At 45.9% G+C, this 72,089-nt stretch overlaps 1 protein-coding gene and 1 long non-coding RNA gene across 2 annotated transcripts in view; both read left to right on the top strand.

Annotated features, from left to right (window-relative positions):
* Window positions 1-19,938: 19,938 nt before the first annotated feature.
* LOC121856332 (extensin-like) lies at window positions 19,939-44,932 on the top strand. Its single transcript, XM_042351810.1, has 4 exons — window positions 19,939-19,989; window positions 21,210-21,342; window positions 43,260-44,312; window positions 44,871-44,932. The coding sequence occupies exons 1-4, from the start codon at window positions 19,939-19,941 to the stop codon at window positions 44,930-44,932; spliced, it is 1,299 nt and encodes a 432-aa protein (XP_042207744.1).
* A 23,582-nt stretch (window positions 44,933-68,514) lies between these two features.
* LOC121856360 overlaps window positions 68,515-72,089 on the top strand; it is a 33,179-nt gene continuing 29,604 nt past the window's right edge. The window contains exon 1 of the long non-coding RNA XR_006086957.1: window positions 68,515-68,665. This is a non-coding gene — a long non-coding RNA (uncharacterized LOC121856360). The remainder of the gene's footprint in view (window positions 68,666-72,089) is intronic.

The raw sequence follows: 72,089 nt of genomic DNA, 5'->3' as shown, positions 1-72,089 counted from the left end.
AGAAGGGTGGGTTGTGTTCAGAAGAGGGGGTTATGTTCAGAAGGTGGGTTGTGTTCAGGGGTGGGTTGTGTTCAGAAGGGTTGGATTTGTGTTCAGAAGGGGTGGGTTGTGTTCAGAAGGGGTTGGTTATGTTCAGAAGGGTGGAGTTATGTTCAGAAGGGTGGGTTATGTTCAGAAGGGGTGGGTTATGTTCAGAAGGGTGGGTTATGTCAGAATTGGGTTATGTTCAGAAGGGGTGGGTTATGTTCAGAAGGGTGGGTTATGTTCAGAAGGGGTATTTCAGAAGGGGTGGGTTATGTCCAGAAGCGGTGGGTTATGTTCAGAAAGGGTGGGTTGTGTTCAGAAGGGGTGGGTTATGTTCAGAAGGGGTGGGTTATGTTCAGAAGAATTGGGTTATGTCAGAAGGGGTGGATTATGTTCAGAGGAAGGAAGAGAATGCTGTTCAAAGGGAAGGAAAGGTGGAGACAGTCGTTCAAGGGGAAGTGGTATGTTCACAGAGAGACTACTGTTCAAAGTAAAGGGAGACAGTAAGAGACACGGTTGTTCAAAGGGGTGGCGTTGAGTTCAAAGGGAAGAGAGAGATTTATAGTCTTATGAACACCTTAAACACCTAAAATCGTACCCCTAAAACACTACATCCTCTTCTGAGTCCTTAAACCCTTAAAGCAGCCCTAAACACACCCCACCCCCAATACCTTAAGGCTTAAAATCGTGGCCATATAAAGGGTGCAAACAAACAATCGTTAGGGATTTGTCTGTTTACAACTATCAAATGGCCAGTGTAAATAACAATCGTTAGCGTTGGTCTGTTTACAACTATCAAATGGCCAGTGTAAACAATATCGTGGGGTGGAGAGGAAAGAGCTGATCTGTTTAACACCAAATGAAGTCATGTAAACAATTCGTGAGGGGTGGAGATGAGAGGAAAAGAGCTGGTCTGTTTACACCTCTAATATGACGTCATGTAAACAAAATCGTGGGGGCGGGGAGGAAAGAGCTGGTCTGTTTACAACTCTCATATGACGAATGTAAACAAACTCACCTGTAGTAAAGATACCTACACTAAGAGTTGCCTTATTTACAGCCTTCAAGGACATAGGGCGTGGCGTCTACCTCACAACACACAAAGCCCAACAAGACTCGCTTTACCTAGAGATTCTCGCCCTTATCCCCTCGCTGTTGTTGCTGTTGTTTACCCCTGTATTGCCCCCTTTCTGGAACTAATTCGCTCAAGGTGTTTATTTGCGTAAACTTGTTGTGTCTAGTGAATGCTCAATGGCTTAGTGACCCGCTAAGGGGGTTTGGATTGTGTTCCTATCCACTGTTGATGTGGATAGAGGTTAGAAGTGTTCCTATTCACTGTTGATGTGGATAGGTGTTAGAAGTGTTCCTATTCACTGTTGATGTGGATAGGTGTTAGAAGTGTTCCTATTCACTGTTGATGTGGCTAGGTGTTAGAAGTGTTCCTATTCACTGTTGATGTGGCTAGGGGTTAGGATTGTTGTCCTATCCACTGTTGATGTGGATAGTATGTGTTACCTTTCCCAGGATGGTTTATCTATTCGTTATGTATGCTTCTTATTAATTATTCACCTCTTAATACATTGTTTTAACTTTTACACACACACACACACACACACACACACAAATTAATACAAGGTTACCTACACGGTGACTCATGTAGGTATACATACAAACACCAGAGCAACAGTGGTCGTCTTAACACGGTGTATAGTCCCTTATATGAGAGTCCTGGTGCCTAACATCTTCACTATACTGGACTAGACCGTAGTATCAATGGACGTGACCTGACCTGACCTAATCTGTTCAACTATACTGTATATACTGACTCTTATGGGAGTATTAATGACCCAAACACTGATGGAAACTCTTTTAACCTAGCCTGACCTGACCTGACCTGACCTGACCTATCACCTGAAGATTAGACGAGGGGGAGGGAGGAAGTGGGGGGGGGAAGAGAGGGAAAGGGGGATGAAAGGGGAGGGATAGGGGATGGGAAAGGAGGGACATATCCATCCATCGTCCATCCCATTCTCCTACCCCACCATCCACCTCCCTCCTTCCCCTCCTCCTATCCTTCCCCCTCCCATCTGCCTACCTCCCCTCCCTCTCACCCTTCCCTCTATCCATTAACCGAGGTGTGGGCGTGGTAGTGACAGCAACATTATGGGCGTGGTGGTCAAGTTGTAAGGGGAAGGGGGGGGTGGTTGACGGAGACATGGGTGATTGAGGGGGGTGGGTGAGGAGAGGGGTGGGGTGGGTGGGAGGGGGGCGAGAGGGAGTGGTGGGGGTGGATTGAGAGGGGGTGAGGGGAGAGAAGGGGGCCTCACTAACTTGTGAGATGGAGGACTAAATCTCGCCCACCACAGAAAAGGAATGGGAAAGAGGATGGAGGAGAGAAGAGGAAGAGGAGAGAAGAGGAGGAAGAGAGAGAGGAGGAGAAAAGAGAGGTATAGGAGAGAGGAAAAAGGATGAAAGGGAGGCAAGCAAAGAAGAAGAGAAAGGAACAAGAAGGAGGAGAAGAAGGAAGGGAATGAACAAAAACAAGAATAACGACATGAAAGGATAAGACAACAAAAATAAATAAATAAGACAAAGAACAATAAACGAAAGGAAAAAAGGGAAATTAAGTAACAAGAAAAGAAGAAAATAGAGAGAGAGAGAGAGAGAGAGAGAGAGAGAGAGAGAGAGAGAGAGAGAGAGAGAGAGAGAGAGAGAGAGAGAGGGAATTATGAAACGGAGGAGGATAATGGCATAATTCAATAAAAAAATATAAGAATGAGGAATAGACTCCAAGGAGATAAAGGGAGGAGGAAGAAGATACGGGAATAAAGGCGGCGGGATATTTAAAAAGATTTCTCTCGTGAAGGTGAAAACGGGATTCGAAAAGTGTTCCTCCGAGTCACCAACTCTCTCCCTCCCTCACCCCCCCTATCTCGCCCCCTCACCCCCCCATCTTCCCCCGCCCTCCGCCCTCCTCCCACCTCCTCACCCCCCATCTTCCTCGCCCTCCTCGCCCTCCTCCTCACCCCATCCTCCTCCTCAATTTCACCAACTTCTCCGGCAGCCAATTTATGTCGATGAAGAAAATGCAAAACTCTCCGTCGCTGAACTTATGAAGACTGATGTTTCCCCCGTCAACAGGAGACCGCCACCAATGAGCAGCCACCGGTGTTCTTGGCTGACCAATGAGCGACCACCGGTGTTCTTGACTGACCAATGAGCAGCCACCGGTGTTCTTGACTGACCAATGAGCAGCCACCGGTGTTCTTGACTGACCAATGAGCGACCACCGGTGTTCTTGACTGACCAATGAGCAGCCACCGGTGTTCTTGGCTGACCAATGAGCGAACACCGGTGTTCTTGGCTGACCAATAAGCGAACACAATATCTGAGAGATTTACCCATGAGCACGAAGAACTTTTCCTTGACCAGTGAACGTGCAGCAATTTTGACTAACCAATGAGGGGTGACCGTTCTTGTCAGATTCGCCAATAAGCGGCCAGTATTTTATTTCCTTCACCAATGAGGCTGCAATAATCCTAGTCGACCAATGACAGACCAGTATTACACATCACCGTTGACAAGTGAGGCTCGTTATTATCCTCATCTGACCAATAAAAACACAGTCTCAAGTTTGTTATTTTTAGTAGTTCCTTCATAAGACAACGACGGTCGATGTTATTCCTGCCCAGACTCACCTAGTCTAACCTAACCTAACCTAGTCTAACCTAACCTAGTCTAACCTAACCTAACCTAGTCTAACCTAACCTAACCTAGTCTAACCTAACCTAACCTAGTCTAACCTAACCTAACCTAACCTATGCTAACCCAACCTACCCCACTTAACCTAACTTAAACTAACCTACCCATCTTAACTTATCCTAACCTATCTTGACTCAACTTAACCTAACCTAACAACCTCTCTCTCTCTCTCTCCCCACCACCCCCACCCCCTACACCGCCACAGTCAGTTCCCCTTGCAGGTGTTAAGACGCGTCGCACCGTGAATAAATGTAACAACTGGAGTGAAGCAAGACGAGAGGGTGAAGCAAGACGAAAGTGAAGCAAGACGAGAGGGTGAAGCAAGACGAAAGTGAAGCAAGACGAGAGGGTGAAGCAAGACGAGAGGGTGAAGCAAGACGAGAGTGAAGCAAGACAAGAGGGTGAAGCAAGACAAGAGGGTGAAGCAAGACAAGAAAACGGATTAAAAAAAATCATGTGTGTTAAACTTGTAATCGATTTTCCACTTACACGAGAGAGAGAGAGAGAGAGAGAGAGAGAGAGAGAGAGAGAGAGAGAGCCATACCTGTCTTACAAAATGCTCTTTATTCATTAATTAAGTTTATAATGTAATTTCAAAGCCGATGATCAGGTAAGCGATGAGCTGTACCGTTTCAGGTGAGATAGATAGAGAGATAGATTAGAGATAGATAGAGAGATAGATTAGAGATATATAGATAGAGAGATAGATTAGAGATAGATAGAGAGATAGATTAGAGATATATAGATAGATAGATAGATAGATAATAGATAGATAGAGAGATAGATTAGAGATATATAGATAGATAGATAGATTGATTAGAGATAGATAGAAAAGAGAGAGAAATAGATAGAGAGATTAGTAAGTGTAAAGGAATATATTAAAAGGTGAAAGGAGGGAGTGAAAGAGGAATAAAGGAAGGCGAGAAGAAGGAGGAGGAGGTAGTGATGATCTATGAGATGGAAAGATAGTGTGACGGGTAAGAGATTCCCTTCCTTCTTCCCTCACCCATCCTTCCCTCCCCCTCCTCACCCCTCCTTCCTTCCAGTCCTCACACCCCCTCCCACCCTCCCTCCTCACCCCTCCCTCCCCTCCTTCCTTCCACTCTTCACCCCTCTCCTCCCTCCTCGTCTCCACCCTCCCTCTTTCCTTCCACCCTCCTGGCCTCACCCTCCTTCTCCTCACCCTCCTTCTTCTCACTCCCTCCTTCTTCACCCCCCTCACCTACCTGTCTTCCTCCATCTTATGTTACCTGAGTGGGAACACGATCCGAGGAGAGAGAGAGAGAGAGAGAGAGAGAGAGAGAGAGAGAGAGAGAGAGAGAGAGAGAGAGAGAGAGAGAGAGAGAGAGTTAAGATCAGCTAGCGGAAGTAAGGTGAGAGCTAGAAGATAAGCTTGGTCCTGCTCGATGAAGCAAGAAGGCTAGAGCGAAGCAAGACAAGAGGATGAAGTAAGACAACAAGAGTGATAAGAGGGTGAAGTAAGACAAGCTAGGGGTGAAGCAAAGACAAGCCAGTGTGAAGCAAAACAAGAGAGTGGCTAAGACAAGCTAGGTGAAGCAAGACAAGCTAGGTGAAGCAAGACAAGCTAGGTGAAGCAAGACAAGCTAGGGGTGAAGAGACTACTTAAGGAAACCGGCCGGTTGAAGCCATTGGCCTTAGACAGACATTTCTCCCCCTTCCCTGTGACTGTACTGGTGGTGGGAGGTGGAGGGAGGAAGGGGAGGAGGGAGGGGAGGAGGGACAGGGTGGGGGAAGGAGGGAGGAGGGACAGGGGTGTGTGGGGGAAGGAGGGAGGGGAGGGAGGGGCAGGGTGTGGGAAGGAGGGAGGGAGGGAGGGACAGGGGTGTGGGGAAGGAGGGAGGGAGGAGGGAGTGGGGGAAGGAGGGAGGAGGTACAGGGTGGGGTGGGATGGAGGAGGGAGGTACAGGGGTGTGGGGATGGAGGGAGGGAGGGAGGGAGGAGGAGGAGGGAGGGGGAAGAGGGGTGGAGGGATGGGGAGTGGATAGGAAGGAAGAGGAGGGAAGGAGGGAGGGGAGATATCTGTGGAAAGGTAGAGAAGGGAAGGATGGGGAAAGAGAGAGGGGAGGGAAGGAGAGGGAGGGAGTGGGAGGGATCATCTATTTAAAGTAACCGTGACCTCTGACCTTTTGCACCTGACAATCATTTCAGCTCCAGGTTAAGATAGGTTTGGTCAGGTCAGGCTAGGTTTGGCTAGGTCAGGTTTGATTTGATTAGGTCAGGTTTGATTTGATTAGGTCAGGCTAGGTTAGGTCAGGTCAGGCTAGGTTAGGTTTGGTTAGGGCAGGTTAGGTCAGGTCAGGTTAGGGCGACTCATCAACCAACATCACAACATAAACTGAGACGAAATCCAGACTGGCATCGAACCTGTAACTGATCTGACCACCAACACACCTTCACCGCCCCGCCAGAGAGAGTACAGTTACAGTCCATACAGTTACATAAAGGAATGCAGAAACAGTCGAGATACAGTCACAGTCAGTGTCTTCTTCCTCCTCCTCCTCCTCTCCTTCTCTTCCTACTCTTCTGCTCCTCCTCCTCTTCCCTTACCCCTCCTCCTCTTCCCTCACCTCCCTAGCCTAATTCTCTCACCCGGGAACTTAATGTAAACCAGTGTATAAATTTCTCTCTCTAGTAAAAAAAACAACTAAATATGTATATGCCTTAGCCATCTGTGTGTGTGTGTTACTTATTCACAAATAAATTATATACCCCTGTGTGTATGTATGTATGTATGTATATGTGTATATATATATATATATATATATATATATATATATATATATATATATATATATATATATATATATATACACGTCAATCCATCCTCAGCATGAATTGAATTGTGTACATATGTGCGCATCCACACATACAAATTGTACATGGCGTATTTGGTTAAAAGTACATGACGTGTACGCAAGTGTACAGCATAAATTAACATACGCTACCAAAACAAACCTACTGAATTTCAATTTTATTGACTTATTTAATCAATATGTATAAAGGGCGTAAGCCATGGAGGGTAGGAGAAAAGACGCTTTTTAGGGGTGGGTGTAAGAGTGGGCGTAGGTGTAGAGAAGAGTGGGTGGGTGAGGCGTGGGTGTAGTCGGTGGGTGGTAAATATAGCTGGGTTTGGTGGGTGGATGAAATGCTAGGCAAGTGGGTGGGGTGACCTGGTGGGTGGGAAGGGTGTAGTGGGTAGAGGAACGGATGGCAGGTTGGGAATACACCGAGTGGATGAATGGGTGGGTGGGTGGGTGGAATATGTGGGTGGGATGGGAGATATCAGAGGTAGGTGGTGGGTGGCAGAGGGTGGGTGGCACTGACTCAGACCAAGGAACCAAACGAACCCTGAATAAAAATGAACCCTGCGTTTTGTGGATGGAAGCCTCCCCTTCTCCTACCCTCACCCCTTCCTCCCCTTCCCCTACCCTCACCCCCTTTACTTCTCTCCAATCCCTCTTCCCCCCCCCTACTCTATCCTCATTTCCCCTATCCTCTCTACGAATCAACAAGGTGACGTCATATGGGGAGAGAAGGAACGAGTGAGTGAGTGAGTGAAGGAACGAGTGAGTGAGTGAAGGAACGAGTGAGTGAGTGACGGAGGGAGGAAGAGACGGGTTTCTAAGGCTTCCTGACCTCCACTTGTGAGGTCTCAGGGGATGAGTGAAACCTCGGATAGCAATCACAGAGAGAGAGAGAGAGAGAGAGAGAGAGAGAGAGAGAGAGAGAGAGAGTCAGGCAGGCAGGCAGAGCACGTCAGCAGGCTCCATGGTGGTGTACGTGTTTTATACATGAACGGTATTGTCGACGTTTCAGCCCCCAGGACGACTGGAATATAAAACCAGCTTTGATAATCAACCTAACCTAACCAAACCTATCCTAACCTAACCAAACCTAACCTAACCAAACCTAACCTAACCAAACCTAACCAAACCTAACCTAACCTAACCTAACCTAACCAAACCTAACACACTCGGGATGACCTAAACCTGACTAACTCACACCTCTACTGACGGAGATACAATGAACACATCAGATTCATAAACTGATCATCTCACAGGAATATAATTACAATGTCCTCAAAAAATTTCAAATGTTAAACCACTCAAAGGTTTTAGAATCATTTTAAACCCAATATAAACCCGGACATAAACCGGTGATTAAACCCGAAAAGGAGGATTTTATTCATAGTTCTTTAGATACAAAAAAATAAGCCGTAAATTACACACGCGCCCCTCTCTCTCACACGCCCCCCTACCCTCACACGCCCCCTCCCCCACATGCGCTCCTCCCCACACGCGCCCCTCTCCCCCACACGCCCCTCCCCACACGCCCCCCTCTCCCCTCAATACGCCCCCTCTCCCCCCACCTTCGCCAGTCCCATTGTTTAAACCCACTGATCTTCTTATCCAATCATTTAACAGAATCAAAATAAACTGATTAGCGATTGGGTGAAGTATTTGAGAGAGAGAGAGAGAGAGAGAGAGAGAGAGAGAGAGAGAGAGAGAGAGAGAGAGAGAGAGAGAGAGAGAGAGAGAGAGTCTAGGAATTTATTTTCAGCTCGGAGGCAAGTTCTAATTTCTGATGACACGACGTCATCAAGCATTTTTTTTATGACGTCATTGGGTATTTTTCTGGGATATTTTTTTCCCCTAAAAATTCTTCTAAACCTAAGTCCAAAAAAAATTCTGGAGTTAACTTCACATTCCCCATAACCATAAATTCTTCCTTAAATTACTCATTAACCTAACCTAACCAGCCCTAAGGGAGAGGGGTGAGAGGGGGAGGGATAGAGAGGGAGGAAGAGGGTAGAGGGGGGGAAGGGAGACGAAGAGGATTTTTGGAAAGCGAGGGAGGGGTAGGGAGGAGGAGATGGTGGATGTAGGGATGGAGGGATAGGATGATGAGGAGAGGAAAGAGGGAGGGGGTAGAGAAGAGAGAGGGAGGGGTAAGAGGGATAGACTTCATCTCAACATTCCCCTGATGACCAAAACTTCACCCAACGACCAGAAATTTGACTCGGGAATTCGTCAGTAATCTCTCTCTCTCTCTCTCTCTCTCTCTCAGCTATCTGTTGGTGATAAAAACTTGGTCTGGGAACGTCTTTGCAATCAAGCTGGGAATGTGTTTGTAGTCAAGCTGGAGAGAGAGAGAGAGAATCATGAAGTCTTGAGCCCACCACCATCAAACCAAGGCCAGTGCGAACAATCATCAGTGCCTGGCGTTCCATTCAACACCTCGCAATAGCATAGTTATTGAAGCTACGCCAGACGAACCTTCGCCTCCTTTTCGCTCGTGCCATTATATACTCCAGCCACTTCTCACAATAAAATCACACACACACACACACACACACACACACACACACACACACACACACACACACCACGTGAGGTCCCTCCTAACACCGTCTGGGAGGGACTTACGTGTATGCTGTTCAACACCTACATTAATTCGTATGTTCCTTTACCTTTCTCTAATGAAGGCTTTTGTTAAACCACCAATGTATGTAATAAGTCATTTATGTCCAATGTATATTTTCAGCCTTCGGACTGCAGAACTTTTTCAATAAACCGTTAATTGTTATTATTACTTTTATTATTATTATTATTATTACAGTAATACACGCACAATAAATTACATACATACACACAGAAACACACACACACTTTAACAAACTTACACATACAAACAGTAACGAACGCACATTAACACACATACACATACACACACACACACGTACAGCCATAGCCAGACAGTGTGAGAGTTAAGTAATGGCAGAATTCCTAAGGGGATAGACTGAACAAAGTTACCAAGTAAACTTCACCAAAAACCCTCAGATTCATCTCGGAGTCTTCCAAGGTATTTCGGAGGATACGAGTTGGCAACACTTTTTCCCCCGAGTTTTAGGAAGATTTTTACATATAAGCGAACTATATGGATTCTGTGTGTGTGTGTGTGTGTGTGTGTGTGTGTGTGTGTGTGTGTGATAATGTGTACGTGTGTGTTAATGTATATGTATTTTGTAAGTATATAATGTGTGAGTGTGTTTTATTGCCGCTTTATTCAACGACCACTTGGCCACAACGACGACCACTACTAAAACGACCACTATAAATTACAGCCACCACCACCACAATGTTTACTAATCTAACCACCACCATCAACAACAATTACTAACCAACAACAACTACCACCCCCACCACCTCATCTACACACACACACACACACACACACACACACAGTTCCATTTCCTCAGCTGATCCTAAGAAAAAAATACGAGCTGTGAAGAGAAGGGCAAATCTCTCTCTCAGCTAAATCTGCCTCTTCATAAGTGAGGAATCAATAGAGAGGGTTGGAGGGCGAGGGGAGGGGTTGAGGGCGAGGGGAGGGATTGGAGGGCGAGTAGGAGGGGTTGGAGGGCGAGTGGGAGGGGTTGGAGGACGAGTGGGAGGGGGAAGAATTAAGGAAGGAGGGGACCCGAGAATTGGGGGGAAGGGTGGAGAGAGGGGAAGAGGGGGAAACTATAGCAGATATGGACAGAGATCATCAAACAATTCCGTCTGTATCTATCTATCTAGGTCTGGTTTTCTGTCTATCTGTGTCTGTCTGTCTATCTATGTCTGTCTGTCTGTGTCTATCTATCTAGGTCTGTTTATCTGTCTATCTATGTAGGACTGACTGTCTGTCTGTGTGTGTCTGTCTATCTATCCAGGTCTGTATGTCTGTCTGTGTCTGTCTAGATCTGTCTGTCATAATACATCACCTCTCCCCTTAATTAGAGACGTTTAAGGCCCACCTACCTGGTCTATTAAGCAAGGACCCGAAATTGGAAACACTGGCACTATGAACCTTAAGACAATGATAACTGTCCTACCTGGCGTGTCCTAACCTAACCTAACCTACCTGGCGTGTCCTAACCTAACCTAACCTACCTGGCGTGACCTAACCTAACCTAACATACCTGGCGTGTCCTATCCTAACCTAACATACCTGGCGTGTCCTAACCTAACCTAACATACCTGGCGTGTCCTAACCTAACCTAACATACCTGGCGTGACCTAACCTAACCTAACCTACCTGGCGTGACCCAACCCAACCCAACACACCCGGCGTGTCCTGTAACCTAACCTACCTGGCGACCTAACCTAACCTAACCTACCCGGCGTGACCCAATCCCAACCTAACCTACCTGGCGTGTCCCAACTCAACCTAACCTACCTGGCGTGACCCAACCCAACCTAACCTACCTGGCGTGACCCAACCTAACCTAACCCACCTGGCGTGTCCTAACCCAACCTAACCTACCTGGCGTGTCCCAACCTAACCTACCTGGCGTGTCCTAACCCAACCCAACATACCCGGCGTGTCCCAACCTAACCTAACCTACCTGGCGTGTCCCAACCTAACCTAACCTACCTGGCGTGTCCTAACCCAACCTAACATACCCGGCGCGTCCTAACCCAACCTAACACCCGGCGCGTCCCAACCCAACATTACCCGGCGTGTCCCATCCCAACCCAACATACCTGGCGTGTCCCAACCCAACCCAACCTACCTGGCGCCTGGCGGTCCTAACCCAACCTACCCGGCGTGTCCCAACCCAACCTACCCGGCGTGTCCCAACCCAACCCAACATACCCGGCGCGTCCCAACCCAACCCAACATACCCGGCGTGTCCTAACCCAACACACCTGGAGGTGTCCCATCCCAACCCAACACCCAAACCTGGCGTGTCCCAACCCAACCTAACTACTCCATGCGTCCTAACCTAACCTAACCTACCTGGCGTGTCCTAACCTAACCTAACCTAACTAAACCTAACCTAATATACCTAGCCTAAACTAACCAAACTTAAACTAACCTAAACGTAACCTAACCTAACCTAACCTACCTGGCTTGCCCCAGCGAATCCCGGAATGTTTATTGTTTCGGTTCATCATAGCCAAACAAAGCAATACTCAATCACCCTATTCCTCTTCCCGCCCAATTACCCAACTTCCCTTCCTCTTCCCCCTCAATTACCCTACTTCCCTCTCATCCCACTCTCACCCCACTCCCCCCTCTCATCCCACTCCCCTCCACTACCCCCGTCTCTCTTCTCCCACTCTCACCCCACTCCCTTCTCCCTCCGTCAGTGTGTTTTAAGAATGAAAAATCATCAATTTCAATACCGTAAATTTCACAATCATGTTAGCGAAAACCTCTATAGGAAAAGTTGTGATGAATAGGGAAGTAGAGAAGAATGGAGGAGGAGGAGGAGGAGAAGAGGGAGGGAGGGAAGGAGGGAGGGACGTGAGGGTCTACGAGTCTTCCGTGACTGTGGTGACTAAAACATGAGTCACTGAACACCAAGTCTCACACCACCCAACTATCACAATTGTTCCTACCACTCCCATCATCACCACCACTACCACAATTGTTCCTACCACTTCCATCATCACCACCACCACTATTAACATCAGTCAATACCACAAGACATAATTGTTACCACCACTACCACCACCAGCCTCTACCACAACCACCAACATGGTTAGGTTAGGTTACAGTTAAGTCAAGTTCCCTGACCGTAGACCAGTGAGTCACGTCTTGGGGCAATTTTGACGCCATTTCCGGCATTTTCGTGTAGGAGTTCAGGTGACACACACACACACACACACACACACACACACACACACACACACACACACCTGAATAATCACGTACCAGAAGAGGAACGCCAGTACAAGAAGAAGGCGGGCGAACATGTCGTCTGGCGTACCTTTCACAATAACATCAACTTCAGGTGGAAAACTATCGCCAGACGAAGTTAAATGCTCGCCCTGACACTGCTTTACTTTGTTCAAGCACGAGCGTGTTTTTAAAGGGTACACTGATACGCCAGGCGATGTAAGTGCTCGTGCTGGCGCTGACCCATAAAGAACAACTCCCGTGTGTCTTTGTATGGGTAGTGGACAAACGCCAGACGCTAGTGAACGCTCGTGTGACGCTGTTTTTGACTTACTAGAACTTGATCGTCCAGAGAGGCGGTAAAACATCACCCCCACTACAGCAGTTCGGCTTTAAAGGTCTAGCTTATACCACTATCTTGACCCGCCACTCAAGACAAGATACCAAGTAAACGATAATAACAGCAACAGAAGACACCAGCACCTTCAGGAGAACAGAACACGCACTGATTGCCAGGCACGCGCGGCCACCCACCATAATTGTACACATCCGCCCACCCCCGCCCACAGTGGCGTAACATACACCCACCTAACGCCAAAAACACCCATCCCGCCCACACAAGCAGCCCCCAGTATCAAAGTCATCCACCTCACACCACTTCCTCACTACTTGTTCACCACTTCCTCACCACTTGTTCACCACTTCCTCACCACTTGCTGCCAACAACTCAACTCTTCTTCCTGTACAGTTTATGGATCACGTGAAGAGTAGCCCCCCTTCCTTAATCAACCCTGACTCTCAATGACCTAACCCAGCTAGACCTAACCACAGCTAATACCCCCAGCTGCTTCCACAGCTAGCCACCCCTGACCTAACCACACCCTAGCCACCCCTGACCTAACCACCTTCTAGCCACCCCTGACCTAACCACAGCTAATACCCCTGACCCCCATAACCACAGCTAATACCCCTGACCTAACCACAGCTAGCCACTGACCCTGTACAGCCCCAGCCACCCTGACCTATTTTAGCTAGCCAGCTTTCAGTCTAACCACACCTAGCCACCCCTGAGCCCTGACTTACAACTATGCACCCTGACCTAACCACAGCCTAGCCACTTTAAGCCTAACCACAGCTAGCCACCCCTGGCCACCAACCACAGCTAGCCACCCCTGACCTAACCACAGCTAGCCACCCCTGACCTAACCACAGCTAGCCACCCCTGACCTAACCCACCCTACCTTAATACGTGTTTCCAACGGAGTGTAATTAAACTAAACTTGTCTACAAATATCTGGAAATAAAAATTAATGAGTATGTAAACAAAGTCACTGGCCCGTCTGTTTACTTCCCACTCGCCTGTGTTTGTGAGTTTGTTGTCATTGTTTACATTATCGTGTCACAACGCAATACACGTTTACGGTACGCATTTCTCTTGTTTACGGTACACATCTCTCTTGTTTATGGTACACATCTCTCTTGTTTATGGTACACATCTCTCTTATTTATGGTACACATCTCTCTTGTTTACGGTACACATCTCTCTTGTTTACGGTACACATCTCTCTTGTTTACGGTACACATCTCTCTTGTTTACGGTGCCACTCTTTAAACCTTCAACAGCGAGTGCCATTAAAGGTGGCACTCCGTAGAACCTTTAAAGGCCACACCACACCGGTGCCATTTAAACACACCTTAGTATTTTATCTTCTGGGTGTATCTTTAGACACTGTAGTACAATGAAACACAACTACAACAATAACACATTCAGATACATCAAAAACAAGAATAACAACACCAACAACAACAACTACACCACCAACAACCACAACAACTACACCACCAGCAACCACAACTACACCACCAACAACCACAACAACTACACCACCAACCACAACAACTACACCACCAACAACCACAACAACTACACCACCAACCACAACAACTACACCACCAGCAACCACAACAACTACACCACCACAGCAACCACAACAACTGCACCACCAGCAACCACAGCAACTGCACCGCAACAGCCACAACGACACCACGCTACAGCAAGCTTTGCACACCACCAGCAGCCACAACAACTGCCACCGCCACCACCGTCAACTACACCCACCAACCGCAACAACTTCACCACCAGCATGACCACAACAACTACACCACCACCACCACCATCAACTACACCACCAGCAACTACACCACCAGCAACCACAACAACTACACCACCAGCAGCACAACAACTACACCACCAGCGACTACAACAACTACGCCACCACCACCAACTTATTTCACCACCAACAACCACCAACAACTACACCACCACCATCAACTGCACCACCACCCACCACCACCATCAGCTACACCACCAACAGCACCTGTGACACAACAACTACACCACCAACAACCACAACAACTACACCACCAGCAACCACAACAACTACACCACCACCACCAACAACTACACCACCAACAACCACAACAACTACACCACCAGCAACCACAACAACTACACCACCAACAACCACAACAACTACACCACCACCACCACCAACATAAACAAATCAGATAAGATAGTGAGACTTAAGACACAAACAAAAAATATAGTAAAAAATAATTATTTACGAGGTCTTGTTTATTTCCAGATTACGTGAGGCTGGACACACACACCTGACCCGGGGAATTCCCTTACTGTTAGACAAGGGGTAAGGTGGTGCGTAATCCTGTGTTGTTGTTGTTGTTAATAATAATAATAATACGAACAATAACAATAATAATGATAAAAATAATAAAAAAATAATAGTAAAAATATCTGCACCAAATGTTATCTTAATTGATATAAAATACACCTTTTTGGATACCTTGACCTCTGACCCCCATTAAACCATTTAAAAGGTCAACTAACAATGTAAATAAGAGGAGAGAAAGTACTGGTGGGTTTACTGTACACCGCTTCACACTTCCCGCGGCCCTGGAGACGGAAGGAGGGAGGAAGGAGGAAGGAAGGAAGGAGGGAGGAAGCAAGAACTAACCAACAGAAGCAAGAGGAACTAACCAAAGCTCTGGTCCGTGAGTGAAATAATGCTTTAGGTGTTATCATCAGGGGTATTATAATGCTTCAACGAGCACTATGATAATAAGTCCTTCAGGATTAGTCTCAAGAGGGTTAAACTAATCCACCTAACTCAACCTAATCTAATCTAACTTAACCCAACCGAATCTAACCAAACTCAAACCGAACCTAACCGAACCTAACCGAATCTAACCAAACCTAACCTAACCTAACCTAACCTAACCTAACCTAACCTAACCTAACCCAACCCAACCCAACCGAACCTAACCTAACCTAACCTAACCGAACCGAACCGAACCTAACCTAACCTAACCTAACCTAACCTAACCAAACCTAACCTAACCAAATCTAACCTCAATTACAGAACAGTTACTACACGAATACTGTACCACATATAATACAAAGACACTCTTCCACCTAGACTGTAACCAGCGACTGTACTCATAAGATACAAAACACGATGATTACTGTACCTTACAAAATACAGGAGAATAATGATAATAATACAGAAAAGCACAAAATACAGAATAAATACAGCTGTAACTCACAAACTGATAATCATCTTAAAACTGTAACGTACAAAATATGGAATAAAACAGATGACAATACTGTATCTTTATAAATACAGAACAGAGGAGATAACTAGACTCAAGGTTACATAATATAGATACAAATAAATAAAACACACACACACACACACACACACACAACCACATTTTTATTACAGCAACATTACAGGACAGTTTGTATTATAATCTTACAAAATCAATTACACACGAGCCCTCACCTGCCTCCTCTGATCACTGTAACAAAGGGAATACATAATACTCCGCTGTATTACCAATTATGTAATTTAAAAAATTCATCACCATTTAAAAGGAGAAATTTCGTTCGACTTAACTTGGCGAACATTGAGGTTTCCTTCGCCAATTTCAGTCAAATAAGTGGCCTTTATTCGCGAATATTAGCTAAATAAACGGGTTTTATTCGCGAATATAAGCTAAATAACCGGTTTTTATTCGCGAATATTAGCCAAACAACAGGGTTTATTCGCGAATATCAAATACCAGGCACTAAATCAAATACTCGCGAATATCGGCTGAACAAACCACTAAAAATTTACAAATATCAAGAAACTTTCTCATTATATCCGCAAATATCCACAATAAATCCGCAAAAGACCACAAAATACCCAGCGCTGCATTCGCAAATTGAAGCATTTCGCGCAATTTACGATTTTCGCGAGAGCAATTAAACGATCTTTATGCTTGACTCAGCTGTTATGGGCGAGGCAGCGAGTCTCCTCCCACACGCTGGAGAAAATGTTCACAATAATTACGGGAGATAATTTAACGTTAAGTATTTAGAATTATTATAGGAATTATCTATTGATTATAATCTATCGTGTAGATTATCTTTTGTTGTCTATTGTTTAAATTTACTTCTCTTATGGCCCAATTCCATCCTTCTCTTACGGCCCTATCACCCCCCCATCCTCCACCATGGCCCCATCACCCCCCCATCCTCCATCATGGCCCCATCCTCCACCCTGGCCCCATCCATCCTCCACCTATTTCCATCCATCCTCCTGTGGCCCCCCATCCATCCTCCAACATGTTATGTGGCCCCATCACCCCCCATCCTCCACCCTGGCCCCATCAACTCCATCTTCGTCCCATGGCCCCATCAACTAGACTAACCTCCTTGTGATGTTTCAGCTGCCGCCTTAATGAACAACCTGGAATAGTGTTTTATACAATTACAGTACAGGAGAGGAGGGGGAGGAGGGTAGGAAGGAAACAGGATGAGAGAAGAGTGAAAGAAGAGGAAGGAGAAAGAAAAGTTGAGGAAATAAGGAAGGTGGAGAAAGAAGGAAGAAGAGGAGAGGAGGGAGGGAGGAAATGGTCAAGTATGAAGAGGAGAAAAATAATGGATATGTGAAAGAAAGAAAGAAAGAAACATGAGATTGAAAGCTGAATGAGGGAGATGAAAATTAAAATGACACTCAAAAAACGATGACGAATTGATGATGTTTTTGTGGAGGCAGGAAGGAAGGAAGGAAGGAAGGAAGGAAGGAGAGAGGAAAAGACAGAATGAAGGAACTGGAGTGTAAAACGAACCCCAAAAATGAAAAGGAAATTGACGAACGGTTGTTGGAGGGAGGAGGAAAGAGGAAGGGAAGGAAGGGGAAGGGGGAGGGGTAGGAAGGGAAGGAAGGGGAGGAGGAGTAGGGAAGGAAGAGTAAGAGGAGAGGAAGGAACAGAAATAATGGAAAAGTGAAAGAAAGAAAAAAGTAATTAAGGAGTAAATGATGATGATGATGATAATGATGATGATGATAATGATGAAGATGATGATGATGAGGTAGGAGGAGGAAGACAGGAATAAGCACAAAAAATCGAGGAACAGGAAAGAGAAAATGAAACAGGCAAAAGAAGAGAAGAAGGGAGATAAATAAGATAATGGGAAGAAGACGATGGAAGAGATGAGACAAGGCGAAGGAGAGTCACACACTACCCCACACAAACCAACTACCCCCCACCCTCCCTCCCTCCTCTAACCTCCCCCCCCCTCTCAGACGTGTCTCTACCACCCCCAATGTATACACAACTCACCAAAACAAACCTGACGTCACCAACACCTTGACATCAAACTTCCTGTGCACGATACGTCAACTCAAACACGTTAACAAACTTCTCTTGTGACAGGACGCGTCGTATCGTAGTGAGGGGAAGGGGGGAGGGAAGAGGAGGGGAAGGGGAGAGGAGGGGGGGATGATAGTCTCCCTCTGACAGCTTGGAGTCGATCGCTGTCAATAATACCACATACACCGTTAATTAATTACGACGATAGCTAACGATACCAATTACGACGATATATATATATATAATTTCTGAACCAATAATTATATAACACTCATTACTAAATTATCAATAACAATAATTTCTGAACAAGTTATTCATTACATGACCCATATCAAGGACGAAAGGTTTATCTTCATTCCATTCAAAATTGTTATGAGCAGGATGATGATAACAAAGAACAAGAACAACAAGAAGAACAAGAAGAACAAGACGAAGAGAAAAAAATAAATAAAAAACGCTAAGAACAAGGAAAGATAAAAGCAAGAACAACAAGTACAAGAACGACGAGAATAAGGAGAACAAGAACAACAAGTACAAGAACAACGAGAATAAGAACAAGAACAAGAACAACAAAAAACACAAAGACAATCACAAAGACAATGTAGACGAACAATAAAACAACCACAAAAGTAATATCAACGTAGCACAACAAAAACAATAACAACAATCATCGCAAAACAACAAATTACTAACATTGTAAACAAATAAAAACAATTAAATCATAAAATGTAATGGTATTTCTCAAGGGTCGGCAGCGGCGGCCATTACTGTGTTGAGCTTTCTTGTAATTACAATTAACCTTTTGTTGACCTACCTGGCACACACACGCACACACACGCACGCACACACACACACACACACACACACACACACACACACACACACACGCACGCGCACACACACACACACACGCACACAGTTTTAATTGTTTTTCATTTTTATTTGTTTTAACTAAAACTTTAAAACAAGACAAACAAATCCCCAGGTGACCTTTGAACTATGCACAGGGTAGTAGTTGACCTTGATAAATTGTTGGTCAAATTCTTGGGATCACTATGCCAAGCTGGGTAGTCTCTCTCTCTCTCTCTCTCTCTCTCTCTCTCTCTCTCTCTCTCTCTCTCTCTCTCTCTCTCTCTCTCTCTCTCTCTCTCTCTCAATTCGTACATCAAACTTTATGATTGTTTGAGATACGTACATGACTATACGTGTACATCAAGTTTCATGACTGTTTGAGATACATGAATATACGTGTACATCAAGTTTCATGACTGTCTGAGATACGTACATGAATACACGTGTACATAAGCGCCACGTCATGGTACACACGGTTCCATCATTAAAGGTAAAGGTGAAAAGCTGTTGTAAACACGGAGATTCGTTAAGATCCGTTGGCGGAAATTCCGATTTCGAATTTTTGAATTTCCGCCAACGGATTTCAATTAATCTCCATAATTACAAGATCTTTGTAACGGATTTTTTAACGTGACTGAGCACATGGGACCATTATGGTGGAACCGACGAGCGTAGGGAAAGGAAACCATGGTAGGAGCGGTAGCTATGGTAGTGAAGCAACAATGGTAGGAAAAACAGCCATGATAGGAACGATAACAATGGTAGGAAAGAACTATGGAAGAAACTATAGCCATGGTAGGAACGATAACAATGGTAGGAAAGAACTATGGAAGAAACTATAGCCATGGTAGGAACGATAACCATAGTAAGAACAGTAGCTAAGGTAACATAATGGTGACATCAAACGCCGCAGTAAAGACAACCATGGTAACGACGAAGATGGTAATGGTAATGACGAAGATGACATGGAGGCCCCCCACCCCCCACGTGACCATGGGGGGGTGCTGCTGGCTGGGTTGAATTCCTCCACACTGAATACCTCAGGAACTGACGGGGCAACTCACCGTGACCAAGTCCTCCTGCCCCCCCCTCCCCTCTCTCTCTCTCTCTCCCTCTCTCTCTCTCTCTCTCTCTTTCTCTCTCTCCCTCTCTTGTTTTATCATTTCCTCTCTTTTGCTTCATCATTTCCCCCCTCTCCTTCTCTCTCTTGCTTTATCATTTCCTCTCTTTCTCTCTTCACCTTTACACACCATCTGTTAAACCCTTCACTACCACTACTACCACAATTAAGTCTCCTCCAATACTGCCCCCCACCACCATCCAAACACAACCAACCACCACTACCCCCCACCCCCAACCAACCACCCCCCACCACAATCAATTACAACCAACCACCACCCATCCCAATCAACCACCACCCCAACAAACCAACACGACCAACCACCCCCACCACAATCAACCACCACTACCCACCACCCCCACCAACCACCATTCTCTAAGACCAGGAGACACACAACAAAATCCAACACATCCCAACACCACTACATAACCCCAGTCACGGCCATTGCTTAAATCCGGGTGGTGTTGCTGGTGATGATAGAGGCGCCACAACCGCTCCTCTCACCCCGCACCACAAGGACCTGTTACTCCTCCTCCTCCTCTTCTTCCTCCTTATATTCTAAGTCGATCAATAAATCAAGAATCTTTCAGCATCATAGACATGTATAGTGTTACCGACGCAGCTGATCAACACAACAAAACAACAAAATAATAAACAACAAAACAAAAACAAAAGAAGGATGATACAAGACAAAGAAACGTAAATAAAAGAGAATTTGAGGGAAAAAACGAAATAGGGAAAAAAACCACAGGAAATATGTCGGTATGCTGGTGAGCGGATGTGTGTGGTCAGGGAAATATACCGTCATCATTGGTTTTAAAAATATCTCCCTAGATTTAGCATAAGTGTTTTTTTTACCTTTTTTCCCCTGTTAATATTTCCTTAGACTTAACACACAACTCAGGTTTATTATCCACTATTTCCCTATTCAAATTTCCCTGGTTTAACATTACAGGTTTTCCTTCTGCTTAAACTGTCACATAAGTTCAACAGTCACTCATATGCCCAGTCAATAAGTTAAACTGTCATATTTACTTTACAGTCAGACAGTCTGCCTATAGCACCCACTCACCACGATAAACTGGTACACACCCTCAAAGTGTCAGCTCTGGGCGCCATTATGAGTTCTCCTGACAGTTACTACCTGGCTGACTGGCGTGGAGGCACTCTAGACTGTCAGCGAGAGACAGCCAGACAACCTAACGAGAATTTAAAACGTTCAGAACTTGAATTTTGGATCTACTTACTTGTAAATATATCTATCTATCTAACTGTAAATATATCTATCCATCTGTAAATATATCTATCTTTTATCTATCTATCTATCTATCTATCTATCTGCAAATATATCTATCTTTTATCTATCTATCTATCTATCTATCTATCTATATATCTATCTATCTAACCAATATCTACACTCCTCAAGCTATTCATGAAGTAACAGTAAAGTGCTAAGGCAACAAACACTCTTATCTGACGAAGACCTCTTATGGACACACCTGTTACACCTGTGTGGCCACGAGGGACAGGTGTGGCCACAAATGATGGATAATCTAACCCAAACCCGGAAATAACACCGTGAATTTTGAAAGCCCAGGGGAGGGAAGTGGGAGGGGGAGGGAAGTGGGGGGAGGAAGTGGGGAGGGTGGAGAATTGAGTGGGTGGTGGGAGGTGAGTAGGAAAGAGGTGAGGGAGGGAGGGAGGGAGGGAGGGAGGGAGGAGGGAGGTAAGAAAGAGGTCAGAGGGATGAGAGGGTGGGGTGGGACGGAGAAGAGTAGATGGAGGGAGGGGGTGGGAGGAAGAGCCAGATGGAGGAGGGGGAGGGAGGAGGGAGGTAGAGAGGGCCAGAGGGATGAGAGGGTGGGGTGGGACGGAATGTAGATGGAGGGAGGGGTGGGAGGGAGGGAGGGAGGGAGTCAACGTCAAGTATTGAGACACAGGAAGTGAAGTTCCGGCCCGACGAGCGCCTGGCGAAGTCTGCTGTCACCATGATGATAGTGATCACCTTCACCACGGTGATAATGACGCCCCATTGATCATCTTCACCACGGACACGAACTCACTTACCAAGGAAGGTGATAAAACGGTCACCAGGATTGATAGTGATGTGATGGTGACTAAGAACGAGTCATATTGTGGTGACAATGGAGGTCCGGTGATAGTGAGAAGAACAAACAGGAAAACAAGAGCAAGACACAAATAAAAAATCACAATAAAACAATAACTACTAGCACCACCACCATCACCACCACCATCACCACCACCACCACCATCACCACCATCATCACCACCACCACCACCCACCACCACCACCACCACCACCACCACCACCTCACTACCACCATTACCACCACCACCACCACCACCACTTCACCACACCATCCACCTTTCACCACCACCCCACCACCTTCACCACCACCATCACCACCACCACCACCACCACCACCACCATCACCATCACCATCACCACCATCACCAAATTACCTCATTAATAATTCATGTCTCATTCAACAAATAATTATTCTTACCTTTATTTAATTTTTTTTCTCCAGGATGGTCAACGCGAACAAAATTTCCATTACAAACCTCTGAATATTTTGTTGTTTAATGAGTATTTTTTTCCCCAGTATAAATACATTATTTTCCTACCGACGTAAAAAATAATATATAGCAGTTATTTTATTTTATATTATTTATGTTTTGTGTGACATGACAATTCTACGTCTACACAACACTACCACCACTACCAGTACCTGACACCACCAGCACCCCCCACACCATCACCACCACACCCCACACCACCACCACCACCAGCACCCCACACCACCACACCACTACCAGCACCCCCACACTACCACCACTACCAGTACCCCGACACTACCAGCACCCCCACACTATCACCACTACCACAACTACCAGTACCTCCACCACCCCCACCACTCTCTCCCCAACATAAATCCCCATCAAGACATAAATCCCCCTAACGAGTCTGTAGTGTATTTTACCCCTACAGTTTACAAGGAAATAAATCCCCCATCACTTCTATGCCACGTAATAAATCCCTATTAAATCCTTCCAAATCTCCCAAGGATATGAGGGATTAATTTTATTCACTAAATCCCAAGTTTTTTTTTCCCAAGGTAAAAATAGGATTAATTTTATTGTAGTAATGATGAGTACTAAATCCGGGTCAACTACCACTATTTCTAACTACTACTACTATCTAGACTACCACCATTACTATAATGTAGACTATCACAAACCACTACTACTACCACCACCACCATCTGTACTACTAACACCACCTAAACTACCAGCATTATCACCACAACAACCACTATCACCACCAACCAAACTCATCATCTACCTACCAACACCACCACAACAACCTACCACAACCACTATCACACCCCACCAGAACCAAGTACTATTATCACCACAACCCCCCTACCACTATCACCACAACCCCCACCACTATCACCACACTACCACTCACCACCACTATCCCCCCCTACCACTATCACCACAACCTCCCACACCATAACCCCACCACCATCCCCTACCACTATCACCAAAACTTCACCACTACCTACAACAACCCCCTACCACTATACCACAACACCACTATCCCACACACCCCACAACCACCATGACAACCACAACCCCTACCACTATCACCACACCCCCCCTACCACTCACCACAACCTCACCACCATACCACCCCCCACCACTATCACCACAACCCCCACCACTCACCACAACCCCCACCACTATGACCACACACCACACCACCCCCCACTACCATATCACCACAACCCCCACCACTATGACCACAACCCCCTACCACTATCACCACAACCCCCACCACTATACCACTACCACCACTACACCACAACACCACTATGACCACTACCACCACCCCACCACTCACACCACTATCACCACTAACCCAACCCCTACCACTATCACCACAACCCCTACCACTATCACCACCCCTACCACTATCACCACAACCCCTACCACTATCACCACAACCCCTACCACAACCCCTATCACCACAACCCCCCCACCCCCACACACCCACCACCATCACTACCCACCACAACCCCACCACATCACACCACAACCCCCACCACCATCACCACAACCCCCCACCACCACTATCACCAACAACCCCCTCACCAACCACACCCTACCACTATCACCATAACCACCCCACATCACCACAACCCCCCTACCACTTCATCACCACAACCCCCTACCACTACTCACCACACCACCACCAACCCCCTACCACTATCACCACAACCCCCTACCACTATCACCAACCCCCACCATATCATAACCCCTACCCCTATCACCACCACACCACCACATCACCACAACCCCTACCACTATCACCCACAACCCCTACACCACCAATCACCACAACCCCCCTACCACTATCACCACAACCCCCCCTACCACTATCACCACAACCCCCCTACCACTATCCAGGCTAATACACTGACATACAACATACGCTAGACATATTGGCGCTGTGTAGGGGGGAGGGAGGGGTGACCTATGGAGGGGTAGGGAGGAGAGGTGACCTCTGGAGGGGTAGGGATGGTGTAGATAGTGGTAAGCCAACAGGAAAGCTAAACCACAGAGGGAGGAAGGAAGTTGTAACATACATACATACATACATACATACATACATACATATATATACATACATACATACATACATACATACATACATACATACATACATACATACATATATGAAGATAAAATAAGGGCATACCCATATACATACATATAATCATGCAGAGAGAGAGAGAGAGAGAGAGAGAGAGAGAGATTTGTAATTGTCAGTTAAGGTAATCACCAGGTAATGTAATCTACAACTAATGTAATCACCAAGTAAAGTAATCACCAGGTAATGTAATCACCAAGTAAAGTAATCACCAGGAACTCTAATCACCAGGTAAAGCAATCACCAGGTAAAGCAATCACCAGGTAATGTAATCACCAGGTAATGTTATCACCAGGTAAAGTAATCAACAGGTAATGTAATCACCAGGTAATGTAATCAGCGCTAAGCATGGCCCCCAGACAAGGTGTGCCTAATGACAGGTACAAGGGATTTGCCTGTGTATCTGAGGCCCCGATTGTACCCCCACCACTGACTGTGTTGTGGTGATGATGATAATAACTGTAATGATAATAGTGGTAATGGTAGTAGTAAAAAATAATAGTAGTAATAGTAGTGTTGTTGTTGTAGTAATAGTAGTAGTAGTAGTAGTAAATAATAAATACTAATAAAAATAAAATAATAACAGAAACAATAATGACTAATAATAATAATAATAATAATAATAATAATAATAATAATAATAACAAACATAAAATTCTATGTAATTTCAATATCAACAAACACTCGTTCATCAAACACATAAATAACAACAAACAAAATTTACAAACATTCGATGATAATTATACTTTTATATGTTAATAACCACAGCCAAGAAGCCTTATATAATACAAATAATATATACAGAATTTATATAACCCATTTATATAAAAAAAAAATCTTAGCAAAATTTGAAAAGAAAAATGAAATGGAAAAATAGAGCCAAACAACAGTGTGTTAAAATGCATGAGTGTCTCCCCTCCCATCTTCTCCCCACTAGCCCCATTCCCTCCCCAGTAGCCCCCTCTCCCCCTCCCCACTAGTCCCATTCCCATCTCCTCCCCACTAGCCCCAATCCCTCCCCAGTAGTCTTCTTCCCCCTCATTTCCTCCCCACGGGCCTTCTTCCTTCCCCACAAATCCCCTTCCCTCCCTTCTACTCCCTACTGGTCCCCTTCCCTCCCCAGCAGCCCCTCTCCTCCCTCACGAATCCCTCCCTCCCCAGTAGCCCCTCCTTCCTTTCCTCCCATCTCCTCCTCCTCACTAGACCCATTCTCTCCCCAACTATCACCCTTCCTCTCCCTCTCCATACGAATCCTCTCCAAGCCCCCCCACCCTCCACCATAACTGTACACAGGATATCAAAAAACCACAATAAAGAAGAAGAAAATATCAGAGAACAAACTGTTAATAACACAAGTGATGACACCAAGTTCAACGCCCACCACTCCACACTTCGCGCGTCACCCTACAGACGGGATGGCGGAAGAGGTGCTGTGTAGTGTATATTTTTCCCCTTAAATAAATGATTAACTCTATAAATGCCAATGACAATATAAAACCAGACATTTTTCTTAAACTATCGGTAAAAAAAAAATGTCAATCGGGAAAAAAATTATCCTCTGACCAACGAAGATATCCAAAAAGTGGTCCAAATCACAGCTGGGTGGACTAGGGGTGCCCTGAGTGCGATCCAGTGACCGCTTGAGACAGGACGCGAGAGCTGTTTCCAGTCAGCCACCGCACCCTCATCGTTTCTAAGAATTATGTGGATTAATTCTGTCCTGTACCAAGAGAATTTTCCTGTCATGTTTTGAAGTCAAACAGTTCAATAAATTCTCACATCTTCACTCACGACAATTATTTACCCTAAGAACCTTTGGCAATACAACAAAAACATTCTTATCGAAAAACAACAACACAATCTTATCATGTACACACAACACGTTTTACACACACACGCACACAGACCAAAACACATACATTGGGGAGAGAAAATTACACAAGTTTTAGAACAATTGCTTAGCTCCCCTTCTCCCCTCCCCTCCCCTCCACCCCCTCCAACATCAACCCAGACGAAGACATAAACAAGGGAGAGAGAGAGAGAGAGAGAGAGAGAGAGAGAGAGAGAGAGAGAGAGAGAGAGAGTTGTGTGTGTGGTCATAATCGTTTTAAACACGGTACACAGGCGAGGCGACCCTCTCACTTCTTACACCCTGCTACACCTACACCCACGTTACACTGCTGCCTCCTTGAATACAAACTTCCTTGTGTACACTAAATACACCCTTTGGCTACACTGTGTATTGAATTCACACTTTCTTGGCTACACTGTGCACTGTACAGTATATTCTCTTCCCTGGCTACACTGCGTCCTTAATACACACCTCCTTAGCTTAACTGCACCCATTATCTACACCCTGTACCCACCCTTTCTACACCCCAACACACTTTTTTTTTTTTTTTTTACGGGAATTAGCCCACCCGGGCACAGGTCAAACGACCCACAACGGCGCCTGGGGGGCGAAAAAAAACGGAAAGAAATTGTAAACATAGATAAAAAGGTTATACTGTATTAATCTACACCACAAAGATGCCGGAAAACCAGCTTTTTAAAGTGAGACAGATTGTAAGAGCATGGAAACACAGAAGAAGGCAGAGCATTCCACAGTTTGGCTGTGTGAGGAAAGAAGGATGTACAATAACGGGTTATTCTCGTGTGACCGACATCCACAGAGAAACGGTGGGCACTGCGGGCAAGACGTGTGTTACGAGCCCACGGCCTTGCCGGCGGTACACAGGATGCCAAATCCACCAAACATTGTCCGTTAAAGTACCTGTAAAAGAGAGAGAGTGAAGCAACATTGCGGCGAAGAGAAAGGGAAGAGAGATTGTCGACTAAAGGAGGAGAGTTAATAAGACGAAATGCCTTTGATTCCACCCTATCTAATAGTTGGACAGAAGAAGAGCCACCCCAGATATGAGAGCAGTACTCCAAGTTAGGACGAATGAATCCCTTATATACTTGGAGCAACTGCTCAGGAGTGAAGTAGCTGCGGCATCTGTACAGCATTCCCAACTTTCGGGAGGCAGCTTTAGTTATACTAAGGATGTGTGATTTCCAGGACATATTGGAGGAAATGGTGAGGCCTAACATATTTATTTCAGAATTTGGGAGGATGATAGCGTCCTGAAATGTAATTGGTGGGAGATCGTCTAATTTACAAAGTGTAATTGGTAAATATTGAGTTTTATTACTATTGAACTTAACCAAGTTTGTACCTCCCCATTCAGAGATGCTGCACAGATCCGTGTTGATAGAAGTAATGATATCAGTTCTTGAAACAGATCTAGTTTGAGAGTTAGGAGGAAGGGGAAAATGTGAGGAAGAGTGAAGAGTAGAATCATCAGCGTAAGAATGGATAGAGTTAGTTGTAGTGTGAAGTAAATCATTGATAAAAAGAAGGAAGATAATTGGTGAAAGAACAGAGCCCTGTGGGACGCCACTACTGGTAGAGAAAGAGCGAGAAATCGATCCCTCGACAACAACTGCCATGGATCGGTTCTCAAGGACGCTAGAGATGAGAAAACAAAGTGGAAGAGAGAAACCAAAAGAGGGAAGTTTAGACAGCAATGACTTGTGCCATACTGTGTCAAATGCTTTGGAGATGTCGAGAGCCACGACAAAAGTTTCCCCATAATCCCTAACACACCCTTTCCCCCTTTCTACACCCCTAACACACCCTTTCCCCCTTTCTACACCCCTAACACACCCTTTCCCCTTTCTATACCCCTACCCACCCTTTCTACACCCCGAACACACCCTTTCCCCCTTTCTACACCCCTACCCACCCTTTCTACATCCCTAACACACCTTCCCCCTTTCTACACCCCTAACACACCCTTTCCCCCTTTCTACACCCCTAACACACGTACACCTCCACCAGGGTGTTGTTGGCATCCCTCTACACCCACACGCAGGGCAGATCATACACCTATACACCTATTTCCGTCTGTGTATATATAGCGGTGTATTTCTGGTCTCTGAGTAAAACACCATTCTGGGTCATTTATACACACGGCTGACAGAGCTGACACCATCGGCTGGCACACTGACACGGCGCTCGCATGGCTGACACTGGCACGGCTGGTACACCTGTCACACCTGAATATCACACACTTGTCTCACCTACATAATTCCTAATCACACACCTGTCACACTTACAACACCAATACACCACACACCTGTCACACCTACAGCAATACACCACACACCTGTCACACCTACAACACCAATACACCACACCTGCACACACAAACACCTGTCACACCTACAACACCAATACACCACACACCTGCATACACACCTGTCACACCAATACATTATACACACCAGTGCTCAGGTAATATTATCGCTTGTCGTTAATCATCACTAAGTCTTCGTTAACCCCAATGGCTTAATTACCAAACTGCGTAATTACTCACTATATAAACAATCCAACAAATGTGATTGGTTGAGAGAAATTTTGAATATCATTGAATAGGAAAATTATTTATTACATCTAGGTATTGTAGTGGAAATTATTGAATAAATTTAATTATAGTTTGTCTATTATTCAACACTGAATTAGTCGAGTGAAAATTATTTAGCGTAAATAATTATAAGGGAATTATTTTTCTTTTGTTGAAGTACGTCAATAAAAAAACATAATTTAATTGAATAAAAACCTCAGCTAACGAGAAAAAAATTATTAAAAAAAAAATCTAAAAAAAATCCTTCGTTTTGTCGTAAGTTAGGAAATAAATGAAAGAAAAAAAATCATCTATTTTCTTGTATCATAAAACATAACTAAAATCCACCTGTTTATCTTAAAATCCAACAGAATCATTTTTTGTCGAATCTCAACAAATACAACAAATACTCAATTTTTTCCTTAACAGATAAAACAAATAAAAATCACTATTTGTCGTAAGTTCCCTTGTGACTCCGGAGGCTAAAGCACACCTGGGCCGCTTAACCATCCTTGTGGTGAAGATAGGATAGTGTGTGGGCTTTACCTGGATAATATCCTAGCCTGCGGGGACGGTAGGTAGGGATAGAGAAGGCCAGGCAGGATATAGACGAGATAGTGACTGTAGATAGATAGATACGGATAAAAAAGATTGAAAGATAAGAGCAAAACAACAGGATAGGAACGTAGTGAGACATGGGCAGGATAGGGAGAGGTTAAGGGGCAGGATAGGGACGTATTGAGATAGGGATAGCCAGGATAGGAAATAAAAGAGAACTGAAAGAGGTATAGGCAGGATAGGGAGAGATGAGGAGACAGGATAGGGACCGCTATAGACAGGATAGGGAAGAACTGAGAGGCGGATAGGCAGGATAGAGATGGTGATAGCTGTCTTGGATTGAAGCTTTGTTACCTCTACGACCTACGCCTGTGTGTGTGTGTGTGTGTGTGTGTGTGTGTGACGCTTTACGCCTACGGTACGCTCTCCTCCGCTGTGCCCACGTCATATCACCACTCCGCCCTCATCCTATCACATTTCCATTACGCCTACACCACATCCTACCACACCTACGCTACGCCCTACCACACCTACGCTACACTCCACCACACCTTCACTACCCCTACCACACCTTCTCTCCGCCCAAACCACACCCTCCTATCCCCTACCACACCTTCACTACCCCCTACCACACCTCCTCTCCGCCCAAACCACACCCTCCTATCCCCTACCACACCTTCACTACTCCCCACCACATCTCCCCTACCCCTTACCACACTCCCCTACGCCCACGCTACATCCTCCCCTACCACAACTACACTACGCCCACCATTGTCACCTTCCTTGACGCACTACGCCCATCCTTCCTAATAAACCACAAAACACCTTTACCGTATCACCAGGTGTTCTTAGCCTTATTACGAGACCCATAACTTGTAACTGTACGGAGCCTAACCTAACCTAATCTAACCCTAACCTAATCTAACCCTAACCAAACCTAACCCTAATATTACGTGACCATAACATAAGCTAACCTACTGCTAACATAACCGAAGCTGCCCCTAACTTAAAAACATAACCTAAGCTAACCTAACCTAATGTAAACTACTCCTAACCTAACCTAACCCCTAAAATAATCCACACCTAACATAGCTCACATCTAACCTAACCAAAACCTAACCAAATCCGCGGCTTAGCGAGAATAAAATCCAATTCTGGTTTGTTCCGAGTTTGTGTCTCCGACCGTCCCTTTGCAGGTGTGGAGGGAAGCGAAATTATCTCCGGCCAGCTACAACACCTGTGCCTGGGTGACGGAAATGACGTGTTTCGGCAGGTGTCTCGATGTTGACACCTGGCTGGGGGGGGGAGAGGGGATGGTGAGGGAGGGGGAGAGGGGCTGGTGAGGGAGGGGGAGAGGGGCTGGTGAGGGAGGGAGGGGGCTGGTGAGGGAGGGTGTGGGAGAGTGAGGCATTTTTTAACACTCTCTCTCTCTCTCTCTCTCTCTCTCTCTCTCTCTCTCTCTGATTTACATTCAAAATACTTGGTTCTTAATTTGTTGATCTATAAAACGTGTGTGTGTGTGTCATCGCGTACACATGCTTGTGTGTGCGTGCTTATTACACATTAGTCTTACATCATTAACCCCACAGCCTGGCCAACACAACCCACCATTACAAGACGCACCACAAACTATAACGCAAATATACCTAAAAAATATGACGCAAATATACCATAAAATATGAGTCAAATGCACCTAAAATATGACGCAAATATACCATAAAATATGAGTCAAATGCACCTAAAATATGACTGAAATATACCTAAAGATGACGCATCGTATGCCTAAAAATAAGGCCAAATATACCTAAAAATATGACGCAAAAATACCCAAAAATGACGCACATCTACCTAAAAATTACGCAAATAAACCTAAAAATGACGCAAATACCTAAAAATATAACGCAAATATACCTCAACATATGACGCAAACATACCTAAAAAAAAAGTATCCCAACTTCTCAGAAATACGTCTTAACAAACAACTAACTCAAATATACCTGAGAAATATACTGTAAAACACAAATATACTTCAATATACTTCCCCAATATAACACCAAGTAAAATATATCCCCGCAAAAAATAAGTTATTACAGACGCCGACTAAAAAAAATAATAATAACAATAATAATTAATCAGGTGTATTCGTCTTGGGAATTGGGTCACAGTTCCAGGTCGATTAATTAGTGTGGCCCTGCAGGTGTGTTAGAGAGTTCGAGGGGCACAGGTGTTGTCTCTGGCCAGGTACAGGTGTGTGTGTGTGTGTGTGTGTGTGTGTGTGTGTGTGTGTGTGTGTGTGTTTCATAATTATCTTCCAGTAATTTGGTGAACTAATTGGATTATGAAAACACGACGTACAGGTGAATACCATAATGGAAGTGAAAACCGTGACATAATTCCCCCATTCCCCCTCCACCCCCATATACCCCACCCCTCTTACCTCCCCCATACACCCACCCCCACCCTATAACCCCCCCCCTACTTACACACAAAATATAAAATACCCAATTTGTATTCCTCTTCCTAATGGACTTTTAATATAAAATTCACCCAACCCTAAAATACAAAAATAAAGTAATGCAAGTGAGAGAGAATTTGGGACGAGGGGGGATTTGACTTGCATTAACCCCCGATCATAGGGGCACGAAGGAGGGAGGGAGGAGGGAGGGAGGGAGGAGAGCACGAGGAAGGAAGGGAGGGAGGGAGGGAGGGAGGGAGGGAGGGAGGGAGGGAGGAAGGAAGGAAGGAAGGGAGGAAGGAAAGAAGGAAGGAGGTAAAGCAGGAAGACTGATGAAAGGTGAGGAAGAAGAGAAGATTGATGAAAGATGGGAAGAAGTGTATGCAAGAAGGGAGAGAGAAATTGAATGTATGTATGTATGTATGTATGTATGTATGTATGTATGTATGTATGTATGTGCTAGAAAGGAGTGTAAGAAACAAAGTTAAAATACACAACAATATAGACAGGAGTGAAAGGGATAATCCAGAGAGCTGAAATGGACAGATAGACGGGCGTAAGGAAAGACAGACGGGCGTAATGAAAGACAGACGGGCGAATGGAAAGACAGACGGGCGAAAAGGAAAAACAGACGGGCGAAAGGAAAAACAGACGGGCGAAAAGGAAAGACAGACGGGCGAATGGAAAAACAGACGGGCGAAAGGACAGACAGACGGGCGAATGGAAGACGGGCGGGCGAAAGGAAAGACGAACGGGCGAATGGAAAAACAGACGGGCGAAAAGGAAAGACAGACGGGCGAATGGAAAAACGGGCGGGCGAATGGAAAGACAGACGGGCGAATGGAAAAACAGACGGGCGAATGGAAAAACAGACGGGCGAATGAAAAAACAGACGGGCGAAAGGAAAGACAGACGGGCGTATAAATAGACAGAGACCAAGTTGTATGAAATTCCGATTGAAAACCCCAGACGACTTGAATTTACAAACGGACAGACAGACAGACAGGCGGGCGGGCGGGGGAATTACAGTGCATATATCACCTATTCATAGACAGTATTAAAGAGAAGTGGTGTGAAATTTCAATATACCGAAGGATTTTATCTTATAACCTTTATATACAAACAGACAGACACACAGACAGACAGACAGATAGATAGACAGACAGATAGATAGATAGACAGACAGACAGACAGACAGACAGACAGACAGACAGACACCGCTATACACCCCTCCCTCGGTCTGGGGAAGATGGAACACAGAGAGAGAGAGAAAGAGAGAGAGAGAGATGCAAATGGATGGAATTTCCCGACGAAGAAATTGGGAAATTACTTCAACCCGCCGACCATGACAGCTCCCGTGTGGACAAGAGGCACCCGAGAAGGAAGGGGAGGAGAGAAGAGAAGGGAGGGAAGGAAGGAAGGGAAGGAAGGGAAGGGAGGGGAAGGAGGGAGAAAGGAAGGGGAAAGAGAGGGAGGAAGGAGGACGGGAGGGAATGCAGAGGAGGAGGGAGTGGAAGGGGGAAGAGAAGGATGCAGAGGAGGAGGGAAGGGGAAGGAGGCAGAGAAGGAGGAGGTTCTCTCTCTCTCTCTCTCTCTCTCTCTCCAACAGCCCCGCAGAGGTAGGAGGAGGAGATCAAAAATAAGAGAGGTAGGGAGAGAAGGGAAGAAACACCAGGAAGAACATAAATACAAAGAAGAGAATAATGAAGAGGGGAAGGATGAGGAAGAGGGTGAAGAAAGGGGAAGAGGGAGAAGAAAGGGGAAGAGGGAGAAGAAAGGGGAAGAGGGAGAAGAAAGGGGAAGAGGGAGAAGAAAGGGGAAGAGGGAGAAGAAAGGGGAAGAGGGAGAAGAAAGGGGAAGAGGGAGAAGAAAGGGGAAGAGGGAGAAGAAAGAGGAAGAGGGAGAAGAAAGAGGAAGAGGGAGAAGAAAGAGGAAGAGGGAGAAGAAAGAAGAAGAAAGATGAAGAGGGAAGTAGGAAGAAATAACAAAAGATCTACCCATAACCTAATCGAACCTTAACTTATATTAACCTTAATCTAACTTAAGCCATGTCTACTTAACCCAAATATAACTTAATTAACCTAAACTTAACATTAACCTCTCCTGCCTAACACAACCTTAACTCAAATACATTCACCTTAACCTTACCTACTTCACTATACCCTTAACCCAGCCTTAACCTACTACCCTTACCCTGCAAACTGCCTTGCCCCTGCTACTCTTATCTCACCCTTAACCCAGCCATACCCTACCACAACCCAGCCAACCTATATACATAACCCACTCAACCTACCCTTAACCCACCCCAATCCACCTTACTGCCCTTAACCCAGCCTTAACCTACTCTCATCTCACCCTTAACCCACCCTTACCCTACCCTTAACCCAGCCTTAACCTACTCTCATCTCACCCTTACCCTACCCTTAACCTACCCTTACCCTACCCTTAACCCACCCAATCCACCCTTACCCAACTCTTATCTCACCCTTAACCTACCCTTACCCTACCCTTAACCCACCCAATCCACCCTTACCCTACCCTTAACCCCTAATGCTAATCTACCGGTCAAACACCTTAAAATTCCTGACGGTGACAGAGGTAACAGTTCTTCGCCTGGCGTTACGTAACACTAGGGGTGACGGTCGCGCTTCGCTCACCTATACCCCCCCCCCCTCCCCCCTATATCAAGTGTAATATAATCCCAGTATGTCTATATGATATATTAGGTCAGTATGGTGCGTTATATTAGGTAATTTTAGTGTGGGTATATGTTATGTTATGTTATGTTATGTTATGTTAGGTTAGGTTAGAGTAGGTTAGGTTAGGTTAGAGTAGGTTAGGTTTGGGTAGGTTAGATTTGGGTAGGTTAGGTTAGGTTATGTTAGGATAGATTAGGTTTGGGTAGGTTAGGTTAGGTTTTGGTATGTTAGGTCAATATAATTAAGCTTATTTCACCTTGAAATTAACCACCCTAACGCTAATCTAACCTAACATAAAGCTAACTTAACCTAATCTAACCTACCATAAGTTAATCTGATCTAGCCTACCCTGCCCTAACGCTAACCTAAGCTAACACTAACCTATCCTAACCTGACCAGACCTAATAATGTCAACCTATCCTAAACCTGGCTTAACCTACCCTACCCTACCCTACCCTACCCTACCCTACCCAACCCTATCCTACCCTACCGAAGTACCCAACTCAACCGAACCCTACCCTAACCTACCCCCGAGAGGTTGTAATGAGCAGGTGTGGCTAATCATCAGGTAAGCCTTATTAAATTAAAAGCATTGAGTTCCCCCTACCGCCCCCCTTGCGTTCATCGGCTCCGGAAGCTGTGTAAATATTGATAATGAAATGACGTCACGGGGTGCAGCTGCAGAGTAAATTGTTATGATGGATACCTGTTGCCCTTACTGGGGTGTGGGTGATGTGGGGAGGGAGGTGGGGAGGGGGTGGGGGGAGGGGGAGGGTGGGGGAGGGGAAGGGGAGGACTGGGAAGAAATGGGAAGAGGAAAGGGAAGAGTAACAGGGGAAGCAAAGAGGAGAAAGAGGGAAAGAAAGGGGGAAGGAAAGGGGAAAGGAAGAGTAGGGGGAGTGTAGGAGGAGGAAAGTGATGGGGGAAGGGAAGGGAAATCTTAAAGAACTGGTTTAAATTACAGTAAAAAAAAATCATCTCATTGACCTTTTAACAATGTTCTATTCTTCCCCCCACATCCCCCTCCATTACCTCCTCCTCCCCCTCCCCATACCTCCTCCATCATCCTCCTACCCTTTCCCCATCTCCCCCACCCACCTACACCCCCCTCCCCGTACCCCTACCCACAATCAATGGAAAAACCCGACAAGCGTCACTGCCATGAGGCCCACGAGAACTGGTCGCATTCCACGCTTCTTGAACAGTGAATGATGACCTTGAACGAGTGGCCATGAATGTGTATAATGTATCCTAGGGCCATGAATGATGACCTTGAACACGTGGCCATGAATGTGTATAATGTATCCTAGGGCCATGAATAGTGACCTTGAACGAGTGGCCATGAATGAAGTGTATAATGTATCCTAGGGCCATGTGTATAATGCATCCTAGGGCCATGTGTATAATATATCCTAAGGCCATGAATGATGTGTATTATTTCCTGACCTAAGTTGCACAAAGTTGCATAGATCAACAATTGTCAACTTTCCACCCGCCTTTCACACAGGCTCTACACGTAACGTTCCCGTATTGTCAACTCCCATGCAACTCTTCAATCTATGGTAGGAGTTGCACAATGTTGCATACACCACGGGGAAAAATACCTTACTTCTTGCATCAATTGCTAGTTTCATCTTGTTGTAAATTGCATTGAGTTGCATATCTCAACAATTTTCGACCGTCCAATCGGTTTTCAGTGCCAAGTCAATTTCTCGTTAACACATTGAGTCAATTTTTCCTTCATAGTCACGTGAAATTTTGTTATAAGGGATTTTTTTTGCTCTTACCAGTCACCCTTACGATCACCTGGAATACACATACATACATACATACATACATACATACATACATACATACATACATACATACATACACACACACACACACAAGGGAGAATTGAACCGCCTCAACTTTCTGTTTCAGCTCGTGTAAAGTTGTCAAGTTGCCTCAGGTCACCAACACCACCAGTTCTGCCACCACCTCCATCACCACCAGCTCTACCAACACCACTATTAGCACCACCACTCTCCACCACAACTACCACCTCCTGCACTGCAACCCCTACCACCTCCACTACCAGCATCACCACCACTATTAATCCAGCTAGCAACAGCAAACCACAATCATCACCAGTAACAACAACAATCCACCACCACCACTATCAACCAGTATCACAACAGAAAACAACCACTATTACCACCACCACCACCACATTGTTTACTAAAGTTCACTATAGCATTGAGTCCATTACAACATAACAGCCCCTTCCTCCCTCCTCTCCTCTCCCTTCCTGCTTCTCCCCCTCCCTCTCCTCTACCCCCTCTCCCTTCCTCCCCCTTCCATTAGGTATTGTCTTCCCCACATCCCTTGTTACCTATTCCCTATTTATCCATCAATACGGCGAGGTAGTGAAAATAGGGTGAATCTGGGAGGGAGAGAGAGAGAGAGGGAGAGAGAGAGATTCACAGAAAGTTGAAATCCTAAGTTATTTTTCCCGGTAAATTAAGAGATGTGAGAACGTATTTAACCAGAGTCGATTTAGTCTCGGCATAAAGATGGATTATTATTAAGGAATCATAAGTTACATTTTCTAGTAATTAGAGATGAAAGAACGAGTCTAACTGGTTTACTTAAGATACGAGATATAAAAAAAATGGATTCTCCAAGGTTCGTACGTACAAATTTCCTCGTAAGTGACACCTGAGACCACATCCAACTGGGTTGACTTAAGCTACGACAAAAAGATGGATTCTCAAAAGTTCCTAAGGTAAATTTTCCTCGTAACTGGAGGTGTATGAACGTATCTATATCACTCACTTCAGCTACGACAAAAAAACACATATTCTCAGACATGAAAGTTAAATTGGAGAGACAGAAACTCACAGAGAAACTCACTTTAGCTATTTTGCATCTCCACTTGCAGGAAAATCTCCTAAGAAACCATATTTGGCGATCACATTATCACCAGTTAAGGGTAAAAAACTCTATCTTACGAGCCTTTGGGAATCTAACGTTGGTTATGACATTATCACCAGTTAAGGGTAAAAAACTCTATCTTACGAGCCTTTGGGAATCTATCGTTGGTTATGACATTATCACCAGTTAAGGGTAAAAAACTCTATCTTACGAGCCTTTGGGAATCTATCTACTTTACATGACCAAATAAGAGAAAAATTTGATCGTAAGAGTGTCGGGGTATCCGGGAGGCAGGTTGGCAGTCCAGGGAGTGAGTGAGGTGGTGGTAGACGGCAGTGAACCGGTCTGAAACTCTCCCTGGGGTCAACACCCTCCCTCCCTCCCTCACCCCTCTCCCTTCCTCCTCCCTCTCTCGCCTAGCCCAGCTCCACCCTCTCCTCTCTCGCCTAGCCTAGCCCACCCTCTCCCTCTCTCCTAGTCCACCCTCTCTTCCAACACCCTCGTCCCTCTCTCTCTCCCACTCCATCCTATCTACCCTCCTAACCTCCCCCTCTCCCACGCCCCCCCCCTTACCTCACTCCCCTAGGTTAAAGGTAGGTTTAACCCGGTCACCTGAGCTTAGGTTAGGTTCCTGAGCCGCCGTGTTTACAAGACCTCGAAGGCATTTAAATATGTGTCTGTGTCACTAGGAGGAGGCGCTGACGTAGGACACCACCATGGCCGCCAGTGCCCAGGGCAACAAATACTGCTCCCTGAGACTGGGCATACACTAGGGGGGGTAGAGGGCCTGGTGTGGAAGCAAGTAGGGTAGTGGTGGAGGAGGGGTGGTGGAGGGGTAAAGAGGAGGGGTGTGTGGAGGGGGGAGGTGTGGAGGGGGGACTGAGATATGCGGTGGAAGGTAAGTGTAGAAAGTGAGAGGAAAGTGAGAGTGGTGTGAGACAGGCGTAGAAACACACACACACACACACACACATCAATATTTTCCCCGTAGTGCTAATTAGTGTTTCTTAATTAATCACTAGAATGTAATGATGTCACGAAAAGTACATGCTGAGTACACGCGAAAGTACTTATATCCAGAGTACACAAAAGGAAGTACTAATACCGAGTCTACACACAAGTACACATGGGTTTACAATACTTCAGAGTACACATGAGAACGCACACAAACACCCAGAGTACACACAGGGGGTTACATACACCCAGAGTACACACAGGGGGTTACATACACCCAGAGTACACACAGGGGGTTACATACACCCAGAGTACACAGGAGTTCATCGAAGGCCAAAGACCTCAGTACATGTTGCAAGAGACGGGATCAAGGCCTCGGGGCAAGACAGTGTTTTAATGCACGAGTTAAGCCCAAGGTGTACAGGCCTGGGGCAATGTACACACACACACACACATGGTTCCTCTTAGCGGATCCTACAAGAGCAGAGTTTAATCCCGTAAGACAGAGTTGGATCCTACAACAGTTGGATCCTAAAATGGACTCAAAGACCGACTTGGGTCCTATAAGACAAACATGGATCCTACTTGAATCCTGGAAGAGAGTCTCGATTCCAAAGAGAGACACTCAAAACCCATAAGAAACTCGAATCCTACAGAATACACTTGAAACCCTTAAAGCACACTTGAATCCCATAAAACACACTCGAATCCTCTAAAACACACTCGAATCCTCTAAAACGCACCTGAATCCTATAAAACCACACTCGAATCCCATAAAACACACTCGAATCCTCTAAAACACACCTGAATCCTATAAAACCACACTCGAATCCCATAAAACACACTTGGATCCCATAAAAACACACTTGAATCCTCTAACACACTTGAATCCTATAAAACACACTCGAATCCCATAAAACACACTTGGATCCCATAAAAACACACTTGAATCCTCTAACACACTTGAATCCTATAAAACACACTTGGATCCTCTACGACAGAAGTGGATCCCCCTCTGATGGCAAGCGAGCAAGACTCCACCCAACCCACACCCACAACCAGTCCTCCCCGCCTGCTGCCTCACCCTGTAGCCTTGACTCTAACCTCTGCGCCTTACACAAAAACATATACATACACACACACACGTAACCTAACCTAACCTAACCTAACCTTACTTAACCTAACCTAACCTAACTTTCCTTAACCTAACCTAACTTTACTTAACCTAACCTAACCTTACTTAACCTAACCTACTTGACCTATTTTAACCTAACAAATCGTTATCGTTCTCTCTCTCTCTCTCTCTCTCTCTAACACACACACACACACACACACACACACACACACCTCATCTGGGAGTTGGTCGACTTTTCTAAATGGGAAAAGCAAATGGACCTCACACACGCCATCATGTACACCTTTCAACGCGCACATCCATGTACACATCCTTAATACATACACAACGAACCCTCAAATCCCATGTGTACCTAAGTGATATGTACATTATCGAATAAACACTGTCAATACGTACATGACCAAGATTAATCCCCAATGTGTACACCGTCAATACGTACATGACCAATATTAATCCCTATGTACACACCGTCAATACGCACATGACCAAATTTAATACCTCCATGTACACACAAAATCAATAGGAAATTAACATCTTACAGTTAACACGCACATCCATGTATACATAGTAAAATGTACACATATAAGCCATGTGTACATTGTGTTCGTTAACTTTGTACAGACATCAACGAATATATGATTTTACAGGATTACTGGATACAAGGGGTCCAGTCCTAATGGGTCCAGTCATAATGGGTCCAGTCCTAATGGGTCCAGTCCTAATGGGCCCAGTCCTAATGGGCCCTATCCTAATAGGCCCCAATCCTAAGGAATGCAACTCGTAATTAGAGGTAATCACATCACATTTGATCCGTTTAAGTCCAGTTGGGCCCCATTAGAACCGGGGCCCATTACGATTGGGCCTTATTAGAACCCATATCCATTAGTAATGTACCTGGGCCCCATGAGAACTGAGACCCATTAGAACTAGGAGCCATTAGTACTGAAATCAATTACTACAGTATCCAAACCCATTACAACTAAACCCTATTTAAACTACCACCCATTAGAGACCCATTAGTACCAAAACCTCTAAGTACTAGGACCCATTAGCACTCAAACCAATTACTACAGTATTCAAACCTATTACAACTAAACCCCATTTGAACTACCACCCATTACAGACCCATTAGCACCTTGACCATTAATACTGACCCACGTGACCTGCTTTACAAAAAATACGAACGTATACACAAATTTCACCATTAAATCTGACTATGTAAATACGATTCCACAAACCCCGACTGCAATGACAGATTTACTTGCAATTGCAAAATAAACCCGACTACAGTAATGCAACGGCGAATTGAACTCGACTACAATAAACTAAATTAAAAAAAAATTAACTACAAAAATACAATAGTAACTTAACTAAAATACAATTAAAATAAACTTAACTAAAAATACAACAATAAAACTTAACTAGAGAAAAATACAACAGTAAATTAACTAAAAAAAACAATTAAAATAAACTTAACCAAAAACACAACAGTAAAAAAAATTACACTGTAATAAACTTAACTACAATACAACAGGAAAATAAAATTGACTGTAAAATAATAAAAAATAAATAAAATACTGGAAACTCGGGCCAGCACACAGGTGAGTAGGTAATGGTCCGTGACAACAACGAAAGGAAATAACTAAAAGAATGAAAGAAATAAAAGTGAACGAAAATGAAAGAAATGAATGAAAATTTGAAAGAACATCAAATTATGCAAATACAGTGAGGTGGAGTATCGCGTCTGTTTGTTTGATTATAATTTTTTCCCATTCCCAGGTAATACACCACTCACTCGCGCGCGCGCACACACACACACACACACACCTGCAATACATCCTTTCAACACATTCATTGCAATATATACTTTGAGCACACACCTGTAACACACAACTGTCACACACACCTACAACACACACCTAGCCAGACAACCAGTGTACCTATCAATCAATCACCCAACAGGACCAATCAGAGGCCAGCGTACGAATCATCCAGCCAATCAATGAACGACATAATTAACCCCAAAGTAATTTATTCCCTTCAACGAAAAAAAAATTCCCCACCAATACAACTTATTTCCCCACCATAAATATTAATCACCATTGTACGTTATTGCTGTCTCGTGTTTATCGCTGTCTTCTTCTTTCTCCCCGTCTTCATCTTTATCTCCTTCTTCCTCCTCCTCCCTCTTATTCTCCTTTATTCCCTCGTCTTTCTTCTTCTTCCACGTGGAGTGTCATCGGAGCCTCATTAAATCACCATTATCTTCTCCATCCTTCCTCCTCCTCCTCCATCCTATTATTTCTCCTCCTCCTTCATCTCTCCTTCCTTGCAATCCTCTTCCCCTAGTTCTCTCTCTTCCTTCTTCTTCCTAGTTGTCCTTTCTTCTCCTCTCCTATCTCCTCCTTCTCCTCCTCCTCCAGGGTGGACCGTCCCCTAACCATCACTCCATCACAATAAGAAGCTCCATCTGGCCTCCATTCCATCATGGTGATCGCCTCCACCCTCCTGGTCGCCTCTCTCCCTCTCTCCTCTCCTCCCTCCCTTGGCAACCTCCCTCCTTGGCCACCTACTCCCCTCTTCCTCCTGGTCGCCTCCTCTCCCTCTCTCTCCTCTCCTCCCCTCCCTTGGCAACCTCCCCTCCCCTGGCCACCCTACTCCTATTCCTCCCTGGTCACCTCCTCTCCCTCTCTCTCCTCTCCTCCTCCCCTGACCACCTACTCCCTCTTCCTCCCTGGTCACCTCCACTCCCTCTCTCTCCTCTCCTCCCTAGCAACATCCTTCCTCTTTCCTCCCCTCCGCCCTGGCCACCACCGCCACCTTCCCCTCCCCCACCACGACCGTCACTTTGTCTCCATAAGAGGTCGGTCTCTCTCTCTCTCTCTCTCACTTAGCAGCTTATCTCTTCACTGTCTCAATAAGTTATCTCTCTCCCTGTCTCCCACAAGTTAACTCCTCACTGTCTCCCATGAAAGTTCTCTCTCTCTCTCTCTGTTTCTCTTAACAACTTGTCTCTTCATTGTCTCTCTCTCTAATCTCTATATTCGACCGTTCACACACTCGACCGTTACACACTCAACCGTCACACAGTCACCCGTCACACTTAACCGCTACACAGTCGACCGTCACAAAGCCTCCCGTCACAATCCCCCTTACACATCCGTCTCACACTCAACCGTAACACAGCCTCCCGTCACAAAGCCTCCCTCACAGTCACCCGTCACAAAGCCTCCCTCACAGTCACCCGTCACACTACTCTCCGTCACAAAGCCTCCCGTCAGAATTTACTATCCGTCACAAAGCCCTCCCCTTACAGTCACCCGTCACACTACCTGTCACAGTTTCCCTCACAGTCACCCGTCACACTACTTCCTCTGCTCACAAAGCCTCTACAGTCACCCAGTCACACTACTCCATGTCACAAAGCCTCCCCAGTCACCTGTCACACCACTCTCCGTCAAAGCCTCCCTCACAGCCACCCAGTCACACTCACTCTCCGTCACAAAGCCTCCCTCACAGTCACCTGTCACAAAGCTCCTCACAGTCACCCGCCACACTACTCTCCGTCACAAAGCTCCTCACAGCTCACCACCGTCACACTATCCGTCACAAAGCCTCACAGTCACCCGTCACACCACTTCTCCGTCGCAAAGCCTCCTGTCAAAGCCCCCAGTTACACCATTTCCCCTGCCAGTCATCCGTCACAGCCTCCTCAGTCACCACCCGCTCACACTACTCTCTGTCACAAAGCTTCCCCACAGTCATCAGTCACCTGGGTCACACCACTCTCCGTCACAAAGCTTCTCCCCACAGTCACCTGTCACATTGCCTCCTGTCACAAAGCCTCCCACAGTCACCTGTCACACTACTCTCCGTCACAAAGCCCTCACAGTCACCTGCCCACCTTACTCTTCCGTCACAAAGCCTCCTCAGCCACCCGTCACACTACTCTACGTCACAAAGCCTCCGTCACACCACTTCCGTCACAAAGCTCCCAGTCACCTGTCACACTACTCTCCGCTCACAAAGCCTCCTGTCACACTCTCCGTCACAAAGCCTCCTCACAGTCACCTGTCACACTACTTCTCCGTCACAAAGCCTCCCATCACACTACTCTGTCACAAAGCCTCCCATCACACTACTTCCGTCAAGCAAAGCCTCCTGTCACACTCTCTGTCACAAAGCCTCCTCAGTCACCTGTCACACTACTCTCCGTCATGCCTCCTGTCACACTTCCAAGCAAAGCCTCCCCCAGTCACCCGTCACAAAGCCTCCCTCACAGTCACCCGTCACACTACTCTCCGTCACAAAGCCTCCCCCACAGTCACCCTCCCACCATGCCTACGCCTACACCTTCCCCAACCCCTATACATCCCCTCTCATCCTCAATTCTCCTACACCTTCTTCTCTCCCTCCCCATTCTCTCCTTCCCCTCCCCTCCCTAATCCCTCTCCCTCCCCTCCCCTCCCCTCCCCAGGAAGCTCCCCAGAGGCAGTGTCCTTATTCATATCATCGTCAAGCCCTCGACACACTCCTCCCCAGTGTTATCTCCCCATTGTTACCTCCCCATAATCTGCCCATCTATCAATCGATTTATCTATCCACCCATCCATTTATTTGTATCTGCCTATCTCTTTATCTATCTATCCATTTATCTATGTCTACTTACTTATCTATCTATCTATCCATTTATCTATATCTACCTACTTATCTATCTATCTATCAATAAAAATATGGATATTGTACACATCAAATACACTAAGTTAATTTTAACCACATTTTTCATTTGTCTTTCAGCTGCTTTATATATGTTGACAAGAGACAGTGCCGCTGACAGGAGGAGGTGCGCCGCTGCCTAATGGTACGATCTGGACCCCGAAGAACACCTTACCTCCATCAGGGTACGCATCAATAACGTCAATAACCATCAATAACAAAATGCGCCTTCAATAACAACACATGCGCCCTTAATAACCTTCAATAACAACATATGCGCCGTCAACCGCTAAATGCCTATAATCACAATTTATACACCTTCAATAACCATCACAATCACGTTCAATAACCTTCAACTATCTAAAGTAATAACATATACGCCGTAAATCACCGTTGTATACCTTTAATCACCATATATACACTCAATAACCATGAAAATCACCATCAACTACCTAAAATAACGTATACGCCCTCAATAGCTGCCAAATGCCTATAATCACAATATACCCATCCACAATAACGTCAATAACCACCAACTACCGTAAATAATATATGCACCCTCAAATACCTATAATCACAATAAATACCCCGTCAATAACCATCACATATCACCTTCAATAACCATCTGCCTATAATCACAATATATACACCTTCAATAACAGCCAAATGCCTACAATCACAAGATAACCACCGTCAATAGCCATCAAATACCTTACAATCACCACCAATAGCCACGTGCCTAAAATCACCACCATACTCGCCACAATTACCAACAATCACATCTCCACTTCAATTACCATACTAATAACTCACTCTCTCCTCTTACCATTTTTACCCTCTAATTTCCCTATCTGTCTGTGTTATTTTCCTCCCCTCATCAAGTTGTATAAAGTGAAGGGAATTCCGTGTACCAGCAGTTTCCCTAATTGTGCGTTAAGCATCAAATTCTTACACTATCGTAGGTTAAAATGACCTTAATGTTGCTGGGTTTATGAGAGCCAAGAATCAGATCACCTGGAGAATTTCCCCCTAAAAAGCCTTATTTCACCTGGAATTTGCACCACAAGCTTATTTACCAGAAATTTGCATCTACAAGCTTCTTTTACCAGAAATTTTCCCCAAAAGCTTATTTTCAACTGGAGATTTGCACCACAAGCTTATTTTACCTATAGATTCCTCCCAAGCTTATTTCACTTAAGATTCCCCACAAGCTTATTTCACCTCAGATCTTCCCCAGCTTATTTCACCTAATGCTTCGCTCCCTAAAAGCTTATCTCCAGGTAACTAAGCCCAAGACGCACACCTCCTGGCCTGGTCTACCTACACCTGTCACCTACATACCTGGCCTGGTCTACCTACACCTGTCACCGACACACACCTGGCCTGTCACCTACACACACCTTGTTGATTGGCGAAGGTAAATATTTACTTCTGAATAATGCTGCTTGGTTTATGGTCGTTCCTGTGTGTGTGTGTGTGTGTGTGTGTGTGTGTGTGTGTGTGTGTGTGTGTGTGTGTGTGTGTGGAGAGAAAGGTAGACACTGGCAGAGCAAACACACACACACTGGACACTATCAATTTCATGGTCAAATGAGGAATTAATACTATAATGAAATTCCACATGACGGGATTTTCACAATGCAATTCAGAACGCGTCAAATCATTTCACATCGGCTGATGCCTTCTGTTATAGTGTGGGTTAAAATCCACAATCTTCCCCAGAAATTTAGGATCGCGTCCGTACTTCAGTGATACATTTTCCCCACCAGAGTAAAGATTTCCCCCACAGGTCACGTATTTTCCCTTAAAAAAAAAATTCCCCCGAGTATAAAGATTTTCCTGAAAAATTCCCCACGAGATGAAAGAATTTCCCACGATTATACAGCCTATACAACATTCCCGACTCTATAACATGACTCTATACAACATTCCTAATGACCTATACAACATTCCACGACTTTATTGACCTATCTGTTATAGACATGGTGCAGGAATGACTAGGGGAGAATGGGTGGTTGTATCTTTTGTCAATGCCAGTCTGTCTGTCTGTGTCCGTCTGGTATGGAAGTATGTCTGTCTGTCTTATATAGAAGTCTTGTTTGTTGTGTTTGTTATTGTATGAAGGACATGGAGACTGCTTGTTACTCTATGGGGAGGGAGGGAGGAGGGAGGGAGGGAGGGAGGGAGGGGAGGGAGGGAGGGAGGGGAGGGAGGGAGGGAGGGAGGAGGGAGGGAGGGAGGAAATGAGATTGACTATTACACCTATTTGAGGAAGGAAAGACAGAAAAGGAAAGGCTCTCTCTCTAGCGGGCTATTACTTTCATTATGAATGTCTTCACAGCCCTTCCTCCTTATTCTCATTATCAATTCTTCCTGCTCTCTACCATAACCTCCTCATCCCTCCGACTCAAAACACCTTAAGAGTTAACTACAAATTACCCGTAAACAACAGCCAGACCTTATCATCGTACACACACACTTTTGTAATATTCAGAGTTAACGTGTGTGTGCAAGATTGGGAGAGCCCTGCAATTGCTAGCTAGAATCACCTTGCAATCACCTTTACCGTTGCAAACTTGCTAAATACAACTTGTTACAATTTTGTTTCTGTTGTTAGTTTTGTTATTATTATTGTTATTACTGTTACACGTGTTGTTATTATTATTATAATTACAATGAATACTTTTGAAATCATCATCATTATGGACTTATGTTATTATCACCATCATCACTATTGTTGGTTTTAAATATTATAGACAATAACATTATCACCATCATGACCTATCAAACAAGCAAACAAAAACAAACAGAAAGCTCAACCCAAAATAAACACAACCCACGACACTAAAACCTTTAAGTAAAAACAAACAAACAAATGACTTCCTACCACACACACACACACACACACACACACACACACACACACCATAAAGATGAAAATGGTAAGTCTAGTCATAATGTGTGTGTATGTATGTATGTATGTATGTATGTATGCACTGTATGTATGTATGGTTTGATTTATTTTATATCTGGTTTATTTCAATTTAATTTTTTTTATTTTGGTTTATGATTTTATGTGTAGAAGAATATTCATCTCCGGGTTACGATTTATTCCTAATTTATTGTAAGTTTATTTTATTTTCAGTTTTATTTATTTAATTGTGTATTTTTCCCCTTAAGTTTATTCTATATCAAAATAATATCCCAAAGCCTAAATAAAAAGTACATAACACCATCTTAATACCTATAATTCTAACCCTTACCCTCTCTACTGCAGTATAACACTATCATACAACAGCACACAAGGTCGAATATACCATTACAATATACCTTAACCTCACCCTTACATCACGGAATAGGTATGATAAGACTTATATATGTTTTACCATCAATAAAGGCGGAAATCCCACACTAATGCGGCTTGATCCTCCATGCCTCCTCAGTAATAAGGTCGAGAGTAGCGTTTTAACACTATCTACTACCCTTAGCTTAACTCCTCCTGTGTGTTTTATTCCAATTTCTCAAGAGATTCTCGTTTACCTTCTGAGATTGGTCATTCACTTAGAGCTACTGATGTCTCTCTCTCTCACACACACACACATTCAAGTCAACAAACAACATTCACAAACATTTCAATATTTCACAAACACAATAAACATGAAACCTTATTTTTTACACAACAGACGCAGGTGGGGAGTGAGAGGTCAGTGTAGCATTCACTTGGTATATACACCTGGTCATTACCCTCAATCACCTCCACCAATCACCTCCACCTAACACCTCCACCTAACACCTCCACCAATCACCTCCACCAATCCACCTCCACCAATCACCTGCACAATCACCTCCACCAATCACCACCTCCACCAATCACCCCACCAATCACCAGAAACACACAACCATTACCACCCATATCAACCCGAAAAATATCATCGCCAGTACGAGCAAACACCAGCGCCTGTGTTTTATCTACTATGCAATAACGGTGGTTTTAAATGGACGTTCAGTCTTTGCCTGTACTGTACTGGCGTTGGCTTGTGGTTGGGATATTAGAGCCCCCATGCCAGTAAAGACAGTGTCAAGCGGAGCAATCAACAGCGCCTGGCGTTCCCATTACTCCAGCTATGACACTGGTTATTTCCACACAAATGTTCATATATTCTCACCTCTCACACAAACACCACTCACAACCCAACCCAACCCCCCCCACACACACCAACCCAACAAACACACACACACACACACACCAGGTCAACACAAGCAAACAAACACACACACACACACACACACACACACACACCAGGTCAACATACAAACAAACACACACACACCAGGTCAACATACACACACACACACACACACACACACACACACACACACACACACACACACACACACACACACACACACACACACACACACACACACACACCACCACCACTACACACACACACACACACCAACCTCGCCCCGGGCAGTCATAACCCTGGCTAATAATAAACTACCAGGGTTAAAGACCATACATTAAACCAACGTAAAACCTACCCTAACCCACGACAAACCTACCCTAACCACGACAAACCTTCCTAACCCAACCCACGAAACCTACCTAACCCACGACAAACCACCCTAACCCAACCCACGACAAACCCAATTCTAACCCACGACAAACCTACTCTAACCCAACCCACGACAACCTACTTTAACCCTGACAAACCTACCCTAAACCCACGACAAACCCATCTAACCCAACCCACGACAAACCTGCATTCCTAACCCACGACAAACCTACACTTAACCCAACCCACGACAACCCACCCTAACCCACGACAACCCATCTTAACCCAACCCACGACAACCTACCCTAACCCATCCGACAAACCCATCCTAACGCACGACAAACCTACCCTAACCCACGACAAACCCATCTCTAACCCAGATTAACACGACAAACCCACCCTAACCCACGACAAACCTATCTCTTAACCCACGACAAACCCTAACCCAACCTAAGACAAACCTACCCTAACCCACGACAAACCTATCCTAACGCAACCCACGACAAACCCACCTAACCCACAACAAACTTACCCAACCCAACCCACGACAACCTACCCTAACCCACGACAAACCTACCCTAACCCAACACGACAAACCACCCTAACCCACGACAAACCTAACCTAACCCACGACAAACCTAACCCAACCCACGACAAACCTACCCTAACCCACGACAAACCTAACTTAACTCACGACAAACCTACCAACCCTAACCCACGACAAACCTACCTAACCCAACCCACGACAAACCTAACCCACCCACGACAAACCCATCTAACCCAACCCACGACAAACCTACCAACCCACGACAAACCTACCCTAACCCACGACAAACCTATCCTAACCCAACCCACGACAAACCTATCTAACCCACGACAAACCTACCTAACCCACGACAAACCTACACTACAACCCACGACAACCACACTAACCAACCCACGACAAACCTACCTAACCACACGACAAACCTAACCTAACCCACGACAACCCATCCTAACCCACGACAAACCTACCCTAACCCATACAAACCTACCCCAACCCAACCCACGACAAACCTAACCTAACCCACGACAAACCTACCCTAACCCACGACAAACCTCCCTAACCCAACCCACGACAAACCTACTAACCCACGACAAACCTACCTAACCCACAAAACCTACCTAACCCACGACAAACCTACCCTAACCCACGACAAACCGCCCTAACCCAACCCACGACAAACCTAACCCAACCCACGACAAACCTAACTCTAACCCACGACAAACCTACCCTACCCACGACAAACCTACTCTAACCCAACCCACGACAAACTTAACCTAACCCACGACAAACCTAACCTAACCCACGACAAACCTAACCTAACCCAAGACAAACCAAACATAACCTAACTTAACCCATGTCAAACTTATGCCCCACGAATCAGAGATTAGCAGATGTGGCCTTGTTATCTTGCAATTGCAGTGGCGCTGTACCTAAGTTGCTCTAGCACCATTTGCAATCCGGTTCCTGCAACGTGGTTTTCCTACCTCCTTTATTCCGTGTTTCTATCGTGTCCTGTTTATTCCTCTTTCCTTTTCCTGTTTCTTCCTCCCCTTTCGTTTGTTCATTCTCCCTCCTCTTTTTCTGCTCCCCCTCCTCCACTACACCTACAATAACTACCATCACATCTACAATCACCACTACACCTGCAATAACCACCATACCTGTAATAACCGCACCTGCAATAACCACCACACCTGCAATAACCACCACACCTGCAATAACCACCACACCTACAACCACCACACCTGCACAACCACAACACCTGCAATCCAACACACTTCAATAAACTTCCACACTACAATAACCTCCCACATTCTAACCTCCAACTAAGCTTGATCTGTGTATTTTACAATGATTTCCCGAAGGATCAACTGCGCCACCACGTCTTTCATCTACGTCTGTTGCCCACCTCTCCTCCACACCTGCTGAGGGAAGAGGAGGAAGAATGAGGGAGAGGGGGTATGGGGAGGAGGAGGTATGGGGAGGAGGAATTAAAGGAAGAGGGAGTGGGGAAGGAGGTAAGAGGAGGAGAAGGTATTGGAGAAGGAAGAGAGAATTTTTTTTTTTATCGTAACAGAAGATGTTTCGACAAAAATTTCAAAGTAAAAAACAAAAACAAGATAAAGCAGACAAAACACCTTCCACTTTCACAACAAAAACATCAATCAAATTTAACTCGCATAATATTTATACTTTCTTCCCATACTTTCAAAAATAAAAGCTTTCACCTCCCCAAAAAACCTTCCACACCACCAACAACAACAGAGACAAAATGGTTTCACCCTAACACCAAAGAGACTTTCTCCAACAGACCCAGACTACAAAGAAAGGTAAATAGAAAGTATCCTCAGACTCTCACACAAAGTTCAACACCACTACCCGGCTACAGCCTCTCCGGTCACCAAACGAACCTCGAGTCCGAACCTTGTACCGAACCCACTGTCAAGGTTCACACACACACACACACACACACACACACACACCTAAAACCAACAATAAAGTGACGCTATTTCAGGATGAGGTGAGCAGAAATTAATTAACCTGGGAAGGAGTGGACGGAGGTGGGGGGTAATGGGGTAAGGGAGAGGGCGGAGAGGGTGGATGGGTGCTTGACCAGTGACCCCAGCACACTTATAAATGTTTGTATGTATGTATGTCTGTATAGTATGTGTGTATGATGTATGGTATGTATGTATGTATATGTAGGTATGTATGTATGTATATATGTATGTAGTGTCTGAAGTTTATTACACTATTATATTACTATTATTTGTAGCGTTGTTATAATTCATATCAACCATAATTTTGTTACGTTCTATATATGCACACACACACACACACACACACACACACACGAGAGTTAATGCACTTTACAAATTTGCAAGCCCATAAATTATAAAGGTCTCCTCCCTCCCTCTCTCCTCCCTACTCTCTCCCTCACTTCTCCTCCCTCCCTCCCTCCCTCCACCTTCCTTCCTTCCCTACCTCCTCCCTGCCGTCATTTAGTCTCTTTCCTTCGTTCTGAACTCCCCCTTTAACTTCCTCCTCCGTCTCTTTCATTCCTCTTCCCTACTTCCTTTTTCTCTTCCTACCATTCTCCCCACCCTCCCTCCTATTCTTTCCCTTTCTCCCTCCTTCTTCCTCTCCCAGCCTTCCCTCACCTACCATTTTTCTTCCTATTTCTCTCCCATCTCCTCCTTCCTACCCTCCTCCTCACTTCCTCCTTCCCACCTCCTCCTCCTCCCTCCTTCCTCCCACCTCCTCCTTCCTACCCTCCCACCTCCTCCTCAGCTCCTTCCTACCTCCACCTCCTCTTCCTACCTCCCACCTCCTTAGCTCTACCCAGAAGGAAAATGGAATTAATATGTAATCTGGAACGTGTTTTTCCTTTTGTTCTTTTTATTTTTGCGTCTTTCTATTAAAATGTTCAAACAAAAGACTAAGTGTTTGTCTGTTAAATCACCAAGGTTAGGTCAGGTCAGGTCAGGTCAGGTCAGGTCAATCATTTAAGTTAGAATAGGCTGGGTTATGTTGGGATGTCAGGCCAGGTCAGGTTTTTCGCTATGATAGGTCAGGTCAGGTCATTTAGTTAAGTTAAGAGTAGGTTAGCACAAGCAATTCACCAAGGCTAGTTTTGTTCAGGTCAGATCGGGTCAGGTCTGTTAACTTAGATCTGGTAATTAATTAAGATCAATATAGTTCAGGTCAGGTCATATTATTGTTAGGTTAGGTAATTCACTAAGGTCAGGTCAGATCAGGTCAGTTAGGTTAAGATAGTTCAGATCAGGTCAAATTATTGTTAGATTAGGTTAGGTAATTCACCAAGGTCAAGTCGGGTCAGGTCAGGGCAAGTGATTTAGTTAGGTTAGATGGTTCAGGTCAAGTCAAATCACTGTTTGGTTAGTTTAGGTAATTTACTGGTTAGGATAAGTCAGGGCAGGTCAAATCATTGTTAGGTCAGGTAATCCACTAAGGCCAGGCTAGGTCAAGTCAGGTCAGATCACTTACGTTAAGATAGTTCAGGTTAGGTCAAATTATTGTTAGGTTAAGTAATCCACTAAGGCCAGGCTAGGTCAAGTCAGGTCAGATCAGTTACGTTAAGATAGTTCAGGTTAGGTCAAATTATTGTTAATTAGGTTATTCACTAAGGCCAGGCCATTCACTCGGTCAATAACCCACATCTCAACAAAACAAAAGAAGGTGTCGGAGTCAGGCCAATGTTATGGGAGTCAAGCCAGTGTTATGGGAGCTGGAGTTGGCCTTGAAGGAGCCATCAGCTGACTGGAGTATGGGCCGTGTGAAAACTACTCCTCGACACCAGCTGTTTATGGCGCCTGGCTAATTCCCTGGACAGGAGGGGAGGTGGTGAGGGAGAAGAGGGAAAAATGAGGAAGAAGGGAAAATGAGGGAGGTGGCGAGGAAGTGAGGAGGTGGTGAGGGAGAAAGGGAAAATGAGGAAGATGGAGAAAATGGGGAGGTGGCGAGGGAAGTGAGGAGATGATGAGGAGAAGAGGAAAGGTGTTAAGGAAGGAGGTGGTGAGAGAAAGGGGAAGGTGTTAAAGGACCCGCACCCAAAAATAATGAAATGGTTGTAGAGATAAGTTGGTGTGGCTGTAAACCGTCTGGATATATCTGTAAGTTGTGGGTATATCTATAAGCTGTGTGGATATACCTGTACCCCGTGTGGGTATACCTGTACACAGTGTGGGTATACCTGTACACCGTGTGGGTATACCTGTACCCCGTGTGGGTATACCTGTACCCCGTGTGGGTATACCTGTACCCCGTGTGGGTATACCTGTACCCGTGTGGGTATACCTGTACACCGTGTGGGTATACCTGTACACCGTGTGGGTATACCTGTATAATGTGCGGATATCCCTATAAGCTGTGTGGATAAGCTAAGCAATACCCCACACAAGACACACAGGCCCGTGGGAAAGGTCAACTCTCCCGCCAGGAAACGATACCAATATGATTCTGTGTTTACCTCCGCAGCTGTCCAACCTAACGCTCTTGTGGTCATAACGTGAGGTGGGCGAACCTTCGTCTGGCGTTGTTATTACGGGGTTGAGGTGAACGCCACTGCAGGAAAGAGGTGGGCGAACCTTCGTCTGGCGTTGTTATTACGGGGTTGGTGAACGCCACTGCAGGAAAGAGGTGGGCGAACCTTCGTCTGGCGTTGTTATTACGGGGTTGAGGTGAACGCCACTGCAGGAAAGAGGTGGGCGAACCTTCGTCTGGCGTTGTTATTGGGAGGTTGAAGGGTACGTGTGTCTTTAAAATGCCTAAAACAGTAATTGGAATCATATCTAAATGCCCTTCAAGAATTCACAGCCATGAATAAATAAATAAACAAATAAATAAATAAATAAATAAAATAAAAGTAATTAAATTCTCAAAATACTCAAAATAATCTACACAAATCACCAGATAATTCCTAAACTCCCTCATCACATCTCAACAACAAGAGTAATTACGGTCACATAAATCACACACCTAAACACAGGAGGCAACATAACCATTGGGGGACTCCGCTGACGAGGCAGGAGGGGGGGATGGGGAAGGGAGGATGGAGGATGGGTCTTCCTCAGAGCTCTTTAGTCTTTGACCTTTGACCCCAAACTTCAGGATTACTTTGGGGAGGTCAAGGTCAATTACCTACGAGTACATACATTACGAACACTTAATTCTTTCCGTTTCTGATGTAGCCGACAGACAGACAGACAGACTTAGAAACAGACGCAGACAGACATAGAGAAATGGACAGATATAGATACACACATAGATATAGACAGACATAGATAGATACATACATACATACACACACAGACAAAGATAAACACAGACAGCAAAAGTTCCCAGCGACACAGCACAACACAACAGCCTTGGTAGGGAAGAAGATCGTCTATACTTTGTTATGGTGATCGGGTTACCATGTGGAGAGGGGGTCACGATACCACTCACCCGACCACTCATTACCACTCACCTAGCCACTCAATACCACCCATCTAGTCACTCAATACCACTCACCCAGTCACCCAATATCTCACAAATTCAATCCCACTCACCACGTCACTCAATCCCACTCACCTCCCCTCTCCCCTCCTGTTTGGCAATCGTCCCTATCTCGACTCTGTGTGTGTGTGTGTCTCTCGTTGCTTCCATCTACTCGTTATCTCTCTCTCTCTCTCCTCCTTCCCCCTCTCTCTATATTTCCTTTCCTCGGTTTCTCTCTCCCTTCCCATTCTCTCTTTCTTTTCATCCCTCTCTTTGCATTCTTACTCTCCTTCTCCCTTCCTCTCCTCCTCCTCTTTCTCCTCTCTCCTCCTCTTCTCTCGCTCGCTCTCACTACCTCGCTCACTTTCTCCCTCCCTCGTATTCACATAGATACTCCCTTTATTTAATCTAAAAGCAGACACACCCCTCACCCTACCAACACACCCCCTCACCCTACCAACACACCCCCTCACCCTACCAACACCCCCTCACCTACCAACACACCCCTCACCTACCAACACACTCCCTCACCTACCAGCACACCCCTCACCTACCAACACACCCCTCACCTACCAACACCCCTCACCCTGCCAACACACCCCTCACCTACCAACACCCCTCACCTACCAACACACCCCCTCACCTACCAACACACTCCCTCACCTGCAACACACCCCCTCGCCTACCAACACACCCCTCACCCCTGCAACACACTCCTCACCTACCAACACCCCCTCACCCTACCAGCACCCCTCACCTGCCAACACACCCCTCACCTACCAACACACCCCCTCACCTACCAACACACCCCCCCCACCCTACCAACACACCCCCTCACCTACCAACCACACCCCCTCACCCTCTGCACCCCTCACCCCTACCAACACACCTCCTCACCCTACCAGCACACCCCCCTCACCCCTACCAACACACCCCTCACCTACCAACACACCCCCTCACCTACCAACACACCCCACCACCTACCAACACACCCCTCACCTACCAGCACTCCCCCCTCACCTGTACACCCCCTCACCTACCAACACACCCCTCACCTGCCAACACACCCCCCACCCTACCAACACACCCCTCACCTACTGCACACCCCTCACTTTGTCTCAATAGTCTCATCAACAAACACACATAGGAAGGACCATCTCGTAATAATGAAACATATTGCCAATTTATCTCCTTTCTCATCCCTTACACCCGATGGAAGGGAAGGTGTGTCGGAAAAATTCATCCTATCGGGTGCGTTTAAGCCTTGAAGCTTCGCGGGCTCAGGATCTTGGGTGGGAGGGAAGAGAATCCAAATCCAAACTCTGAATTCGAATACCAATCCCAACCTTAAACCGAACTCCAAATCCTAACCCGATCCCAAAATCCAAATTCAGACCTCCCCCCAACCCAATAATGAACCCCAAATCCATATCCTAACCCAAAATCGAACCCCAAACTCAATATCGAACCCCAATCCCAGCTTGCACCCAATATCGAACCCAAATCGCAACCCGAACCCAAAATCGAATCCGAACCCGAAATCGAACCCGAAACCGAACCCAAAATCGAATCCGAACCCGAACAGCAGGAGCCAGTCACTGTGGTTATCGGAGTATATTACGTAACCCATTCCCAGCCAAGACCTGGATCAAATACTGCATGACGGCTGGATATTGGTAACTCGTGTATCATGAAGGAAAGTATTGTTGGTGGGGCGGAGGACAATGATATACTGTAGAGGCGAATTGGGGAGAGAAGGGGAAAGGGGAGAAGGGGGAAAGGGAAGATTGAGAGGTGGACGAGAGTATAATGACATATAAGAGATTTATTGGGGAGTAGGGGAGAGGGGAGGAAAGAGGGAGAGAGGAGAAGAGGAGATGGGAGGGAAGAATGAGAAGTGGATGGGGAGGATAATGACATAGGAGAATTATTGGGAACTGGAGAGAAGTGAAGAGAAGGGGGGGGGAGAGAGAGAGACGGAATAACGAAGAGGTGGAAAAGAATAATTGGATAAAGACGGAATAAAATAATGCAGAAGACTGGCTAGATAAGGGAATAGGGGAATAAGACAAAAAAGAGAGAAGAAAATAAGGTGGTGAAAGAGAATGGGTGGATATAAGAGAAAGGAATAATAAAGAGAGAGAATAATGGAAGAGTAAAGAAGAAGCGACAAGAAAACAGGACACAAAATAATAGAATTGGATAGAGGAAAAATACGAGAGCAAGAGAAAGAGGAAAACATGATAATATCGGAGGAACGAATGATGGGATAAAGAAGAAGAAAGAAGGGAGAGAAAAATAATTGAATAAAACAGCAAAGAAGCATAAAACCAGAAATATTTGATAAAATCGGAGAAACGAAGATGGATAGAGAGGCGAAAGGTTAGGTAGATAAAGGAGAAGGAAGGAAGGAAGGAAGGAAGGAAGGAGAGGAGAATAATTGAATAAAAGGTATAAAAGCGAAAGAGGGAGAGAGAGAGAGAGAGAGAGAGAGATCCTTAGGGACACTGAGGCGAGGAGAAGGAGGCCAGCCATAATACATGAGATGTCCTTAGAGACTTGACCAGAGAGACACAATGGGGCGTGGAGGATACAGTCACCAGGGGTCCTACAGGCTAAAAATAGGACGTCTCACAGCGTTAACCAGAAGGGCAATACGGCGTGGATAAGGTCGTACAGGATTAAAGAGGACAAAGGACGACGTGGATAAGGTCGACACACACACACACACACACACACACACACACACACACACACTCTCTCTCTCTCTTGCGACATAAAACATTAATTTTCTCTCTCTACCTTCTCCTATTTTATCCTTTATATTCTATTTTCTTCCTCTTCCATCTTTATTCCTCTCCTCTCTGTCTGTCTAACCATAATAAACTATCACTAACATAGACAGACACACAGACTCACTGACGGCACATGAAAGAAAAATCCCGAAGCCGAATTCTCAAAGGTTCTTACGTAAAATTTCACACATTAGGTTAAATTTGTCCCTGCAATCGTAAGAGCAAATCCAAAATGGCGTCAGAATTTACCCAGACTATACCTTACCTACAGAGCCCGATTAATCAGCACCAATACCTGACAACTAACACCTCAAGATACACAAAATGGCGTCCAAATTACACTGAGACTCTACATACATTTATTTCATCAGTTTAAAGGCCTTATGCATGAGAGCCCCAGCCAGCCAGGTGAGCCAAGGTGAGGGGCATAATTACCCTCAACACCTGCTAGATGACGCCTCTACACATCACCTAACCGGTACACTACAGGTGCCGTTAAGGATGGCACTCCTCACCTAATGCCTTCACTCCTACCTCACCTATTCTCTCACACCACCTCCTAATCCTCCCCACCCCCTCACCTCCCTCTCCACCTAATCCCCACACTTCCTCCCCACCTCCTAATCCTCCCACCTACCTCACCTCCCTCTCCACCTAATCCCCTTCCTCCCCACCTCCTAATCCCCCCACCCTACCTCACCTCCCTCTCCACCTAATCCCCACACTTCCTCCCCCACCTCCTAATCCTCCCCACCTACCTCACCTCCCTCTCCACCTAATCCCCACCTTCCTCCCCCACCTCCTAATCCCTCCCACCTACCTCACCTCCCTCTCCACCTAATCCCCACACTTCCTCCCCACCTCCTAATCCCCCCCCACCCTACCTCACCTCCCTTTCCCATCTAATCCCCACTTCCTCCCCACCTCCTAATCCCCCCAACCTACCTCTCCCTTTCCATCTAATCCCCACACTTCCTCCCCACCTCCTAATCCCCCACCTACCTCCTCCCTCTCCACCTAATCCCCCTTCCTCCCCACCTCCTGGAACTCCCTAATCCTCTCCCTGGCAGCAGTAGGGTGTCTGGTGTCCTAATAAGGGTGGACACGGTAGCTTCTCTCTACACACCTGACAACAAACGTTAAATGTACAGTAAATTGAGACAGGATTAACTAAGGTATAGGTATACATAACCTAAGCACAGATTAATCCCAGAGACGACGATTAGATTAATTTGACGGATTAAATATAACGACAACAACGCCTACCACAGCAAACACAACAACAAGTACCACAACAGCAACGACACTTCATAGCGGGGGATGGAATGGGAAGAGGAAGGAAGAAGGAGATGGAAGGAGGAGGGGGAAAGGTGGGGGGAAGGATGAAGAGGAGGGGGAAGAAGGGCAGGAAGAAGGAAGGAGGAAAGAAGGGAAGGGAAGGGGGTTCTCGATTCCTTGGTGTAGGCGAGCTCAATAAAGAAGGCTTAGGTCACCAAAGCCTTGATGATGGTACCGGCTGTGACAATAAGTGTACCTGCCTCGTCCCTCCCCTCTTACCTGTCCGTTACTCACCCTACCTGTCAGTTACTCTTCCAACCTGTCTGTTACTCTTCCTACCTGTCTGTTACTCTTCCTACCTGTCTGTTACTCTTCCTACCTGTCTTACTCTTCCCTACCTGTCTGTTACTCTCCCTACCTGTCTGTTACTCTTCCTACCTGTCTGTTACTCTCCCTACCTGTCTGTTACTCTTCCTGCCTGTCTGTTACTCTTCCTACCTGTCTGTTACTCTTCCTACCTGTCTGTTACTCTTCCTACCTGTCTGTTACTCTTCCCTACCTGTCTGTTACTCTTCCTACCTGTCTGTTACTCTTCCTACCTGTTACTCTTCCTACCTGTCTGTTACTCTTCCCTACCTGTCTGTTACTCTTCCTACCTGTCTGTTACTCTCCCTACCTGTCTGTTCTCTTCCTACCTGTCTGTTACTCTCTCCTACCTGTCTGTACTCTTCCTACCTGTCTGTTACTCTTCCTGCCTGTCTGTCACCTCTTCCTGCCTGTCTGTTACTCTTCCTGCCTGTCTGTTACTCTTCCTACCTGTCTGTTACTCTTCCTACCTGTCTGTTACTCTTCCCTACCTGTCTGTTACTCTTCCTACCTGTCTGTTACTCTTCCCCTACTGTCTGTTACTCTTCCTACCTGTCTGTTACTCTTTTACCTGTCTGTTACTCTCCCTACCTGTCTGTTACTCTCCCCTACCTGTCTGTTACTCTTCCTACCTGTCTGTTACTCTTCCTACCTGTCTGTTACTCTCCCTACCTGTCTGTTACTCTACCTGTCTGTTACTCTCCCTGCCTGTCTGTTACTCTCTACCTGTCTGTTACTCTTCCTACCTTGTTTACTCTCCCTACCTGTCTTACTCTTCTACCTGTCTGTTACTCTCTCTGTCTGTTCTCTTCCTACACCTTCCGTTTACTCTTCCTACTAATACAATGTCTTCAGTGACTACCTTCGTATAATGACCAGCTTGATATAATGATTACCTGAATATAAAGACCAAATTTGATACGATGATCGCCTTTGCATTACGACCACTGAGGTATAATGATCACTTGGATATTACGACCACTGAGGTATAATGATCACCTGGATATAACGACCACCCAGATACAATGAACACGAGATTAAAAGGTTGGTCTGTCCTCAACACTTTCAATAATTGGTCCATCACCTTTCAATGACCTCACTACAACGGTCACTTTGATATAACGAGACCCACATAAGTTACCGTGATGCCATATTTATGCTTCCAAGACCTCTCTCTCTCTCTCCAAAATTTACTTTCTCATTCCTTCATTCTTTCCTCTATCTCTCTCTCTCATTACTTCTTTCTTCTCTCTTTTCCCCCTTTCTCACTCATTCTTCCCTCTCTAATTCCTTATTCCTTCTCTCTCCTCACCCCCCTCTCTCTCTTCTCCTCGCCCCCTCTCTCCTCCCTCACCCCTCTCTCTCTTCTCCTCCCCCTCTCTCCTCCCACCCCTCTCTCACCAAGTTTCATCTCCCTCAACGTAACCGAATAAAGGTGGCTTATGGGGTGTGTCCCTTGACGATAGTAGCGGCCATAATATAAGTACCTCTCTCTCTCTCTCTCTCTCTCTCTCTCTCTCTCATTCAGTCTACCCCTCTCTCTCTCCTCTCTCTCCTCTTGCTCGCTCTCATCTCCCGTCTCATTAAGTTATCATTCTCTCTCTCTCTTCTTCTTCTTCATCCTCCCTCCTGTATTTTCTAGTCTCGTCTCTCCTTCCCTTTCCTTTCCTCCCCTACACCAATTAAGGGATGTAAGAACACCTTTAACTCGCTTACGCCATAAACACAAAGACCCGTACGTTAATTTCCTCCACTAACATAAGGTGAAACAGTATGGTAGATTCTCAAAGGATCTTTCAATTCACCCAGACTCATTTAAGCTGATATTGTCTTAAAGTTATCCTTTATAAAAATAACAAGAAAATGGCGTCAAAATTATCCTCCATCACATAAAATAATAAATAACCTTAATATGTATCACAAAAAATAACAAGAAAATAACCTCCAAATAACAAAAATATTACCTAAAAATTATCCCATAAAAAGAAATGGCCAAAAAATAAGAAAATAATCTGAAAAACTAAAATAACAAGAAAAAACCTAAAAATCAAGAAAATAACAAAAATAACTAGAAAATAACCTGCAAATTATCCTATAACACAATTATAAGTTAGTAATATGGCATCAAACTTAGGCGGGACTTATCTAAACTAGTTACGTTCACTTAACAGACAGACGGGGGACAATGGTGGGGAGGGGAGGTGGTTAAAGGGGATGAGGTGGAAGGAAGAAGGAAGGAAGGAAGGGGAACGAGGTGGTGGGGAAAGGTGAAGTGCAGGAGGAGGATATGGGGGAGAGAGAGGGGAAAAGGAAGACAAGGTGGGTGGGGATGGATGAGGAGGGGTAGACAGGACGGGGAAGGGAGGGAGTAGGGGGATGGGACAGGTGGATGGGTAAGGACTAGAAGGAAGACAGGGCAAGTTGGGGTGGGGTGGGGCGTGGCGGGGTGGGGCGTGGTGGGGCAGGGGCGGGGATAAGCTAAAGCCTGGGAGTGAGCCAAGACAAGTAGAAAGGTTCCGAACCGAGCGAGAGTCGCATCATAGCCCCTGAGAGCTGAGATAAGATTCCCGAGATAAAGCGCGACTCCCAGCTCAAATGAGACTATCTGAGACATCAAGCCCTGGGAGCGTGAGATAAAGACAGCTCTCAATATAGAGCAAGTCTCAATTAGTCCCAGAGAGAGGGAGAGTGCATTTCATACCCAACGGAAATCACACCACAATCCAGCACCACCTCTCCCACCTCACCTCCCCACTCCAACACCTCTCCCACTCACCTCCCCACTCAGCACCCCACCTCTCACACTCACCTCCCACCCCAACAGCCACCTCCCCCTCCTCCCCACTCAGCACCCCACCTCTCCCACACTCACCTCCCCACTCCAGCACCCCACCTCTCCACCCAGCACCCACCTCTCCCCACTCCTCCCCACCAGCACCCCACCTCTCCCACTCCCTCCCCACTCCAGCACCCCACCTCTCCCACACTCACCTCCCCACCCAGCACCCCACCTCTCCCACATACCTCCCCACCCAGCACCCCCCTCCTCCCCACTCCAGCACCTCTCCCACACTCACCTCCCCACTCTAGCATCCCACCTCTCCCTCACCTCCCCACCCCAGCACCCCACCTCCCACACTCACCTCCCCACTCAGCACCCCACATCTCCCCTCACCTCCCACTCTAGCATCCCACCTCCCCTCCTCCCACCCCAGCACCACCTCTCCCACACTCACCTCCCACCCAGCACCCCTCTCCCACTCACCTCCCCACCCCGCACCCCACCTCTCTCCACTCACCTCCCCACCCACCTCTCCTCTCCTCCCCACCCCAGCACCCCACCCTCTCCCACACACTCCCTCCCACTCCAGCACCCCACCTCCCACACTCACCTCCCACCACCTCCTCCTCCCCATCAGCATCCCACCCCAACCCACCACCCCACTCTAGCACCCCACCTCTCCCACACTCACCTCCCCACCCACACAACTCCCACAAAAACTGCCTTGAGGGAAGCCATCTTGACCCACCACCCTGAGAGGAGCTGAGACACCCTAGAGTAACCGAGACATCCTGAGACATCCTGAGAGGACCTGGGACACCCTAAGAGGACCTGGGATAACCTGAGAGTACCCGGAAGGATTTAAGACGCCCTGAGACCCTGGCAGATGATTGGCAGTGGGGAAAGTAAAGGGAAGTAAGTGGGAAGGAAGGGAGGAGGAGTGAGAAAAAGAAAGAGGAGGGAAGGAAGAGAAATAGGGACGAGTTTGGAAGGGATGGAACAGGAAGTAAGAAGATGGGAGGGGGAGGAGAGGAAGTAAAGGGGAGGGGTAGTAAGGAGGGTAGTAAAGGGGAGGGGTAGATAATCTTAAAAGCCGTGGTAGAGACAAGACAAATGGTAGGGCTTAAGGAGCTCAAAAACCCGGCTGAGGATCCGTCCTAAGTTGAAATCGGCTTTAGGTTTTTTTTAAGCCCTCGTAGACGCCAAGACCATCTCAAGACCCGCCAGGAATAAGGTCTGGTTTAAAACACCATGTTGAGATGTTAAAACCAAGACCTAACCTAAACTAACCCACCAGGATTAAGGTCTGGTTTAATCCCTTGAAAGTGTTAGGACTAGTTAAACCCCCTTCAGGAGTAGAGGCCAAATAAAACACCATGTTAAAACCAAGACCTAAACGAACCTAAACCGTTTAATAAGTTAAAACCAAAACCGAATTAAACCCTTGGTAAGATATTAAACCTAAAATCGAATTAAACCTCCAACCATCACTAGGAGACAGACGTAGTTACACACAGCCTCCAACCATCGTTAGGAGACAGACGTAGTTACACACAGCCTCCAACCATCACTAGGAGACAGACGGTTACACACAGCCTCCAACCATCGTTGGAGACAGACGTAGTACACAGCCCCAACCATCACTAGAGACAGACGTAGTTACACAGCCTCAACCATCGTTAGAGACAGACGTAGTTACACAGCCTCCAACCATCACTAGGAGACAGACGTAGTTACACACAGCCTCCAACCATCATTAGGAGACAGACGTAGTTACACACAGCCTCCAACCATCACTAGGAGACAGACGTAGTTCAGCCTCCAACCATCACTAGGAGACAGACGTAGTTAACAGCCTCCAACCATCATTAGGAGACAGACGTAGTTACACACAGCCTCAACCATCACTAGGAGACAGACGTAGTTACAACCTCACATCATTAGGAGACAGACGTAGTTACACAGCCTCCAACCATCACTAGAGACAGACGTGTTACACACAGCCTCCAACCATCGTTAGGAGACAGACGTAGTTACACACAGCCTCCAACCATCACTAGGAGACAGACGTAGTTACACACAGCCTCCAACCATCGTTAGGAGACAGACGTAGTTACACACAGCCTCCAACCATCACTAGGAGACAGACGTAGTTACACAACCTCCAACCATCACTAGGAGACAGACGTAGTTACACACAGCCTCAACCATCGTTAGGAGACAGACGTAGTTACACACAGCCTCCAACCATCATAGGAGACAGACGTAGTTACACAGCCTCCATCATTAGAGACAGACGTTTGCAACCTCCAACCATCACTAGAGACAGACGGAGTTACACACAGCCTCCAACCATCGTTAGGGACAGACGTAGTTACACACAGCCTCCAACCATCATTAGGAGACAGACGTAGTTACACACAACCTCCAACCATCACTAGGAGACAGGCAGAGTTACACAACTCCAACCATCACTAGAGACAGACGTAGTTACAACCTCCAACCATCACAGGAGACAGACGTAGTTACACACAGCCTCAACCATCATTAGAGACAGACGTAGTTACACACAACCTCCAACCATCACTAGGAGACAGACGGAGTTACACACAACCTCCAACCATCACTAGGAGCAGACGTAGTTCAGCCTCAACCATCACTAGAGACAGACGTAGTTACACACAGCCTCCAACCATCACTAGGAGACAGACGTAGTTACACAACCTCAACCATCACTAGGAGACAGACGTAGTTACACACAGCCTCCAACCATCATTAGGAGACAGACGTAGTTACACACAGCCTCCAACCATCACTAGGAGACAGACGTAGTTACACAACCTCCAACCATTTAGGAGCAGACGTAGTTACACAACCTCAACATCATTAGGAGACAGACGTATTACACAGCCTCAACCATCATTAGAGACAGACGTAGTTATACAGCCTCCAACCATCACTAGGAGACAGACGTAGTTACACACAGCCTCCAACCATCGTTAGGAGACAGACGTAGTTACACAGCCTCCAACCATCATTAGGAGACAGACGTAGTTACACACAACCTCCCAACCATCATTAGAGACAGACGTGATTACATACAGCCTCAACCATCACTAGGAGACAGACGTAGTTACACACAGCCTCCAACCATGCGAGACAGACGTAGTTACACACAGCCTCAACCATCACTAGGAGACAGACGTAGTTACACAGCCTCCAACCATCACTAGAGACAGACGTAGTTACACACAGCCTCCAACCATCACTAGGAGACAGACGTAGTTACTCAGCTTCCAACCATCACTAGGGAAGACATGTTACAGCCTCCAACCATCACTAGAGACAGACGTAGTTACACTCAGCTTCCAACCATCACTAGAGACAGACGTAGTTACACACAGCCTCCAACCATCACTAGGGAGACAGACGTAGTTACACTCAGCTTCCAACCATCACTAGAGACAGACGTAGTTACACACAGCCTCCAACCATCACTAGGAGACAGACGTAGTTACACTCAGCTTCCAACCATCACTAGGAGACAGACGTAGTTACACACAGCCTCCAACCATCACTAGGAGACAGACGTAGTTACACACAGCCTCAACCATCACTAGGAGACAGACGTAGTTACACAGCCTCAACCATCACTAGGAGACAGACGTAGTTACACTCAGCTTCCAACCATCACTAGGAGACAGACGTAGTTACAGCTCAACCATCACTAGGAGACAGACGTAGTTACACACAGCCTCCAACCATCACTAGGAGACAGACGTAGTTACACAGCCTCCAACATCACTAGGAGACAGACGTAGTTACACAGCCTCCAACCATCACTAGGAGACAGACGTAGTTACCTCAGCCTCCAACCATCACTAGGACAGTAGTTAGCCTCCACAGGAGACAGACGTAGTTACACACAGCCTCAACCATCACTAGGAACAGACAGCCTCAACCATCACTAGGAGACAGACGTAGTTACACAGCCTCCAACCATCACTAGAGACAGACGTAGTTACACTCAGCTTCCAACCATCACTAGGAGACAGACGTAGTCACACACAGCCTCAACCATCACTAGGGAGACGTAGTTCACCTCAACCATCACTAGGAGACAGACTGGTTACACACGCCTCAACCATCACTAGGAGACAGACGTGATTACACACAGCCTCAACCATCACTAGAGACAGACGTAGTTACCTCGCTTCAAACCATCACTAGGAGACAGACGTAGTTCACACAGCTCACCATCACTAGGAGACAGACGTAGTTACACAGCCTCCAACCATCACTGAGACAGACGTAGTTACTCAGCCTCAACCATCACTAGGAGACAGACGTAGTTACACACAGCCTCCAACCATCACTAGGAGACAGACGTAGTTACACACAGCCTCCAACCATCACTAGGAGACAGACGTAGTTACACACAGCCTCAACCATCACTAGGAGACAGACGTAGTTACCTCAGCTTCCAACCATCACTAGGAGACAGACGTAGTTACACACAGCCTCCAACCACAACTAGGAGACAGACGTAGTTACACAGCCTCCAACCATCACTAGGAGACAGACGTAGTTACACACAGCCTCCAACCATCACTAGAGACAGAAGTAGTCACACAGCCTCCAACCATCATTAGGAGACAGACGTAGTTACACACAGCCTCCAACCATCACTAGGAGACAGACGTAGTTACACACAGCCTCCAACCATCACTAGGAGACAGACGTAGTTACACACAGCGTCTCCAGGCACCGGGAGAACTTTCCCACTTAGAGCTGTCACTCTCACACCACCACCACCACCACCCAGGTAGCTTAACCACACCTTCACATGATTATACGAATACACGTCATCACTTCTGACAAATGAGAAATTAAAAAGTAGCTTGTTCATAATGTTACTTGTTCATAATGTTACTTTGTTCATAATGTTACTTGTTCATAATGTTACTTGTTCATTTATGTTACTTTGTCGACTAAGATCCATAACTTCTGACAAGTGAACGAAAAAATCTTGTTCATAATGTTACTTTGTTCATAATGTTATTTGTTCATTATGTTACTTTGTCGACTAAGATCCGTAACTTCTACCACGAAATTTTTATGTTCATAATGTTCCTATTACTGTCAAGAACAATATTAATCTAATCGTTAATTATGACAAACGAAGGAAAATATAAGGAAGTCTTGTTCAATATATTACAATGTAGACTCTTATCTATGATCAATTGTGAGAAATGAACGAAAAATTAAGAGGATATAAGCAATTAACTGTATCAATATAACATATAAACCTACATATATACCAAAATTTAATACATACTTAGATATATACACCAAAATATACATACCCTAATACACACACCTAGATATACCCCAAATATACATAACTGGATATACACCTCCAAAATACACGTATACCAACGACAGGTATATAGGTGAGAGGGGAAGGAAAACTAATTAGGTGACAGTTTCAACTTTCACCCTTGTAATAACCTGTCAACACCCAATAGGAATAAGAGGTGGGTTAGGGTGGGGTGGGGTGGGGTCTAGGGTGGGGTGGGGTCTGGGGTGGGGTCTGGGGTGGGGTGGGGTTGGGGTGGGGTGGGGTGGGGTGGGGTGGGGTCTGGGTGCGGTGGGGGTGAGGTGGGGTTGGGTTAGGGTTGGGTTGGGTGGGTTTACCTGACTACGACACTTGAAGGAGGCGAAGGAAGATTTAGACGATGAGGAAGAGGGAGGAAGACGAGGCAGAGAAGGGGAAACAAAGAAGAGGACAAGAAGGGAAGGAGGAGGTAGACGAAGAGGAGGAGCAGGAGGAGGAAGAGAGGAGGGAGGGAGGGAGGGAGGAGGAGGGAGGAGGAGGAGGAGGGGGGCCATAATCTTCCCAGGCCACGACCCAGACCAACACACGGGACAGTCAGTAAGACACCCGGAGTCAACAGGAGGACGCTACTCACTGGTCGAGTTTCTTCACCGTTGACGACTTGGATCAGTGCCCTAACGAGGCTCCTTTAATACACGGGTAACAAGCGGAGGTAGGTCTCTCTCTCTCTCTCTCTTTCTCTGTAGAACACTTCCCTGTTTCTCCCCCTAGATGTTGAACCCTTCTTCCTTTTCTCCCAGGATGTTGAAACCCCTCCATTTCTCCTGAATGCTGAACCTCCCTCTCCCTGAATGTTGAACACCATCCCCCTACTCCCCTGGATGTTAAACCCCTTCCCCTCTTCCTGGATGTTAGCCCCCTTCCCCTCTTCCCTGGATGTTAAACCCCTTCTCCCTCTTCCCTGGATGTTAAAGCCCCTTCCCCTTCCCTGGATGTTAAACCTTCCCCTCTTCCCTGGATGTTAAACCCCCCTTCCCCCTCTTCCCTGGATGTTGAAACCCTCCCTCGAGTGGATAGTGCGTTCATCTCCTGCTCTAAGGGTCGTTGGGGGGTCACGTATAGGGCGCCCTCAGTCCACCCAGCTGTGAGTGGGTACCTGGCCTTGTGGTTAAGGAAATGAAGGCGGTCTTGTGTAGTTTCGGCCACGCTGCTTCCTCTTGCTACCCAGCCAGCCAGCCAGACAGACAGACAGACAGACAGATATACTACCATCCCGCCAGACAGCCAAAAAGCCCGACAGATATCTTGTTAGACAGCCAGCCAGAATGATAGACAAACATCCCGTCAGACAACCTAAAGCTAGACAGACAGACACAGACAGATAGACATCTCGTCAGACAGCCAAAAGTCAGACTGACAGATATCCCGTTAGACAGCCAGCCAGACAGATAGACAGACATCCTATCAGACAGTCACACAGGCATCTCCACAGACAGCCAAAAGTCCAACAAACTGACAGATATCTCGTTAGACAGCCAGTCAGACAGATAGACATCTTACCAGACAGACCCGACCAAACAGACAGACAGACAGACAGATGCAGACAGACTACACCTACTGCCACAAACTTACGCGTCATCACTACGAAGACAAGAATTACCAATGAAAAGAACTTGCTTCATCAGAGAGTCACAGAAGGAAGAAAGGAAGGAAGGACGTTGGGAAGGAAAGAAGGAGGGAAGGACGTAAGGAAGGAAGGAAGGAAGGAGAGCAGGAAGACAGACACACCAATTCACCAACCCTTCCTTCACTCGCACAGAGAAGGAACTAAAAATGCAATCAATGTAGCCAATAAAACGAATTCGACATTTTTGCATCTCTGAACTGTCACGGCGAAGGAATACTCTACGTGTCCTTGATATCCTTACGTACGTGTCCTTGATATTTATTCCTGTGGCGTTAAGATATCTATGGTACGTGTTCTTGATATCCTTACGTACGTGTCCTTGATATTTATTACTGTGACGTTGACATATCTCACCCCCTATGGTCCGTGTTCTTGATATTACTCTAGCGTGTCCTTGATAACCCTGTGGCGCTGACGTATCCCCCCCCCCCACTACGGTCCGTGTTCTTGATTCCTGAGTCGTTGAAGTATTTCCCTTGGTGTACGTGTCCTTGATATCCCTGTGGTGTTTAAGTTACCTCTGTCAGTTATGTTTGTCCTTGGTAAGCCGGAATTCCCCTTTGTGTTCGTGCTTAGAGAGAGAGAGAGAGAGTGGTAGGTGAGGGAATGTAGGTAAGGGATTGGTAGGTATGGGGACCTGACCTGACCTGAAACTAACCTAACCTAAATTAACCTTACACCCTTGACATCAATAACACGAAAAGCATATAAAGACTAAATTCTATATAAACTACCTATAAAAACACACTAAACATCTAAATTATTAAAAAAACAACAATCATCTTCCATATAGAAATCATCATAAAATCCAAGAAAAACGGAGCGATATCACCGTGAGAATCCGACTGAATCCGGGACCTTTTTGAAGAACGTAAATACTAGGTCAGGATTTCGCCAGCTAATCCTACTAGGTGTGTGTTGAAGCCCGCCAGAGTGACGTTGAACCTCCATTAATAACCACTGGGGGTTGGATCCTCTTAGCAGTAGTTCACGTGCCCCATAAGAACGAATCCGATCTCCTTGAAAACCAATTAAATCCCTTTAAAACCAATCAATTCTTTAAAAGCCAATCAAATCCCCTTAAAACGCCTCAGATCTCCTGAAACAGCCAATCAGATCCCTCACAATTCATCTCGAGATCCAATCCACCATCAGATCCATCTAAGCTGAGTTATAACTTCGCTGCCACAGAGCTCCTTGACCTAATTTGCTCTCTCTCTCTCTCTCTCTCTCTCTCTCTCTCTCTCTCTCTCTCTCTCTCTCTCAGGTCATAAGACGTAAGCTGGATTAACCCCATCTTTACCTTTGCTTCAGAATATGCCAAGTTTAGCCTCTCAGTGTAAGCAGTTTCAGGTAGGAGGCTGGGATAATAATAATAAGGAAGGAAGGAAGGAAGGAAGGAAGGAAGGAAGGATAGGACAGATAGAAGAACAGAAAGGCAGAGAGGATGACAGAGGGACAGACAGACGAACAGAAGGACATACAAACAAACAATCAGACGGAAGGAAGGAATGAAATCAGCACACCAACAGACTAAGGATAACGACTGATGGCTATAGACCCCCACACTCACCATTACACCCCAGTCCTAACAATATAATGAGGCAATTAACGTCACAATGTCGGAATATTAGTCATACCTGCGTGTGAGAGAGAGGCTAGTCCTCCACTTTTACCTATCTGTCTACCCCAATTCTCTCTATCCCTGTCTCTCTCTATCCCTTATTTCTCTATAAATAAAATAAAACAAAATATCCCTCAAGGGGGGAAGTCACCCTCAGTTAGTCATTAAAGGCGAACAAAGACAAAAAAAATAGCCAAATATAAACAAAGAAAAAATGAAACAAAAGTAAATAATAACAAAACTCATAAAAATAACAAAATACGTCATGTCATATACCCACTCGAGGGTGAGACGGTCGAGGGCGAGATGGTCGAGGGCGAGACGGTCGAGGTGAGAGCGGTCGAGGGTGAGACGGTCGAGGGTGAGACAGTCGAGGGTGAGACGGTCGAGGTAGATGGTCGAGGTGAGATGGTCGAGGGTGAGACGGTCGGGGTGAGACGGTCGAGGGGGAGACGGTCGAGGGTGAGACGGTCGAGGGTGAGACGGTCGAGGTGAACGGTCGAGGTGAACGGTCAGTGAGACGGTCGAGGTGAGTGGTCGAGGGTGAGACGGTCGAGGGGTGAGATGGTCGAGGTAGAGATGGTCGAGGTGAGATGGTCGAGGGTGAGACGGTCGAGGTGAGACGGTCGAGGTGAGACGGTCGAGGTGAGACGGTCGAGGGTGAGATGGTCGAGGTGAGACGGTCGAGGGTGAGATGGTCGAGGGTGAGATGGTCGGGGTGAGACGGTCGAGGTGAGACGGTCGAGGTGAGACGGTCGAGGAGGACGGTCAGTGAGATGGTCGAGGGTGAGACGGTCGAGGGGAGAGACGGTCGAGGTGGGGACA

This window comes from Homarus americanus, unplaced genomic scaffold, assembly GCF_018991925.1.
Source record: "Homarus americanus isolate GMGI-L3 unplaced genomic scaffold, GMGI_Hamer_2.0 scaffold48220, whole genome shotgun sequence".
Lineage (NCBI taxonomy): Eukaryota > Metazoa > Arthropoda > Malacostraca > Decapoda > Nephropidae > Homarus > Homarus americanus.
The sequence above is the reverse complement of the archived record's forward strand: the minus strand, read 5'-3'. Positions and strand labels throughout refer to the sequence as shown.

Excerpts from the sequence above, each read along its gene's own strand:
- LOC121856332 (XM_042351810.1), top strand. The coding sequence starts at position 19,939 with ATGGTGACATCAAACGCCGCAGTAAAGACAACCATGGTAACGACGAAG. Across the intron at positions 19,990-21,209 it reads CCATGGTAACGACGAAGATG|TCAGACAGTCTGCCTATAGC; the intron begins GTAATGGTAATG and ends TTTACTTTACAG. Across the intron at positions 21,343-43,259 it reads GCGTGGAGGCACTCTAGACT|CCTCCCGTCACAAAGCCTCC; the intron begins GTCAGCGAGAGA and ends ACCGTAACACAG.